Below are 72089 nucleotides of genomic sequence, written 5' to 3' on the forward strand. Positions count from 1 at the left end.
GTTTGCTTAACGTATCAGATTAGATTTAATAGAAACTCGATGACTCTCCTTGGAAAATATGCAGCCAAATTTATCGGATGAGACTGAAAACACTATTTTGCACATTTGGTCCTCGTTGTTACGTCTAACCCCACTGCCGTACGTTCACGTGATGCCTTTTTTTAATATTCCTGTCACCAAACGTCCAGCTCACTCAGCTGATCTTTTTAATCTTAAACCAAAGTTGTTGCATTTGCAATTTCTCAAGTTTGAAATATCTTCTAGATGGTTTATTTTTTCTTCAGTCCTGTTTTGATGAAGGGATTATTCTTACACAAGTATAACGTGTTTTCTTTCTCACCTTTTTAACAAATTACTTCCTCAAATGCACTTCCTTTTGTATCTGTGTGAATGTTTAAAGCCGCTGTTGCAGTACCGCCTCTGACCACACGGTGGCAGCAGATCAAAGTCCACCTGTCTGACTCAACCAGCCAGTCTCATTACGCCCCCATGTGGCCAGAAGTGGTATTACTACAAAGGGCTTTTTGAGGATTTCTTTTTATATTCACTCCAGCTGCTTCAAGTTGTATGAAGAGTTTTGCAGGTACAGATGAGTGCACTAACAAGATATTTATATCTCCTGTACCACAGCCGGATCCTGAGGCTTATAACAGTTTACTGGACCTATGAGAGTTTATGATCAGTTTAAAAAACGTGATTTAAGGGATGGGTTACACTATGCAATAAATGAGAAGTGGAAGTTCACTTGTCAGATTCTGATTTTGTGGAGCGGCTGGTCGTCGTTCTGACGCAAGACTGAAAATTTACCTTTCGCCGTCACAAATCCATCATTTCCCAAAAGTTTCCTGGAAGCACTCGCTTAGTTCTGTGTGTAATTACAGGACTCTCAGAAAATTAGAATATTGTGATAAACTCATTTTCTGTAATGCAAAAATGTCATACATTCTGGATTCATTACAAATCAACTGAAATATTGCAAGCCTTTTATTATTTTAATATTGCTGATCATGGCTTACAGCTTAAGAAAACTCAAATATCCTATCTCAAAAAATTCGAATATTCTGGGAATCATAATCTTAAACTGTAAACCATAATCAGCAATATTAAAATAATAAAAGGCTTGCAATATTTCAGTTTATTTGTAATGAATCCAGAATGTATGACATTTTAGTTTTTTTTTTTTTTTTAAATTGCATTACAGAAAATAAAGAACTTTATCACAATATTCTAATTTTCTGACACCGTCCTGTATATCCACTGTGAAGAGGAAGGAGTCGTTTATCTGGTCAATCACATGTTTACATTCTGAAAGATTTAAGAATCGCCCACTTTTAAAGTCGACTCTTGTAAGTTTCTGTTAGGACTTAAAAAGCAGAATGTTGCTTGCACAGTTGAGCTGAAAAAGTGCAGACGAAACGGCTTTAAATTACATTTTCTTTTAAAAACCAAAAAGAAACAATTAGATTAAGGAAGTGTTTGCTGTTCTTCATAAATTGAGGTCGTCTGACGGCTGGACTCATCCAGACCTTTTCTCATCAGTGGAACATTTGTTGCCATGGTAATGAGAAAAAACAAAATCCGGTGAACAAAATCTTTGCATCCATACAGTAAACACTACAATAAGAAAATATGAATATTGAACTGCTTGGAGGTCAAACGTAACTGCAGTGAATGAAACAAAGTGCTGCAAGAAGATCACGCAGACTCTGGAAATGTCAGGTTTTTGTTGAATTTTATTGAAAAACAATAGAAAACTGAAGCAGCAGCATATTTATCTCTATGATCCATAACACGTTCACATTTACACAAACCGAGATTAAAATGGCATTTACAGCATGTTGTCAATCGACGCTGAGGAGACGTGACTGAAACAACCGAACATGCGCCGCCCCCTAGCGGCTGCAGGTGGAACTACCCACAACATCTCTCAAATTCTAGTTTCCTTACATTATCCAGTTTTAAATTCTGCTTTTTCTGATTTCAGAGCTGATGTGCAAATTCATAATTTTTATTGGTTTAAGCTTTAAGCACATAAATCAGTCCACGGCCTGAACCCAGGTGCACGGCGAATCCCCAAGAGGAATTAGAAAGGTCTGGATAAACGCAGCGTATCATGTCAACTCAACATTATTATGCTTTTTAATACGAACGGAAATCACCGTCGTCGAGGATGTAATAATCTGATAAGAGCACGACCATAATCCTTGTAAAAAAAAAAAAAGACGAATCTGGGGATTACATTCAGCAGAAAACGACTGTAGTGTCATTAAAACTTCAGGCTGGTCCACGACAGGAACATCTGGAGCGATATTCACCTCACAGCTGCAACTGTGGCGTCGACTACGTAAGACAGCGGCACCGAGGTAAAAACCAGCACCAGAAACGCACAACTCATCCCTGAAAACATCTAAACGTTTTTGGTAACAGTTGCCGACCGGATCAAAGCTGGTTCCAGTTTTCTTTAATCAACATAAAACTGAACCTTCACATCATTGATTTTTCTGCTTATTATACTCTTAACACGTTCTATGTCTTTAATTTTTACCGTAAAGTTCATTGATTCAATCGCATAAAATCTTATTCTGATCACACATTGGGGACAAAGACAAAAAAAATATATTTATATCGTAATAAATAGTTGCCAATCAATGATCTGACCATGAAGAGACGTCTCGGTCCGTGGACTTCACGGTCATCCGTTTTTTGTTTTGAAATGACAAAATAAAAATAGAGAAATATTTTGTTTTGATAATAAAAAACGGAAAACGGATCGTTATCCATTATCCGATTTCATTGATGTGTTTGAAAATCGAAATTGGGAATTAAAACAGCGAGTGGAAAACTCTTTTCTCTATTTCCTATTCGTTTCCAAGGATACTGAAAACAAGGATTGGATAAATGGGGGGATTGCACATGCGCAGTAATAAATTAAGAAAGTTGTTTCTGGTTCTTTTGTTCATCAGATTGAAAATGAACAGTTTTAGAATTTTTTAATGTTGAAACAGAAAATAAATCAAATATGAAACCTGGGAGTGAAACATGAGTTTAATCTGTAATCTGTCTTCACTCCGTCATGAAACTGCAGTGATGTTGTGACAGTCCGTTCAGCTGCAGCGTCCAATCAATAATCAATAACATGTACTGAACTCTAACATACTGCCCCCCCCGTTGGAAACGAATAGGAAATAGAGAAAAGAGTTTTCCACTCGCTGTTTTAATTCACAATTTCGATTTTCAAACACATCAATGAAATCGGATAATGGATAACGATCCGTTTTCCGTTTTTATTATCAAAACAAAAGATGGGAAACGGATAATTTTGGATTATTTCTTGTCATTTCAAAACAAAAAACGGATAGCCGTGAAGTACACGGACCCGTCTCTCCGTAACTGGTCTGATCTGATGACCTGCTTTAACAGCAGCTTATTTGTGGGTAATTTGGGGCGTGGGGGGTTTACGGCTTTGGCTAAATGCTGGAAATGCTGCGTCCGTTTCCAAATGTAGTAGTACCACTCCTGGCCACACGGGGGCAGACGGCTCTGCTGTGTTGACTGAACATGGACGGTCCAACACATCCAGTCGGAGCGTCGTTTAATGCTCCGATACGCTTCGTGATTTACAGTAGTGATCAGTACATTTCACCCCGATTACGATTTGAATGTGTTTAAATGTTGGACCCCGGTCGGGGCCGGGGACACGAGGCGCGTCAGTCCATCACAGGGTTTCTGAAACAGTCTGAAATTTATTCCAGGTGGTTTTTGAGGTCGCCGTCGCCAAACATCTCCCACTTTTCACGGCCTCTTTTATTAAAAAAACAGTTTAGTGAAGCGCTGCCCTCGTGTGGTCAGAGCTGGTATTGCTGCATCCTTTTAAAATTACCACGATTCTCTTTTTATTCCCCTAACATGCAACGTAAAACGTCCTAAACGCTGCTGCGGCGGTCCGGAGCAGCGTCTACGGTTGTGATCCAGCACGTCTCCGGGATAAGAAACTTCCCGTCAGTGTGATTGTCGAGGATTTTCTCTAGAGCGCTCCGGTGTCTCGGTGCCTCGTTTCTCGAGAAGGAACTCCGGCACGACACCACCTATTGTTTATCATCACCCTGAAATAAGAAATAGATATATATCTACAAAAACACCTCAGCTACATCCCGTCTATCAAGCATAATATCACCGGTTAAATAACCCGAACATGGTTGGCTTTTCTTCATATTTTCTTTGTACAAACTGAATGTTCTCCGGAGCGTCGGAGACGGGGATCGGGCGGGAGCACAGGCGGGAGACGAGAAGCACCTGGGATCACGCCGGCTCTAAACTACCACGACGCTACTCCAGCTTACATAATCAGTTTAAACACGGTCCGTGTATTTCGCGGCCTTCCGTTTTTTGTTTTGAAATGACAAAATAAAAATAGAGAAATAATCCGTTTCAATCCGTGTCTCATTCGTTCTTTCCATTTTCAATTGGCAATCAAAAATCAAAACGTGAAAAAGTTTTTTATTATAACACAAAAAACAGAAAAACTTCAGGTTTTTCATATTTCAATTTTAGGCACAGATTAAAAATACGAAATAGAAAAACGGGCCACAGGACTGAATTTGATATTAATATTTAATTGGTCGGGTTTACGTGACCCGGCGGTTCTACATCCACGGTACGCGGCAGTTCGGGTAACCATGGCTACCATGGCGGTGCTGGAACAACAGATCAAGGATTTTTTTTAAACCCGACCAATTAAATATTAAAATCAAATTCAGTTCTGTGGCCCGTTTTTCTATTTCGTATTTCTGATCTGTGCCTAAAATTGAAATATGAAAAAACAGACGTTTTTCCGTTTTTTGTGTTAAAATAAAAAAACAAATAACAAAATAACCAGTAACTTTTTCATGTTTTGATTTTTGATTGCCAATTGAAAATGGAAAGAATGAATGATACACAGATTAATCCGTTTCCCATCTTTTGTTTTGATAATAAAAACAGAAAACGGAAAACGGATCGTTATCCATTATCCATTATCCGATTTCATTGATGTGTTTGAAAATCGAAATTGGGAATTAAAACAGCGAGTGGAAAACTCTTTTCTCTATTTCCTATTCGTTTCCAAGGATACTGAAAACAAGGATTGCACATGCGCAGTAATAAATGAAGAAAGTTCTTTTGTTCTTTTGTTCATCAGATTGAAAATTAACAGTTTTTTAATGTTGAAACAGAAAATAAATCAAATATGAAACCTGGGAGTGAAACATGAGTTTAATCTGTAATCTGTCTTCACTCCGTCATGAAACTGCAGTGATGTTGTGAAGGTCCGTTCAGCTGCAGCTTCCAATCAATAACATGTACTGAACTCTAACATACCCCCCCCCGTTGGAAACTAATAGGAAATAGAGAAGAGTTTTCCACTCGCTGTTTTAATTCCCAATTTCGATTTTTAAACACATCAATGAAATCGGATAACGGATAACGATCAGTTTTCCATTTTTTTATTATCAAAACAAAAGATGGGAAACGGATTATTTTGGATTATTTCTCTATTTTTATTTTGTCATTCCAAAACAAAAAACGGATGGCCGTGAAGTACACGGACCAAACGGATCCCGAGTTCACACCGAGGCTTGCATAGCGGAGGACGATGGGGAGCTGGAGACCCGTCCCCGGCGGCTCCGAGTCCCGGGTGAATATTTAAGACGTCTGGACGAACGACGAGCGTATTTACACGGCTGGACGCGTCTCGGCCGCCGGAGTCCGGCTGAGGAAAGGAGAAGTGGGTCCTCTACGTCTCTATTTCCACTTGCCCACCCCTTCCTTTAGTTCCAGCCGTGTCTCGCCCCCCGAGAGGTCGGTTTCCCTGTGAGTCCACGAGTCCACACACGGGCACAAAAACAGGATGAGGTAAGTTCCTGTAGTACGAAAATTACTACATGATTCGGCAAAATGTAAAAGTGCCTTTTCCACTTGGGCCTCGGCGGAACTGGGTTCATGTGTTGGCACGACGACCGCCGCGGCTGTGAGTGTGTGTGTGTGTGTGTTTGTGTTTGTATGTGTGATGGTTCTCTTTGTTTTCGTTTCCCGTCCGTCCGTCCGTTTCCTCCCTCTTCCTCCTCTTCCTCCTCCTCCTCTTCCTCCTCCTCCTCTCAGGACTTCCTCTGCCGCAGCACGTCGGAGCTGCCGTTGAGTTTGCTCCGGCCGGACGGGGCGGGCGTGGGCGGGCCGGCCGTCAGAGGGCGGTCCCACTCGCCCGGCGCTTCCTGTCTGCGCCGACGGGTCTCTTTGTAGCGGAGTGTGATGTCACTGCGGGAGAATGGACATTGTTTTTTTTTTTTTTTTTTTTTTTTTAAATAGATTTTTATTGATTTTTATCAAAATGAAATAGACATTGAACAACAAACAAGTGCTCTCTGCAATCACAAAGGTATCAAAACAGGAAGGAAAACATACCACCATCCAAAAAAAAAAAAAAAAAGATTACTCAAGGTAGGATAGTCAAAAAAAAAGGATAAGAAACTAACAATCAAATAAAAACCCTGCATCCCCACAACCCCCGGAGACACTCCTCCAGTCCTACCGCCTCCCCAGCTACCGCCTCAGTCATCTACCCGCATACTGTGCCAACTGCCACCTATGTACAGTAGAAGTATATTAAAATTATAAAAATAATAATAATAATAAAAATAATACAGTACATAGAACAAAGTGGATGAAGTTAATGAAAATAAAAGCAGATAAACAAATAAATAACATACATAATTAAACTTCAAAATTCCTAAATGAATGACATCGATAAAACCATCAGTAGGACAAAAATATAAATGTATAAATACATAAGTTAAATAATTAGACTAATTTAGAACAAAACAAAACGATACAGCGAGGGAGGGGTCTAGAGACAGGTGATAGCAGTAGGTAGGCACATTATATGCTCACAGGTCACCTAGTGGGAATATTCCAGTCCAAGGCATATCTCCCCTTATTTACAATGTCCCGGAGGAGCGGAGGCAGGTACCTCAGCAGGGCCGACCATGTTCTTTCAAACCAACTATCATCCCCTTTCATTCGCGCAGAAAGTCTTTCTAAGGGTAAAACCTTATATGCTTCTTGGTACCATTGTGTAACTGTCGGGGGCTTCTCACTTATCCACTGCTTTAAAATGCATCTCCTAGCCAGAAACAGAAGTTTGTCACAAAGTTTGAAATGAGATCTACTCAGAGACAATGTTTTCGAAGGCAGACCCAATATGAAGAGGCCTGAATCCTTTGTTACTTTAAGCGAGAAAATTTTACTCAGTTCCTGGGCTACATTGCTCCAGAACCTTGAAATCAAGCGACACTCCCAAAAACAGTGAATGTATGTCCCAGTTGTCCGTTTACATTTGAGGCAAAGAGGGGAGGTCTGTTTATCCATCTTATTAAGAATATATGGTGTTATGTGGGATCTATGGAGTATCTTATATTGGGTTTCCCTCATCCGGTTGCAGATAAATGTGGTTTTGGTGGAGGCTATTGCCTCACACCAGTCATCTTCGATATATTGCCCACCAAGATCGCGTTCCCACTTCTGTATAACCTTGCTTATATCTGATGGATCCATGGAATGGAACAGTGAATAGGAATGAGAGAGAAAATGTCTTGTGTCTGTTCGATTCAATAAAAATAAATCTATATCGCTAAAAGTGTGGGTGCCTGCGTGGAGATTTTTCACCTTTGACAGAATAAAACTCCGGACTTGAAGATATGCATAGAAATGTCCAGACGCAATGTCGTATTTTTGTTGAAGCTGCTGAAAGGACATCAGTGTATTACCCTGGTATACATCCCGGATTAGCCTGATGCCTTTCACATGCCAACTATTAAACAGACTGCTTTCAACTCCCGGGGTGAACTCTTCATTCTTAGTCAGAGGTGTTAGTCCAAAGAGCAAGGCGCTTTTCCCAAAATGTTTTGTTATGGTTCGCCAGACTCTGATAGTATTGTAGATAATAGGGTTATGCTGAACGTTTAAAGAACTCTTTTTTCCATAATTAGTGAGTTTACTCAGTAAGGAGTAGGAAGAGGGGAGCCACTCATCGATACCCCTTTCTGATTTTAAATGGGACTGCAGCCAGTCCCAAGCTATTCGGGTGTGGCAGGCCCAGTTATAAAATCTCAGGTCAGGTAGGGCTAAGCCCCCTCGTTCCACTGGCAGTTGCAAAGTCTTAATTTTGATTCTGGGCCTTTTCTTGCGCCAGATAAATTGCGAAAAGGCCCTTTCTAAATCCGAGATTACTTTCTTTGATATCCATAAGGGTAGCATCTGCATAGGATAAAGCAACCTGGGGAGTATGTTCATCTTTATGAGACTAATTCTACCCATCCAGGAGAGGGGCAGGTCATGCCATCTCTCAAGGTCATTCTTAACTGCTCTGACTGTAGGTGCAAAATTAAGTCTCCACAAGTCCTCAGTGTTAGGTGACACTTTGATACCAAGATAGACAAAGCCTGAGGTGGTCCATCTGAATGGGAAATTCGTAATTGAGCTTGTGCCAAAATTCCCCAGGGGCATAGCCTCAGATTTTGTGTAATTTACTTTGTACCCCGATATTGCACCAAATGAGTCGATAATCGACAGAGTGGCTGGGACTGAAACCTCAGGATTTGAAAGAAAAAGCAAAACATCATCGGCATATAATGCTATCTTGTGGGTGGTCTTGCCCAAAGTAACGCCATGTATGTTCTTACTATTCCTGATGCGTTCTGCCAGTGGCTCTAAAGTGAGGGCAAAAAGGAGGGGGGAGAGCGGGCAGCCCTGTCTCGTCCCTCTACAGAGCGGGAAGGGAGAGGAACGCACGCCATTGGTTAGAACACAAGCCTCTGGTGAATGATAAATTAGTTTTATCCAATTTATAAATTCCCCTCCTAATCCAAACCTGTCCAAGACATCCCACATGAACCCCCACTCCACCCTATCGAACGCCTTTTCCGCGTCCAATGATATAGCTAGTGCCCGGTGTTGCATCTGTGAGGAATACTGTACGACATTAAGAAGTCTTCTCACATTGGAGTACGAAAACCTTCCCCTGATAAAGCCCGTCTGATCATCATTTATAAGTAAAGGTAAATAGTTCTCCAATCTTCTGGCCAGCACTTTAGAAAGTATCTTGCTGTCCACATTTATAAGACTGACAGGTCTGTAGGAGCCACACTCATCTGATGGTTTATTTTTCTTCAGTATTAAGGAGATATTGGCTAAATTTAGGGAGGAAGGGAGACATTTCTTCCCAAAGGAGTCCAAAAACATATTGGTCAGAGGGCCCACCACAACTCTGCTCATTTTTTTATAATACTCCGGTCCATAGCCATCCGGTCCTGGTGCTTTCCCACTCTGAAGTGTGCGAATAGCATCCAGGACCTCCTCTCTAGTAACCGGCCCGTTCAGGAGCTCCCGTTGTTCTTCTGTGAGAGAGGGGAGACTGACTTGATCTAAGAAAGATTTTTTAAGCTCATCAGATGTATTACATTCAGAGGAGTACAACTTGTGGTAGAACTGTCTCATAATATTGTTAATTTTTTTTGATTCATGAACTTTTTCTCCATTGCTATCTTTAAGTGATGATATTAGATTAATGGCATTTCTGCCCTTTGCCAGTCGAGCAAGAAGGCGGCCAGGTTTATTGCCATGTTCATACAGCCTCTGTCTAGCAAAAAGGATAGAAACCTCTGCTTTGCTTGTTAGGAGTTGATTAAGTGCCGATCTTGCTGCTTCCAAGTTTTTGAGATTATGTTTAGATGGAGACCCTTTAAACTTGTTCTCCAATTCCTGGATTGAATGTTCTAATTCCAATTGCTTCCTAATTGTATCCTTCTTAAGAGCTGCTGTGTAAGAAATGATGGACCCCCTCATGAACGCCTTAGCTGTTTCCCACAGTAGGGAAGGGTTTATACCTGGTGTGTTATTTGTTGACATAAAAAGCTCCCATTGTTTCTCCATAAAATCCAAAAATGGGGGACTGCTTAAAAGTGAGGAATTAAGCCTCCAGTGACGAGAGGAGGGATCGAGGTAGGGGGGGGAGATAATTATAGATACTGGGTTGTGATCAGACAACGTGCAAATTCCAATTGAACATGCCTTGACTCTGTCTACTACCTCTCTAGACACTAGAAAATAGTCAATTCTTGATAGGGACTGGTGGGGATGGGAGTAAAAGGTGTAATCTTTCACCCCTGGATTTACAATCCTCCAAACATCAAGGAGACCCAAATCCACACCCAGCTCCCTCAGCCTTGCAGTCTTTTTTGAGATGAAAGCAGGTTTTGGGGGAGATTGGTCAACACTAGCATCCTGAACACAGTTAAAGTCCCCTCCAACTACGGTGAAAGGAGTTAGACGTGAAGATGTTGCTGCGAGTAGCTTAGAAAAGAAAGAGGGCTCGAACGTGTTAGGGCCGTAGACGGAGCCAATGAGGATACGCTCCCCATATAGGAAACCTGTAATAATAACAAATCGTCCCTCATCATCCTTAATGACCTCATCCAGAGTAAATGGCAATTTCTTATGAACAAGGATGGCTACTCCCCTACTATGTGAATTGAAGGACGAATAGAACACTTGGCCTACCCAGTTCCTCCTTAATTTAATGTGTTCCGCATCTGTCAAATGAGTTTCCTGAAGGAGGGCGATATGTGCGTTCTCTCTCTTCAATAAAGAAATCACCTTCTGCCTTTTTACAACATGGCCGAGCCCCTTGACATTTAACGAGATAATCTTAACATCACTCATGGTTTTTATATGGGAATAGGATGCGTCTGCAATACACAGGTTGGATAAAGTGAGAGGATCGCAAGCAATGCTGACATGATAGCTGTACCTTCCCTAATGTTAGCGAGGATGAAAATAAGAAAAAATAAGAGAAAAAAAAAATATAAATATATTCAGCAGGGTTCAATGGTGGTAAGGAGGTAGTTTTACATTTCAGAGCACTGTAAACAGAAAATCTGCCCCTGAACGGCGGGCATCGAACACTAAAACAGGCCTCAAACGGCCTAAAAAACAACAAAAAACACAACCATAATAACCAGGTTTGTGTAACAGTTACAGAGGGTTGCATGACCCTGAGAGTGAAAGAAACACCGAGGAAGAGAAACCACATCAATCTCTTCAAGGAGCCCCCGCTCCCATGACCCAGACAGGTTCACCTCCCCTTAGAGCCCAAGAGTAGTAACCTAACCCCAACTTAATTTATCTTTTAATTTTGTGAGTCCACCTCACAGCTCCGGTAGAGCCCCAGCTTATAATATTAGTGCAGTGTGGCTATATTAACAGAGTATTACTTAACATTTCAGGATTGATGTGCACTGCTGTATTATAAAAGATGAAATAAAGTTTAACTAAGATAAACAGAAAAGAGGGCTCAGTGCAGCCACCGTTTTTAAGTGCCACATACAGCAGCAGTTCCGACTCAAACCACTGAGTGGCATCCTGACACTAATTATCGTTATACTGCATATTTACCCAGTGATAATCCTCGCACAGTTCATGACAGTCCATCCACAAAGGACTGCGCCGCTCGGGGAGACTGGAAAGCATGTTTTTCTCCGTTGTACGTGAAGCTGAGGACAGCGGGGAACCGCATGATGAAGCGGACGTTCAGTCCGATCAGACGCTCACACACCTTGTTAAAGCCGCGCCTCTTTTCCTTCACCGCAGCGGAGAAGTCCTGCTGGATGTACAGCCTCTGCCCCTCATGCGTCAGCTGTCGCCTCTCCCTCAGTGCGGTCACGATCCGCTGTTTATCCCCGGAGTTGTGCAGCTTGATGATGACGGGTCTGGGGCGGTCGCCGCGGGCCGGTCCAAGCCCTCTGTGCGCCCGGTCGATTTTAATTATGCCCCGTTTAGTGTCCAGGTTCAATATTTTCGGCAGCCAGCGTTCAAAAAAAGCAACAGGTTGCTCACCTTCCGCTCCTTCCTTTAAACCAACAACTCTGATATTGTCCCGCCTGGATCTGTTCTCCATGTCATCCGCTTTATCAGTGAGAGTTTGTAACTTCGTCTCAACCTCCCGGAGCTTGTTTTCGGTGATGGACAGCAGGTCCTCCAGCGTGGACACCCGGCCCTCGGCTTCGTCCAGCCTTTTACTGTTGCCTTCCACTCGAGTTGTGATAGCTTCCAGCGTGTTCGTGAATTTGGCCAGCTTCTCCTCTAAAACCTTGCCCACGCTCTCGGTAACTTCCTGAATAAGCTGTGAGGAGCAGCCACCAGGACCCGGGCCGCCATCTTGCACCTCGCTGTCGTGTCTGCTTCTCAGATTTCTTTGACCTTTACTCATTTTTTCGGTCGGAACCGAGCCACTTTCCTTGGCTGACATCATTAGGAAGCAACACAGGGCCAAAAAAAAAATTAAAAATACCAGTCTGAGGTGGGTTAAAATGCAAATTACGTTCGATGGGAGCAGGAGCTCAGTGCCAACCTAACCTCTCAGCTCAGTGACGTCATCCAACCAGAATGGACATTGTTAGGAGGAGAAACCCACGACGATCGTTTAGGCTCAAACGTTCGGTCTCAAGCGGCATGAGAAGTGAGAACCCGTGAACTCCGCCAGAATTACTCAAAACACAATTTTCCTGTGCCTTGTACATGCGGATTAATCCCAGCAACCATTTTTCACGATGGATGGACGATTTTTCTACAACATGTTCAGTGACGGTGACGTCTCATTAGGGCTGGGCAATATATCGAGATTTTAATATATTTTAATATATATCGATATATTTTCAAACGTGATATGGTACGAGACAATATTGTTTATATCGATTTAATTTTTTTTTTTTTTTTATGATTTTGTCCCTTCTTATTTTGTGACAAATTGACTTGAATGTTTTATTTGAGATTTGCACAAATGTTTTGTTATTTGCACAACTGTCAACCTCAGTGGAAAAGTCTGCCTGTTACTGTCTACATTGTATTAATTGCACAGTGTATTTTAATTTAATTGTTATGCAGGAAAGGGATATTTGTTTTATTTTATTCAAGAAGCATTTTTATTCTATATATGCAGGCAGTTTATTTTTATTTCATTTGTTTTATACATTTTGATATTGTGCAGACCTCTGTTAATAAAGGAACCTGTGTGACATTTGGCACGAGGCTTTGTATTAAAACTGACTGTTTTTTTAAGGGTTTGCCTATGAAAAAAATGAAGCTAACAGAAGCTAACTATGCTATAATGCTTTGGGGGAAACCCCAATTATGGCACAAAAAAAATATTGATATATATCGAGTATCGCCATTCAGCTAGAAAATATCGAGATATGACTTTTGGTCTATATCGCCCAGCCCTACGTCTCATAATAGTTTCATGATAGTAAAGTTGCTTTCGTCAACGAAAATTATGACAAAATATTGTCGTCAACGAACCTTTATCACCTGAGGAAAATGAGATGAGACGCAGCGGAAAAGCTGTTCATGTGACGATAACGATAGTTAAATATATAATGCAATATCGTAGACGAATAAAAACCAGACTAAAATGTAGATTACAAAATAAAAACTACTAAAATGTGTCATTTTCGTTGACCAAAACGAGACGAAATGTTCTAACAAAGATCCTTAATCTCCATGTTTTCAAGTAGTTTCCTCTGGTTTAGTCTTTAAACCAGTTTAGTCTTTAGATCCACTTTCCTATATAGACGTGGAAAAGAAAACCCAATGTGTCGTCGATAAAAAAGATGGGGAGAAATGCAGAAAAATAAATATGTTACGAACTCAGATTAGAGTCTTCTGTATCAGGAATGAATGTATTCTTGAGTCTATAAGGTAACAATAATATAATAATAAGATAACCTTGTTTGTAAAATGGGTTTGGCTAAATACAATCTTTGACTAAAATGGTCCTGGACAATTCTGACTAAAATAAGACTAAAATGCTCAGACTTTTAGTCACGTTCATTCTCCTTTTAGTCGTGTCAAGTTTCAGTCGACTAAAACTACCGTATTGGCCCGAATATAAGACGACCCTGATTATAAGACGACCCCCTCTTTTTCAAGACTCAAGTTTGAAAAAATACTTTTTTGTGTGCAGACAAGGTTTAAATAAAAAAGAAGAAAAAAAAAAGACTTTTTGAACATCAAATTCAATTTTCATACATAAAATAATTACAGTACATCTGAAACAAATTATTATAACAACATATTCAAGAGAAAAAGCCTGTTATTTTGACTATTTGAAATCATCATCTTGAAGTTTGCATCATAACTTCTCAGCTGCCGATTTACCTGCCGATCTTCCACCCACTTTTCTCGTTTCTCCATTTTCTGTTATCTCTTTTCTTTCTTATACTATTTTTTATTTTTCTTCTTCGTGACAGGGGTTTGCTTTGGCCTGGGGAGTTAAGTTCAGTATTCGCTTTAAAGATATCTGGCGCCATCTAGTGGTGTGAATGGGTATAACGTCTTATTGCAATGCAAAAAACACTGTCTTATATTCGGACCAATACGGTAATAAAAACTAAAATGATAGCTGGACCCAAAGACTAGACTCAAACTAAAACAACAGCACATGATAGTTGAGGTTTGTGCGTCCCGCAGCGCTGCGAGCGTTATCTTACCGGATAAAAAATCTCCACAGCGTCCAGATGAATATGAGCAGGATTCCTAACAACCAGCACTGCGTGACGAAGAAGGGGATGGGCAGCATGAGGGTGTTTGGGTCGTACTTGACCACTATGAGGAACTCTGTTACCGTGATTGCCGCCACCAGCCACGCCTGCTGACCCAGCTTCTTGTGGAACTTCCTGTTGGGGGGGAAGAAATGATACGATGTGATTAGTCCAAGGCCCAATCCCAATACTCGCCCTTCTTTTCTTCACTACCCCCTAAAAAAGAAGGGGGAGATTTTAGGGCACTTGAGATCTAGGGCACTTGGCCCAGGTGTCTGTCCCAATACTCCCACTCCCCCTCGTTTTCATCCCTACCCTGATCAGGAAGCTGAGAGTCAAAAGCTGTTTTAATTTCCGCTGTAGCGCTGTTAATATGCCCCTTTATTAAGTTTTAATCTTTTTTCAGGCGTAAAAGTAAGCGTTAAGATCCCCAACCTGGGCTCAGTTTATCCAAATAACGCCTGTTAAGATATTTGACCCAAAAATTTCGGGATTTCTGCCTGACTGCCGGCTCCAGAGCTGATTTATGGTTCCGCGTTAAATCGACGCAGAGCCTACGCCGTAGGGTACGTAGCCTACGCCGTAACCTAACAGCCTTTATTCCGGCGCCATCTTCGCGAACAACGGACAAAAAAGTGATTATGTACATTCACTGAGTGAATATTATGAAAGTAAAATATATATTTCTCGCTAGAAATGTAATCAAAGCTCATTTTTATGCAGAAACTAACTCAAAATATTGATTTTATTCACTAAAAAATAAGAAATGTCCGCCCTGTTTTTTTTTTTTTGGATTCAGTCTGAAAATGACGACGAAAAGCATTCTGGGAATTTCTTTTGTCCCTAGTTCAGCTAGTGAGCATCTAAAAACCCTCGATCCGTAGGGACAGATTCATAGCCACTACCCTTGTTTTCCCCACTCCCCCTAGGTGAAAAGAGGAATTGGGACACCACTACCCTCACGGGAACGCGCAAAATTTAGGGGAAGGGATGAAAACGAGGGCGAGAGGGAGTATTGGGACAGGCACCTGGGAAGATTTCAAGTGCCCTAAAATCTGTCCCTTCTTTTTTAGGGGTAGTGAAGAAAAGAAGGGCCAGTGAAAGAAAGTAGGGCTAATGAAGAAAAGTAGGGGGAGTATTGGGACAGGGCCCAAGTCCGCCTGGCCACCGGCTCCGGTTGGGCGCCGCTACTCACGGGTCGTCCATGAAGTCGTAGATCTCCCTCATGGCCACGCCGCCCACGTTGACGAAGAAGACGAGGCGCAGCAGCACCAGGTAGTGTTCCGGAGGCATCCACAGCACGAACTTCAGGTAGAAGGTGTTCAGCTCCGCCAGCAGGAACTGAGGGAACCACAGCCAGAGCCGTCACCGTTTATGCAGCCACAGTAAGAGCACTTAAAGCAGCACAATGGAACTTTCAGCTTTTGTTGAGTTTGGCGGCTCCTTTGGACGAAAGTGGTAGTGCTTTACCAGAAAGAACTACATTTCCCATGAGCACCAGCGCGTACTGCAGGAAAGATCCTGTCCCGTGGCGTGCATTTGTTTTGGTAGTGAATGAAATAAGACGGGATGGACTTTCAAACAGAAAAATAGAAAGAAAAGCTGAAAAAAGGATGAGAAATGGATAGGGCTGCAACGATTCGTCGACGTTGTCGACAAAAATCGATAATCAAAATTGTCGACAATGAATTCCATTGTCGACAATTGTCGCCAGACGTGTTTTTGCAACGGAGTGAGGCGTCTCACTTCAACACAATCTCTGTCGAGAGTCGCGCATTGTCTGAGCGCAGCTGCGGGTAATAAAACTTTGATACAAAATAAAATAAAAAGTTTGGGAGCATTTTAGCCTCGATATGGTGAATAAAAAGATACTTGCAAGGTTTGCAAAGCTGACGTTGCTTTTCACGGAGCACGCCGGTAATGCATTTGAAGAGAAAGCATGTCGGAGTGCTGAACGAAACGGACTCGCCTTGGTAAGATATTAAGCGTATTTTGGCTTTAAAAGAAAGCTTTAACGTTATGCCTGACAAAGTATTAAATTAAGCCAGATATTTGGAGAAACTGCGTTTAGTGTCTGGCGCATCTTGGAAGAGAGACGCACGGGACCGCAGTCGGTCAGAAACATTCTCTTCCTCCACAGCAATGTAATGGCCAAGCGATTATTTGTTAAATTAATTCATTTCATTCTAAACTTTGTTTATTTTTTGTTATTTAGTAGTATTATTTGAGCCACTCACAGCTACTCTCTTTGCTAAAACCTGAATCACATAATTGATGCAGCGCGAAAGGTGAAAAAAGCTTGTGTGATGTTGACAATGATGGATTTGCATCAAACTTTCAGTCAGGTGCCTATGATCTGTCAATTATCCATCAAACTCCACAATGATCATGTTAACATTAAATCAGATAGATTTGTCTGGACTTTTCTCTTGCGGGACGGGAGAAGACACTAAAACAATGCATCTCTATTATCGTGCGCCATGCGGGCATGAATTCATGAGTTTTGCGGGAGTGTAACACACACGTTGCAGGCGGTAATGGTCAGAAATTCAGCGGGAGCAGGATGAAGAGAACAGTCCAGCTATATCTGGGCTCTAGTGTCATCTTTCTTGTGTTTATTATCATTTGCCACATAATTATTGCAACCTCATACTAAATTTAAAAAAAAATATACTAATTATCCGATTAGTCAACTAATCGTTTCAATAGTCGGTGACTAGTCGACTATTAAAATAGTCGTTAGTTGCAGCCCTAGAAATGGAGAAAAGGTATATTACTTCCAGATTCATTCAGTGATCCATTAACCGAGATGTTTGCGATCCATTAATGAGGCAAAAATGGAGAATAAAACGTATTTCCAGAAGTAAAAACACCTGAGGCTGTGTGGGTGACGAAACGCTGCAGTTTTTCTCAAGAAAATAAAAAGATTTCACTGCTTTATACAATAATGCAGACGGTTTCTGTGGGTGTGAAGTGGTAGACGTTTCTCACCATGAAGATGATTCCCAACACGGCGAGCCAGCGGCGGAGGTTCGACGCCGGCCTCCACTCAAACTTCACCCAGCTGTACGGAGTGAACTGGAATGCTATGCGCTTTATCTTCCCCCTGCGCGGTCACCAGCAGAAATGCGTGTTAAACTCATCTTAGTTAATAAGTTAAAGGGTTTTTTTTGCCTTTACGAGCCTCACTTGTATGTGTGAATGTTCCAGAGGCCCTGCCACTGGTACGGTTTCATGGACAGCCAAGCCAGCGTCTTCATGCCGCAGTAGATCCCCATACCGTTGCACACCAACACGTCCATGATCCACTGGGGGAAGAAAAGCATTTACGTTAACTACATACAAGTTACATTTTCCCTACATTTCCCTGTTTGGTTCATTTGGCCCATAAATCACCTCAATGGGGGGAAAAGACCCCCTAACTTTCTCTCTCCTTTGCTTCGACTTGTTGTTTGGAGCTAAAATCTGTGACCTTTCGTTAATTCAGATTTATTATAATGAAGCTGCTTAATTTAACTGCAGTAAGATCATATCAGCTTTAAAGCAAATGTAAAAAAAAAAAATGTGTTTTCAGCCTGCAGCCAAAAACAAAACAAAGCACAAATCAAAAGTGAAACTACAGGACTGTCTCAGAAAATTAGAATATTGTGATTTTCTGTAATGCAATTACAAAAACAAAAACGTCATACATTCTGGATTCATTACAAATCAACTGAAATATTGCAAGCCTTTTATTATTTTAATATTGCTGATTATGGCTTACATCTTAAGAAAACTCAAATATCCTATTTCAAAAAATGAGAATATTCTGGGAATCTTAACCTTAAACTGTAAGCCATAATCAGCAATATTAAAATAATAAAAGGCTTGCAATATTTCAGTTGATTTGTAATGAATCCAGAATGTATGACATTTTTGTTTTTTTTAAATTGCCTTACAGAAAATAAAAGAACTTTATCACAATATTCTAATTTTCTGAGACAGTCCTGTATATCTATAAAATATAAATATGAGATTAAATATCTTGACATGGTTTTGTAGTGACCTCATCATCCTCTCAAACCTCCTCCACGGCCGTCTGCTTGGGTTTTATCATTTTATTACACCTCATCTGACTCACGAGTGTCTACTCAGATAATCAGACTGGACTGATGTCATAAATCTAAAGGAATAAATAACCTGCATCTGCATTGAAGAGCAACAGCTTCAGGCAAACAATTACATGTAAACTTATTTAACAAAAAATAAGCAAAAATAAAAAACATCATACGGGTAATACTAGGTACCCCCGTTAGTAATAAAATCAGGGTGTCTACAGGTTTGACCAAGTTAAATTTAAGACTTTTTAATACCATTTTCAAAGAAAATTTAAGACCAAAAAGACAAGTCACTGAGAAATCCAGCGCTGAGGTCGAGGTTGCCAGATCTGGCTGACAGGTTCCAGCCCAAACACGCCGTAAAACCCACCGTAATAATGAAAAACCAGCCCAAATCAGACATTCTCTATGTTAAAACCGTAAATTATTAAATGTATAATACATTTCAAGCTTCAAAACTCCACTAAATAGCCCAAAAAAAGTTCAGGCTCCAAACAAAGACTACAATTAAATTGGGTAGATTAAAGCGAATAAAATATCAGTGAGTTTATTGTGTAAGTTTCTACTTTTCTCTGCCACAATGGCAACTTTTTGGTTAATAATTTCTCCTAAATATTTAGTAAAAACCAGGAAAAGCAGCCCAAATTGTATCAACCTGCCCAGTCCTTTATTTTTCAGCCCAATTGGGCGGAAACCCGCTCAACCTGGCAACACAGATTTAGAACCTCCGCAGGAGATTCTCCTCAAAACAATCAAATAAAATTTTTAATGATGACTTGATAAATTCCCTCTAAAATTAAGATTCAAAATTTAAGACCCTTGGAATTGAGATTTAAGACCAAATTAAGACATTTAACGGCCTTATTTTAGGTACTTTAAGACTTTTTAAGGAGCCGCGGCCACCCTGAAAATAAGATTTAAGAGGGTGAACTGAAGCCAGATGTTGCTAATAATTGGTTCTTAATAAAAAGGGATTTTAATCAACAGAAAGTTGAACCGTGATCTGGGGATTTGGTGCTATATAAATAAATCTGAGCTGAACTGAAAGTGGTCACTACCAGGCGTGCAGAAGTTTATAAGGTTTGCTGCTCCGAACCAAACTGCCGTTGTCTTAGAGAAGTAGCTGCTGCTTTACATCGCTTTAGAAAACCAAACCAGTTCAACAATCAATCAGGGAGATTATTACAGAGTGAAAACCGTTCAAGACAGATGTTCCCAGCAAATTTACCCTAAAGTCAGACCGTGCCATTAGGGCTGGGGATCGATTCAAATGTCAAGAATCGATTCAATTCCGATTTTTAAGATTCAGAATCGATTATCAAGATTTGATTCGATTCCGATATTGATTTGGGTTAGTGTTATTAAAACTGTTTTTTGAGCTGTTGCATGAATTATATGACTGTAGTTCTGCAACATATTAATACTAGTATTATATTGAGATTCAACAGCAAGTATTGCAGCTAATGATGCTGTAAGGACCAATCAGCTCCCAGAATGCTGATAGAACTGCTTTCAGAAACATCATGTGGGTCAGAATTACCAAACAGATCCAGGGAGGAAACAGAGACGGATGAAATCGGTTTTATTTTTTCCCACATTCCGTTTTTATTTGTTCCATTTTCGGTCTATTTTGGTTTTTAATTTTTGAGCATTTGGTTTTTAGCATTTTTTGCAAATTTAACCCCAAGACAGTATATAAAGTAATGAAATATAGACAATTTATGCAATTATAACCTAACACTTTAATGTTTTCATACCTTTAAACATATTTAAAGGCAAAAACATGGCAGCAGTTATTCTCGTGTCCAACAAAACATTCCTTTTTTGGGGATAAACAAAAAAATAACCAAAAGTTGACATATGAATTGATTTTTAGGAATTAATATGAGAATCGATTTAGAATTGGGAAATCGATTTTTTTCAACACAGGCCTAATCAGAATCACTGAAAAATGAAATAAAAAACAGGCTTAGGAATGGCCTAGTTTCCTAGTTTCAAAGTGAATGTTCAAACACTTGAAAGAGCTCCGATAGCGGAGAGGAAAGGTTGTCCAAGGCGACGTGAGACTCACACAAGTCCTGCAGGAAACGAGCGTCTCCAGCTGCTGAAGGTGAATCTGTAAACTACTGAATCACAGTCATGGAAACTAACTTTCACTAACTTTTTAATAGTTACAAATATATAAAGTAAACTATTTATGGGTCATCACAACCACGCTGTTGCAAATAAAAGCTAAGTAAGTAAGTAAATAAATAAATCCTGTGAAGGAGGAAAAAAAGGGAACATTCTTGTTCCGAATGTGGAGTCAGTCAGAGATTTAGGAGCAGTAATTGTACGCACGTGGTCCCACCAGCACTCTGAGAAGTTGGGCAGCTGGTGCTCCAGGCTGTACTCCAGGAACTCGAACATGACGCTGATTATCATGCACATCCACCAGTCCCGGATCATCAGCGTCTGGAAGGAAGAAAAACCAGCTTCAACATCCAGCAAACAGAACACATTCCTGAAATGACAGGTTTGTTTCCAACATCATCTCGGTCTCCGTGGTTACCGGCCTTGACTGGCAGGAGTATTCCCGACCCCTCATGCTCCACTGCTTTGTAAACTAAACTAATAAAGGATTATCTTATCTTATCTTTCATGACGCAGGAACTAAAAATGATTTGGTCTAAATTAGGAAGCTGCGCTGGGGGTTTATAGTAACCGGACCGTCTACATCAGTGTCTCCCAACCTGGGGTCCAGGCCCCCCCTGGGGGGCGCCAGATATCTCTGGGGGGGCGAAACTTTGTCTGCTTTGAGGATATGCAGTTGTAAAAATTATATTTACACATGTTAAATAAATAAAAAAATCATAATAACATACCTAATGGAATACAGTAATCCAAGTCTGTATAAACCCAGTTGAAAATATATTTTGGTCATTTTTAAATTTTAAAGTTATTTATCAGGATAAAAACGTATTATTATATCATTATTCAACATTTAATCATACTACTACTCCGACAGGTTGTTAAAGGAAAAATGTTAAAAAATGTTGCTCTCATATTAAAAGAGACATTTTTCAGAAATTATTTTATGTACTTGCAATAATTTTTGTGCGTATTTTATACATTGGTGACACAAAAGGAAGGTGAGAAAAACAAAGTACAGGGTAAACCAAAGAGAAATGTATCAAAAAAACATAATTAATTTCAATGTTTTTTCAACGTTTTTTGTAACATTTTTTGTAAGGAATAACTTTACTCTTTTGGTGCTAGTACGTACGGGCCGGGGGGCCCGGCTGGTCTTAGACACAAGTAGGGGGGGCTCCATGGAAAAAAGGTTGGGAACGACTGTTCTAGGGGGACCAGGGGCGTCTAGGGCCGGCCCAGGGGGCCCAGGGGTGTCCAACCTTCAACAGTTTAGTCCAAACCCACCTTGATGTACCATCCCAGGAAATGAGCTGGAACAAAGCCGTCCATCTTGTCCTGCAGCGAAAAACAAAACTCTTACTTTAACCTTGTAGTCTGCTGATGTTTCCTGAGACAACCTGTAGTATAAACACCTTCTACACCCCAACCTGCAGTATAAACACCTTTACACCCCCAACCTGCAGTATAAACACCTTCTACACACCTTCTACTAAGGATGTCAAAAAATAAGAAAAATCCAAGGCACTCTTCTTCAAATATAAAAAGCCTTTATTTGAAATGGCTATTTCATGTAGAAGATTTTAAAAAGTCATCTTCTACATGGAATAGCCATTTCAAATAAAGGCTTTTTATATTTGAAGAAGAGTGCCTTGGATTTTTCTTATTTTTTAACAAAATAACATATTTGAACCATTTTTCAGACAATAAAATAACATTCTTATTTTTGTGACGGGGGATATATATTGTTTTTCGGCACTACCTTGTTCTCTATAGCTGATAAAACATGAATTACTCCTATGTGGGATCAATAAAGTTCTTATTTTTGCCATCTGAGAAAATTAAATATATTATATTTGGTGCCTAACTGTTTCCCAAGTATATTAGTGCATGTGTGAATGAATAAATGAGACGTAAAACGTACATTTCTTTGTAGAAAGGCCCTTTATGAAAATAAGTCCATTTACTTGTATTAGTTTACAGCGCGGTCTTGAACATCCAATATGGCGGCGACGTTGACGTACGGCTCAGTGCTCGATGGGCCGTCTACGTATATTGCTCAATGACGTGACGCCTATATTTCCTGAAAAACTGATTTCTTTTCAATTCAAAAAAGGTTTAAATGGATAAAAAAATACCATATATATGACCTACCTGTCCCACATATGGACTCACTTGAATTTTACAAAAAATACTAGTTATTTGGAATTTTGTAGTTGTTTTAAGCGTCAAAATGTCATGTGGTGCGACCGGCCGACCGGACTCTTGTTTTGAAAACTTTTTTGAAATCACTCTAAATGTATTTAAATCAATCTTTTGCCCTATCTGGCATGATTTCTGAAGTATCTTGTAGTGTATAAGATTTATACACATTTCTATTTATATTTCCATCATAATATACAAACAAAGTTTGACCGATGTCCATTTTATGAAATATCATGTGACGCAACCATTAAAATAACCATTTTTGTATAATACTGAAAACTTGTAAAATATAAAGATGTCAAGATGTTAAGGAAATTAATTTATTTTAATATGAATCATGGTTGCACCACATGACTTTTTTTAAGGCTAGTGCCAATTCATCTTGACAAAAATCACTTAATTTAAAAGTTTTATATGAATTTGTGTACACAACATTCTTAATGTTTGAACTACTGCAATAGATATTCTTTTTTTATTATTTGAAAATTGACCTGTTGAAAATCCTTATTCGTCATTGACCCATATATGTCTATGGATATAACCATTCACTTCCTCACCCAGATATTGTGGAAGGGGTCCGTAGTGTTTCCCGGGTCGTACATGAGGCAGTTTCCTCCGTAGTCGCGCTCGGGCAGGGGAACCCCCAGCTTGGGGTCGATGTACTTCATGAACTGTCGTCCGTCGTGCACCGTCTGTGAAACCAAGCCAGAGCGGAGACAGGGAGCCAGCGTGACTTCAGGGGAAGCGTGACTTCCTCCGTTGTGGAGAATGTTTCGAGTCATTTCAGGCGTCACGATTGTGGGTCAACACACCTGAAACAGGATGAAGATGAGGAACAGTTCGTAGACGACGGAGACGCACAGCCAGAACCGCCAGTAAGCTGCAGAAACACAGAGAGAGCAACTGGTTGAACTGCAAGTCAGGAAAGCCCCATCTCTCTTCAAATACTTTGATACTAAACATAACATTTCCGTTGTTGTGCTCCTTTCTATGTTTTATTATGCAACTTAATATTCCTCTGGTGAGTTTGGTATTTTGTCTTTCCTCCAGCGTCGTGATCAGCTGGATCTACACCTCTAAATATTTATTCTAAAAGGTATTTTTCTACTGCTAGGGATAAAAAAATAGCCCTTGTAGTACAATGAATGATGATGGTGAATGAATGAAGTTTATTTCAGTTACATTACATTATTGTACGTGTATGTAACTGACAAAACATTACCATACATATTTACAGGGTGAAGCCGAAGCTTATTTTTGCATATCCTGTACCTTCCAAAAGATAAAGATAATCCAATAGAAAATTTACTCTAAATTGCTCTGCATTATTAAATTATATTCAACCCATTTTGCATTGTAATCTTTCATTATTTTGTCTTTCGTTATTTTTTTAAAACTCAGAGATCTACATAATTTCAGTTCATCACAAAGTCCAATTCCATAATTTGACTCCCAAAAATGAAACACATCTGTATTTAACTTTAGGCCTCACATAACAGGTTTCAAAGACCCGTAGCCTTCTTAAATTATAATTTGTTTCTTTTAATCTAAAGAAATGTTGAATACAAGTAGGAAGGCTTTTATTCTTAACTCAAAATAATATTTCTAATGTTTTTGAATAAACAATATCAGTGAAGGATTGATGAATAAAAATCTAAATAATAATTGTTTTTATCATTCAGAGGATCTTATCTCAAGAATCCCAAAGTTTAAGTCCCTCAGGAGGAACATTTTAGTTCAAACGTCCTCATCAGTGTTGTGCATGAACGCGTTCATTTCTGTGAGAACGTTGAACTGAACGCAACGTATTTACAAATAAAGAACTAAAACGTGAACTTGTTCATTCTGCAAATCACAAACTGGAATTTTAACTGTTCAGATTATGTGAGTTTCAGCTTCAGTGTTTAGGTCCAATTATTACAGAATAATCCTTCTCATTTCACCAGCGGGCGGCGCGCACATTTATAATACTCGACGAGCCCGGTGCAGTCTTTACAAATGATGCCTGAATTATGGTTCTGCGTTACACCAACGCGGAGCTACGGCGTAGACTCTGCGTTGGTGTAACGCGGACCCATAAATCAGCCTTGACAGGTGAAGAGAGACGTTGCAGACGCAGCGTCAGCGAGCCGTCAGGTGATGATCCGTTTATCATTATTTGCGGGAATTTTACACATCGTCTCCCAAAGAGAGACGGTAAAAATCTGACCTTTCTGTGCAAATTATGTCCACCTGCGCTGACAAAAAACAAGTCTGAACATCTGCCTCGTCAACTTCACATTTGAAACGTCATGTGGAGTTAAAGCATCCGTCCAGTGTGAGAAAATATCTGCAAGTCCTTAACAATCAAAAAAGTTCCCAGAAAGAGCAAGAAGACCCAACAGCCCCGAACGACCCCAGTCACTGCTGCACCTTCAGGGGGAGGATTTACCTTCAATAGGGAGACACACTGATAATGGACTACAATGTTGGAGATTTACAGCCTGAGTAAAGTTGAAAAGCCACTAGGACAATACATGATTGTAAACAGCAGAGGTCTCCAACCCTGGTCCTCGGGAAAACCTGTCCTGCATGTTTTACATGTTTCCTTGCATCATCACACCTGGTTCTAATGAATGGTCGTCATCAGTTTGTCATCCAGGTCTGCACAAGTCTGTTAATTACAGTCATTTTTATCAGGGTTCTGAACAGTTTTAGGATAGGGGGACTTTTCTTTCGTACTTCTCACCTAAAAATATTGAAATGAACTGAATTTGAACTAGTTCAAAATAAAAATGGTGAACTATCAATGTGAACTGTTCATTTTTAAACTATGTGAACTGAACTTTGAACTAGTTCATGAGAAATATGAACTTGCACAACACTGGTCCTCATGTGCATTTATTGTGAACTTGTGCCTGACGTAGGGCTGGGCGATAAATCCAGAGATTTTAATATATATCGATATATTTTCAAACACGATATGGTACGAAACAATATCGTTTATATCGATTTATAAAAAAAAAAAAAAACATCATTTTTTTTTTAAAATGATTTTGATATAGCTTATTTTGTGACAAATTGACTTGAATGTTTTATTTGAGATTTGCACAAATGTTTTGTTATTTGCACAACTGTCAACCTCAGTAGAAAAGTCTGCCTGTTACTGTCTACATTGTATTAATTGTACAGTGTATTTTAATTTAATTGTTTTGCAGGAAAGGGATATTTGTTTTATTTTATTCAAGAAGCATTTTTATTCTATATATGCAGGCAGTTTATTTTTATTTCATTTGTTTTATACATTTTGATATTGTGCAGACCTCTGTTAAAGGAACCTGTGTGACACGAGGCTTTGTATTAAAACTGACTGTTTTTTTAAGGGTTTGCCTCAGAAAAAAATGAAGCTAACAGAGATGCTATGCTATAATGCTTTGGGGGAAACCCCAATTAAGGCACAGAAAAAATATCGAGATATATATCGAGTATCGCCATTCAGCTAGAAAATATCGAGATTTGACTTTTGGTCCTTATCGCCCAGCCCTATTGTGAAGGTCTACCTGACGGGGGGGTCAGGTCACCTGTGGGCCGGCGGGGGCTCCAGGTAACAGTATTAACTGAGCGACACCAGCACCTACTTGACTGGTCCGACAGGTCTGGGAGAGACGCTGCCGTTGCTCGTTAAACACGCACCATTGTCTTAAACATCAGGGCGGCAGGATGGTGCAAGAAGCTGGAGCCGTCTGCACCGCCCGCCCGCCGCTCCCTGGTGTTTACGTCTTTGTTTCTTCCTCCGCTCCCTCCGGAGCCGCTGGTGAGGGCGAGGTGTGTCGTCTGCCTGAGCAACCGGGTTTTATCACCGCTCTAATGGAAGCAACTTACACAGCGTATGGATTTCTTTTAAAATGAGCCAGCACACTCCGAAGCACTGCAGACGCAGATGGATGGATGGATGGATGGATGGATGGATGGATGGATGGATGGATGGATGCAAATTATCGATTCATTCATTAATTGATGACCTTATCAATCGATTAACGATTAACTGATAAGCAGGATTTTTGTTTTAAATCTGAGAATCCCTCAGTAAGGTCTAACAAAGATTATTTTTGCTGACATACAGAATACACAAGGCATATTATATTCCTTAGTCAAATATTTATTGACACAAACACGACAACAATGGCAGTGACACACACAGTAAAAGAAAATTAGTAGGTCTCGCCCAGGGGTCGGCAACCCAAAATGTTGAAAGAGTCATATTGGACCAAAAACACAAAAAACAAATGTCTGGAGCCGCAAAAAATGAAAAGTTTTGTATCAGCCTTAGAATGAAGACAACACATGCTGCATGTATCTATATTAGTTAGAACTGAAGATTTTTTTTTCATTATGCACTTCGAGAAAAAAGTCGAAATGTTGAAAAAAAAGTCGAAATGTTGAGAAAAAAGTCAAAATGTCGAGATTAATGTTGAAGTACAATCTCGAGAAAAAAATTAGAAATGTCGTCAAAAAAGTCGAAATGTCGAGAAAAAAGTTGAAATGTCGAGATTAATGTTGAAGTACAATCTTGAGAAAGAAGTCGAAATGTCGAGAAAAAACATCGAAATGCCGAGAAAAGTCAAAATTTCAAGAAAAAAGTCAAAATGTCGAGATTAAAAAGGAAAAGAAAAAGGAAGAAAAAAAGAGAAAAAAAGTAAAAAGAGAAGAAAAAAGAAAAGAAGAAATAAATAAAGAGAAAAAAGAAAAAAAAAAGGGGGAAAAAAATAAGAAAAAAAGGGGGGAAAAAATAAGAAAAAAAGGAAAAAAAATAAGAAAAAAAGGAAAAAAAAAGGTCAAACATTTTTTTAAAAGCTCCAGGAGCCACTAGGGCGGCGCTAAAGAGCTGCATAGAGTCACGGGTTGCCGACCCCCGGTCTAGCCTATATAACTGTGAAAAAGTTCAGAGAAAATGTGTTTTAAAAGAAAATGTCACTGTTTTGAACTTGCATGTAGTGGCATGTTATTGTGATGTGGATTTCTGCTGTTAAAGTCCAACAATCTTTTTTTGTGGCTAGCCGTGAGCTCTGCTTTCTTGGCTGTGTATCAGCATTACATTCACGCAACACATCCCAATGATAAAACAGAGATTAACTGTTAATTGATTCATTTAACTTAGTAATTTCTTATCGAATATTAATCTAAAATCAGTTAATTGTTAACATTCCTAGTTTAAATACTAATCCGACCGTCGTTCTGCTGACGTCACACTCAGTTCCTGCTCCGACTGGGTGTCCTACTGCGTCCTGGGGCAGTTTCTTCTGCAGCCAAAGGTATTAAAACCTTGAAATCACATCAATCCAGAGAAAACCGACTCATTCTCTGCATGGAAGAGGAGAAGGACGGGCTGCATCTGACCCAATGACCACAAGGAGTAGTTTTGTAGGTGTCACTTCTTTTTTGTGATGAAAAACTGTAGGAAAACTGGGCTTAATGGGAGGGCAGTCGACTTCCCGACTTCCTCGGTTACAGGAAACGCTTCAGATAATCCCAACACACCTCAGAGTTGGCCTTGAACTCCGGAGAGGAACGGATATCTGATCAAAGCCCTCTTAAAGGGTCGAGTACATGCAAGGCTCTGCTGATCAAAACATGCTTGATGGTAGCGTTGTTTCTGTTTCTGCTCGTTTCAATTTCAGTTTTAGTCTAGTCTTTGGGTCAAGATATCATTTTAGTTTATATTAGTTTTAGTCACGTTCATTCTCCTTTTAGTCGTGTCAAGTTTCAGTCGACTAAAAGTCTGAGCTTTTTAGTCTTATTTTAGTCAGAATTGTCCAGGACCATTTTAGTCTAGTTTTAGTTAAAGATTGTATTTAGCCAAACCCATTTTACAATTAAACCAAGGTTATCTTATTATTATTATATTATTGTTACCTTATACACTCCTCCTTATATTCCTCAGACTGAGGAAGAACAAATTTTTTCCTGGATATACAGGACTGTCTCAGAAAATTAGAATATTGTGATTTTCTTTAATGCAATTACAAAAACGTCATACATTCTGGATTCATTAAAAAAAAAAATCAATGAAATATTGCAAGCCTTTTATTATTTTAATATTGCTGATCATGGTTTACAGCTTAAGAAAACTCTAATATCCTATCTCAAAAAATTTGAATATTCTGGGAATCTTAATCTTAAACTGTAAACCATAATCAGCAATATTAAAATAATAAAAGGCTTGCAATATTTCAGTTGATTTGTAATGAATCCAGAATGTATGACATTTGTTTGTTTAATTGAATTACAGAAAATAAAATAACTTTATCACAATATTCTAACTTTCTGAGACAGTCCTGTATGCTTTGAGACCTGTTGAGATATCGGATGTGCGCGACCTATTTTACCCTTTGTACCTTATAGACTCAAGAATACATTCATTCCAGATACAGAAGACTCTAATTTGAGTTTACAACATATGTATGTTTCCGCATTTCTCCCCGTCTTTTTCTTTTTCAACGACGCATTGGGTTTTCTTTTCCACTTCTTCTCCAGCCCCAGAACAGATCCCTGTGTTTCTCTATGTAACTTTGTTTTTAATTGACGTAAACCTAGAGCTCTGCGTTAACGGCATCAGCCTCTAACTCTGCAGCTGATTCTGGATCTGATTCCTGCTGCAGCGACTGGGATTGAGGACTAACGTCACCCAGAACTAAACCAGAGGAACTACTGAAAACATGGACATTAAACCAGAGGAACTACTGAAAACATGGACATTAAACCAGAGAAACTACTGAAAACATGGACATTAAACCAGAGAAACTACTGAAAACATGGACATTAAACCAGAGAAACTACTGAAAACATGGACATTAAACCAGAGAAACTACTGAAAACATGGACATTAAACCAGAAACTACTGAAAACATGGACATTAAACCAGAGAAACTACTGAAAACATGGACATTAAACCAGAGAAACTACTGAAAACATGGACATTAAACCAGAAACTACTGAAAACATGGACATTAAACCAGAGAAACTACTGAAAACATGAACATTAAACCAGAGAAACTACTGAAAACATGGACATTAAACCAGAGAAACTACTGAAAACATGGACATTAAACCAGAGAAACTACTGAAAACATGGACATTAAACCAGAGAAACTACTGAAAACATGGACATTAAACCAGAGAAACTACTGAAAACATGGACATTAAACCAGAGAAACTACTGAAAACATGGACATTAAACCAGAGAAACTACTGAAAAGATGGACATTAAACCAGAGAAACTACTGAAAACATGGACATTAAACCAGAGAAACTACTGAAAACATGGACATTAAACCAGAGAAACTACTGAAAACATGGACATTAAACCAGAGAAACTACTGAAAACATGGACATTAAACCAGAGGAAACTACTGAAAACATGGACATTAAACCAGAGGAAACTACTGAAAACATGGATGTTAAGGATCTTTGTTGGAACATTTCATCTCCTCTCGTTTTGACACATTTTAGCAGAGTTTTTATTTTGTAATCTACATATTAAGTCTTGTTTTTATTCGTCTACGATATTGCATTATATAAGAGTGATAAAGAGTCGTTGACGACGATATTTAGTCATAATTTTCGTTGATGAAAGCAACTTATCTTGATGGACGACAGCAGAAGGAAACGACATAATTTAATACCCGCGCCCGTAAACATGTGGCGCTGGTCCGTCCTGGCTGATGTTCAGACTGGAACCAAACACTACAGCAGCTTCGTGTGAATAACGGAAACCCAGCGCTGTGTCTGTGCCCTGATGCAGGACTGTGTCTTATCAGGGCGATGAATGTGTCGTACCTGGATGTGGTCGGGTGAACGGTCCATCTTTGGCTTGAGTCACCCCGAAACAGAGGAACACCAGGATGCTGGCGACAATCCCCCTACAGGACACAGACGAGCACTTTAAAGTCAAAGGTGAACCAAGCAAAGTATTCCCATTCATTACTCAGGTAGAAGTATAGATACTAGAGTTTAAAAATACTCCTGTAGAAGTTGAAGTATCAACTCAAGTTTTTTACTCAAGTAAAAGTATAAAAGTACTGGTTTCAAAACTACTTAAAGTATAAAAGTAAAAGTAATGTAAGGGGGAAAAAAGCCATTAAGGACAAAAGCCATTGAAAATGAATGCATCTTAGTATAATGCAAATATATTAAAGAACCATATATGTGTACTATTGAGCATTAACATGTGTTTCAGAGAGCAGGAGATATGATGACTAGTTGCCTATAAGTATTGTAATGGTGCAAAAAGTCAAACTTCAGAGGCATGTTATCATTTATCCTAACCTTTATTGGAATGTACATCCAAGTTTAGTTGCAGGAATCTGAGGGAACGGATGTAAGAACAAAACTGGACAAGAACATCTGAAACAACCACAACCTGAGAGAACCACAGTCAATTGACTCTTTTAAGAGAGGGCTTAAAACCCACCTTTTTAGCAAATCATACGCTAGCTATGATCAATGATTATTTATTTTTTTCCTGTAGCACTTTGAGATTCTCAGAATGGAAAGTGCATTATAAATTAAATGTATTATTATTATTATTACAACCACAACCAAATTCTCTCTATCAGGATGGAGCAATTTAACTGGATAGTTTTTTTTTAAAGGCCGAAATGAAATAGAGTAACGAGGCTGTTTTTAAAATGTAAGGAGTAAAAAGTAAAGATAATTGCGTGAAAATGTAAGGAGTAAAAGTAAAAAGTCGTCTGAAAAATAATTATTCCAGTGAAGTATAGATAACCAAAATTTCTACTTAAGTAAGGTAACGAAGTATTTGTACTTTGTTACTTGACACCTCTGCGTCAGACGTCCCTTGATTCAGGACGACCTTGTATGAACATCCACCTTTACGTTTCCTGTCCCGGCACAAACCAAAGATGCTGAAGTCATCGGCTAAACTCCCTGATGTCATTTTCATTTTCAAGAAAGCAGTTTGACATGATGTGAATTTTTTGTGACGATGAACTTAAACCTGCTGGTGGTGGAATCAGAAAACGGGTATTATTACTCGGATCACCTCAGACCAGGCTTGGTCTGGCATGATAGTCCACGGGCCAGAGCCCAACATTTCACTGGTCAGTACAACTCAAGGTGACCAAACTTGCTTATAATTTTTGAAAAGATCCATGTCTGTAGATCATATTTTGGTACGATAACCTTCCTGAGTGGCAGTTGTATCATAGTTATCAGCTCATGAAGTTAAAACCCCCTTCAGAAAATTACATTTCAGATGCTGCTGCATATCCTGGTTTAGACTCATGTACAGGAAATCTGTCAATGTTTCACAATATTGTCTTTGGTATCATTTTAAAGGAGACCTTTTAAGCATTCATTCAAGCTAAGATGTGAATCTTTCTGACCAACATAGAGGTCACTGCAGCTCTTTAAACTAGAAACAACACACATTTTTACACAATTTTCGCCTAAATGATATACCGTATTTTCTGGACTATAAGCAGCTATTTTTTTCATAGGTTTTGAACCATGCGGCTTATATAAAGGTGCGGCTATTCTGTGGATTTTTCTTCCCCCGCTAGGGGGAGCGCTAACCGGAATTAGAATAAAAACTAAGACAAAATAAATGCAAAGAAGAAAACGCTACTTCTTCTTTAGCAGATAGAAGTAGAAGCAGATTTCAAACAGATAAATAGATAAATAAATACCGGTTATTTTCTCTTGGTTCTGTCACGTTTTAATCAGCAAAGTTGCTGCCGTGTTAAAAGACGCCGTTAGGAAAGGATCTATTTAGGTACAAACATGTACATCATTTACAGTTCAAAATGGTTCTGTACATGTAGTAAATATCTAATCTAACAACATAAATATCTGCGGCTTACATATCTTTTTTTTTTTTTTTTTAAATAGAGCGGATCCGGCTTATAGTCCAGACAATACGGTAATATCTTTTATCCCTGTGTCATCTAGGAACAACAGAGACACAAAATACTAAAACTGGAATACTCACAGGACCATAAGGATTCAGGAAATTATATATTGTTGTTACCGGTCATTGTGAGCCTTAAACTAGAAGAGCATCATTAGGCTCCTATGAAACTATAACAGCCACAAACTGGTCTTTATCCTGCAAATACACGACATAAAGGAACCACAATGAGATAAGGAACTAGCTTAGTTTTATAAACATTAGAGACACAAAATACAAAAAATACTAAAACGTGAATACTCACAGGACCATAAGGATTCAGGAAATGTATAATACACCCAATTTAGAATCATCAATTAACCTGAAGGGGGTGGTGACTTCATGAGCTGATAACTCTGATCCAGCTGCCACTCAGGAAGGTTATCTTACCAAAATATCATCTATAGACATAGAATAGAATAGAATAGAAGACTTTATTTATCCCCCAGAGGAGAAATTCAGTCGTGCAGCAGCCAAAACACACACATACTTTATACAAAAAAATTTAAAATAGAAAACCAATAAGTGGTTAAATAATAAAAAGAGCAATATAAAAAGTAGAAAAAGAGTATGTACAAGAGAGAAAAAAATAGTAAACACCAAAAAAAAAAAATTGATAATATTTACAAAAAATTTACAATATTTTCAAAAATACTTGAGGTATTTTTTTGTGATCACATTTTTTTTTTATTGAATAACTGAGATTAACAGGATACAACACATATTTCACATAACATAGATGTCAAATAGAAATAACCATCAACACAGATACAGAAAAAAAAAAGAAAATAACCACAAAAAACAAAAACATATGCAAGATAAAAAATGGCGGAACAAACACATTTACTGGAGCATGCAGGATTGCCAGAACCAGCCTTGGCATTACCACAACTCCACTCAGGAGCTAAACCACACCTTCAGCTTTACTATGATGTCCATCATAAACTATCTTACACAGATTGTGGCCTGCAAGATTTCTCAAATCACAGGAGCCGCCAGATTAACCAAAAGCTTAAACCATAAATATAGACTAAGAAACAAAAATACTTGAGGTATTTGAGGTATTTACGTGGACATAGACATGGATCTTTTCAAAAATCATAAGTAAGTTTGGTCAACTCTAGTGGTGCTGATATCTGGTCTGGCACATGGACTATGAAGGAGACTTTTCCAGCTTGAAGTACATCTTCTCTTTTTGGACCATTCTCAGTAAACCTAACAAGATGCTCGGATCGTGAAAGTCACCTTTCCTCCAGTTTCCGATGCTGGGTTTGAACTTTAGCAGGCCGTCTTAACCCCGTCCACATGCTTAAATGGATTGAGCGGCTGCCATGTGATTGGCTGATTAGATATTTGGCTGAGTCAGCAGTTGACCCCGTGGACTTAATTAAATAACACAAGAGTCTTCATACAGATATCTGCTAAATGTGAACTGACAACACTTCCAAAGCCCAAATATCTTTAGTGGAAAGACATCAGGGCTTGAACCGAAGCAGGACAGAAGAAGTGACGGGTGATAACTGGATGGGACTGGAGTTTGGACGCCCGTCTCAGCTGGCTGGCATTCGGTTTATTTACTAGGAATGGGTGATATTTTACCGTTCACGATAAACGGTCAAAAAAATTCCCCACGGTAAGAATTTGTATCTCACGGTAAAAATGATAAATTCCCGTTGATGACATTTTTGTGTAAAGCTGATTTTTGGTTCTGTGTTAAATCCACGCAAAATGTAAGTGAAGGAAGGAAGGAAGGAACTGAGCCAGAAAGAAAGAAAGAAAGAAAGAAAGAAAGAAAGAAAGAAAGAAAGAAAGAAAGAAAGAAAGAAAGAAAGAAAAATGAGAAATGAGAAAGAAAGAAAAATGAGAAAGAAAGAAAGAAAGAAAAATGAGAAATGAGAAAGAAAGAAAAATGAGAAAGAAAGAAAGAAAGAAAAATGAGAAAGAAAGAAAAATGAGAAAGAAAGAAAGAAAATTGAGAAAGAAAGAAAGAAAGAAAGAAAGAAAGAAAAATGAGAGAAAGAAAGAAAGAAAGAAAGAAAAATGAGAGAAAGAAAAATGAGAAAGAAAGAAAGAAAGAAAGAAAGAAAGAAAGAAAGAAAGAAAGAAAGAAAGAAAGAAAAATGAGAAATGAGAAAGAAAGAAAGAAAGAAAAATGAGAAAGAAAGAAAAATGAGAAAGAGAGAAAGAAAGAAAGAGAGAAAGAAAGAAAGAAAGAAAGAAAGAAAAATGAGAAATGAGAAAGAAAGAAAGAAAGAAAAATGAGAAAGAAAGAAAAATGAGAAAGAAAGAAAAATGAGAAAGAAAGAAAGAAAGAAAGAAAGAAAGAAAGAAAGAAAGAAAGAAAGAAAGAAAGAAAGAAAGAAAGAAAGAAAGAAAGAAAGAAAGAAAGAAAGAAAGAAAGAAAGAAAGAAAGAAAGAAAGAAAGAAAGAAAGAAAGAAAGAAAGAAAGAAAGAAAGAAAGAAAGAAAGAAAGAAGCAGCAGCTCTTTGGAGCCTCCAAAGAGCAGGGATTTGGCTCCAAAGACTGAATGTGGTGATAGATTTATAGTTACAAAGGTGGAGTTGAATTGTTATTTTTTTTATTATCATTTTTATCGTTATCGGGATAAATGCCAGAAATTACCGTGATACATTTAGTCCATACCGCCCATCCCTAATATTTACTACATCAAAGTTTCCTCTGAACTTACATGGAGACGAGGCTGTGCTGCCTTTCATCGCCGCGGGGAGCTAACATCCGAGGACCGGGACACCGGGAGAGGACGCCACTCTGGACTTACGGGTGAAAAGCTCAGATAAGCCGAGGAGACTGGACACTTACTGAGATTAGAGCTTCCGTCTGCCGGCCAGATGATGCACGCGTGTGTGATTGAGTGTTTTAAGAGCGTGTGTGTGCACTTCCCAGGGTGCTCTGAATGTGTTCAAATGAGGTTCTGCATGAGCTAATGAGAGGAAATAAAACCCGCAACATTGAGTTTGACCCGTGTGTCGGCTTGAGTGGGAAAAGCGTGAGAGGCAGATTGAGGATGTGTCTCTCTCGCTGCAGCTGCAGGGTCTTTATCCCGACGAGCCGGACTCTGCTGACTTCAGCAAATCCTGTTAAGAACCCTCCGGCAATCCCTCCGACTCTCAAACACAGATAGTGTCGACCCTTCAAAACTCACCACGCAGCTCCTGCACCGCCGTTTTCATCCTCACATCTCAACGCATTTGATTTCTCTCCTCCGAGATTATTAGTAGTGGCTAGGGATGGGCGGTATGGACTAAAAAAATTATCACAATAATTTCTGACATTTATCCCAAAAACGATAAAAATGACGATTAAAAAAAACCCAAAACAATTCAACTCCACTTTTGTAACTATAAATCTATCACCACATTCAGTCTTTGGAGCCAAAACACTGCTCTAAAAGATACTAAATACTACTAAACTACACCAATGGGAATTTATTCTTTCTTTGAGGCTCATTTCCTTCCTTCCTTCCTTCCTTCCTTCCTTCCTTCCTTCCTTCCTTCCTTCCTTCCTTCCTTCCTTCCTTCCTTCCTTCCTTCCTTCCTTCCTTCCTTCCTTCCTTCCTTCCTTCCTTCCTTCCTTCCTTCCTTCCCTTTTTTCCTTCCTTCCATCCTTCCTCTTTTATTCCTTCCTTCCACCCTTCCTTCTTCCCTTCTTCCCTTCCTTCCATCCTTCCTTCCTTCCTTCCATCCTTCCTTCCTTCCATCCTTCCTCCTTTTCTTTTTTCCTTCCTTCCTTCCATCCTTCCTTCTTCCTTCCTTCCTTCCTTCCTTCCTTCCATCCTTCCTTCTTCCTTTTTTCCTTCTATCCTTCCTTCCGTCCTTCCTTTTTTCCTTCCTCCCATCCTTACTTCTTCCTTTTTTCCTTCCTTCCTCCTTCCTTCCTTTCTTCTTTCCTTCTTCCTTCCTTCCTTTCTTCTTTCCTTCTTCCTTTTTTCCTTCCTTCCTTCCTCCTTTTCTTTTTTCCTTCCTTCCTTCCTCCTTTTCTTTATTCCTTCCTTCCTTCCTTCCTTCCTTCCTTCCTTCCCTTTTTTCCTTCCTTCCATCCTTCCTCTTTTATTCCTTCCTTCCACCCTTCCTTCTTCCCTTCTTCCCTTCCTTCCATCCTTCCTTCCTTCCTTCCATCCTTCCTTCCTTCCTTCCTCCTTTTCTTTTTTCCTTCCTTCCTTCCATCCTTCCTTCTTCCTTCCTTCCTTCCTTCCATCCTTCCTTCTTCCTTCCTTCCTTCCTTCCATCCTTCCTTCTTCCTTCCTTCCTTCCTTCCTTCTTCCTTTTTTCCTTCTATCCTTCCTTCCGTCCTTCCTTTTTTCCTTCCTCCCATCCTTACTTCTTCCTTTTTTCCTTCCTTCCTCCCATCCTTCCTCCTTCCTTCCTTTCTTCTTTCCTTCTTCCTTTTTTCCTTTCTTCTTTCCTTCTTCCTTTTTTCCTTCCTTTCTTCCTTCCTCCTTTTCTTTTTTCCTTCCTTCCTTCCTTCCTTCCTTCCTTCCTTCCTTCCTTCCTTCCTTCCTTCCTTCCTTCCTTCCTTCCTTCCTTCCTTCCTTCCTTCCTTCCTTCCTTCCTTCCTTCCTTCCTTCCTTCCTTCCTTCCTTCCTTCCTTCCTTCCTTCCTTCCTTCCTTCCTTCCTTCCTTCCTTCCTTCCTTCCTTCCTTCCTTCCTTCCTTCCTTCCTTCCTTCCTTCCTTCCTTCCTTCCACCGCGAGATGACAAATTCTTACCGTGGGGAATTTTTTTGACGGTTTATCGTGAACGGTAAAATATCGCCCATTCCTAGTAGTGATGCACCGAAAGGAAAATTTGTGGCCGAAACCGAAAATAATAATAAACACTTGGCCGAATACCGAACATGGTTCTTTGCAGTTTTACATTTATTTTGCCAATTTTTTCACCATTGCATGAATCAAATAAATTTGATTTATGCATGCTTTTCAAAGAAAAAAATACACATTTTTTAACTTCCCAGCATTATGTTGTTTTGGTTCCACCTCCTGGTGAATGTTAGGTAAAATTCTTATGTGGTTACTTTTTGGTTGGCCAACGATTTATGTTTGTGGTGCGCAAACGGTACGGGAGCGGCCAGTCTATTTCCTTATATTACAACGCTGTTATTAATTGTTTGGTTTTTCTCCCACTTATTCCACCGAACACCGAAAGTGTTTTTTTGCCATCTTTGGCCGAACAATTTCGGTTACCGAACAATCGGTGCATCACTAATTATTAGAAAAATGATAAATTCAAGCAGATGTTTAACTCCTTATCAGTCACATGACGCCATCAGAAGGAGCTTTGATCAGTTGACACTAGGCCTGTGTTGAAAAAAAATCGATTTTCCGATTCTAAATCGATTCTCATATTAATTCCTAAAAATCGATTCTTATGTCTAAAGATCGATTTTTTTTTTTTTTCATCATCATTTTCGCCAGGTGAACTTTAATCCCAGTAGTCGGACACACAGTTTGTCATGACACTTCTGAAAAATGCCAGGTGCTTCATGGCAATATGTGTGTGTGGTGACAGAATAAATTAGATAAGCTAAAATGATTTGTTTACTGCATGAACTGTTGCAATTTCTTTCTTTTTTGCACTTTTAATGGATCTTGAAAGGCCTGTTTGAGTTATTTATTTCTTAGTTATTTCACAATAATTATTGTGAAATTATTATTTCACTAGTTATTTTACAGTCATATAATTCAGGAACCAACTCAAAAAACATTTTAAATAACACTAGGCCAAATCAATATCGAATCAAATCTTGATAATCGATTCTGAATATTAAGAATCGGAATCAAATCGATTATTGACATTTGAATCGATACTAGGGGTGTAACGGTACATGTATTTGTATTGAACTGTTCGGTATAGCGTGTTCGGTTCGGAACGGAGGCGTACCGAACGAGTTTCCACACGGACATATTAAGTAGAGGACCGCACGTTGTGGAGCAGAGCGCTGCTGCAGCATGGATTATAGAACGTGCTGCAGCTGCACATAGGTAGTTGTGCTCACACCGAGAAACAACAAGCAACAGTTGTAGCCGACGTCATGGCTAATGCCGCTAGTATTGGCAATAACCCGTGCTTATTAATCACAAAACACAGGTTAAACATCATGACCAAATCCGCTCCGACCCGGTGTGTCAGTATCAGCGCAGACAGACTGCAGCTTCGCCTGAATTATGGTTCTGCGTTAAATCGACGGCGTAGCTGACGGCGTAGGGTCGCGGTGCGGTGTGCGTCACCGCGTATCCTACGCCGTCGGTTCTGCGTTGGTGAGACGCAGAACCATAAATCAGCCACCGGGAGCAAAGGCTCGCTGGGTTGATGTTGATCCACGGACCAAACTTGTTAAGGAGCATCAAACTCACTCTTATCTACGCGGAAATAACGCTAAAATATAAAGAAGGCGTCCCAAAGTGTGATATATGGTGAAATAGGAAAATTAAGATGTGTACGCTATATGTGTAGGCTGTTCCCACTGTTCCCTTCAGTTCTGCAGCGCAGCTTGAAACCCCGCCCACCGCCGCCCCGCTGCAGGCACTGACGCTTTCAGTGTGAATGCACCAAGCGGCGAGATGCTGGCGTCTGGACGCCCGTGACACTTTCAGTGTGAACGCAGGGTTATAAATGTTATTTAATCTGAGCAACAACTTTAAACTGTTCAGTGTTGCATTTGTTCAATTTTGCACATTTGATGTAGAAAAGATTTGTTTTTAAGATTTAAGATTTTGTTGTTTATAAGTCTGAGCCTTATAAATGTTATTTAATCTGAGCAACAACTTTAAATTGTTCAGTGTTGCAACTGTTCAATTTTGCACATCAGGGAGATATTTTTTTTTAAGTCTGAGCCAATGTTATTTTGTGTGTGTGTAATAAACAACTAGCACGTTTATATTTTGCATTTTGTTTTCTTACTGTACCGAAAATGAACCGAACCGTGACCTCCAAACCGAGGTACGTACCGAACCGAGATTTTTGTGTACCGTTACACCCCTATTCAATCCCCAGCCCTAGTTGACACGCATGCGACCACCGTCAGAGACAGTTATGGGATGTCTGTGGTTCATCTGCTTATAAAAACATGCTGAGTATTTTTGCAATATCAAAACCAAAATGTGCAACATGACTTTTGGATCATATTATTGTTATTATTCCTCTTTAAAAAGCTCATCTTTGCTGGCCAGCTGGGCCCAGAGCGCGGCTGGTTTCCAACACGCTGCTGGTGAGTGGGAGATAAGGAACGCTGGTCGGCCTCTGCTCCGCTGTTTGTGTTATTTCATCTATTTATTCGGCTTTGAATGTCAGCGTGACAAAACCCCATGAAGAGACGGGCAAACACACATCTGCGACGCCCCTGCAACGACCCAGATGGATTAAGGGAGGGAGAGTAACTGAGCCCGGTCCAATCAGAAGCCTCCAGATGTTTTCAGTGGCATATTTCACCCTCGTCCTCCGGGGGGGGGAACGGGCCTTTGAACGGACGGACACGGAGGACGTGAAGAATGTCGGCGACTGACCTTTTAGTGTTGTAGGCCGTGTCCTGAGGAGTCTCCTCCAACAGCGTGACGTAGACCAGAGCACAAGTCAGAATGAAGAGCACCGTCACCGTGTGAGCTCGCCTGGGGAGGAAGTGGGAGACAGGAAACACGTTGGAAAAATACAACAACAAAAACCACCGAAAGGTTCAAAAAAGAAAAAGAAATCTGGGCTAAAAGATCAGCAGTTAGTTATCAAAGAGGCTGAACACAAGGTATGACCTGCTGCAAACAAAGAGGGGGACAACAAGTGTAAAGATCAGATGAAACGTAGGAACTAGGGCTGGGGATCGATTCAAAAGTCAAGAACCGATTAGATTCCGATTCTTAAGATTCAGAATCGATTATCAAGATTTGATTCGATCCGATTCCGATATTGATTTGGGTTAGTGATATTTTTTTCAGCTGTTGCATGAATTATATGACTGTAGTTATGCAAAATATTACTACTAGTATTATATTGATATTAAACAGCAAGTATTGCAGCTAATGATGCTGTAAGGACCAATAACCTCCTAGAATGCTGATAGAACTGCTTTCAGAAACATCATGTGGGTCAGAATTATCAAACAGATCCAGGGAGGAAACAGAGACGGAAGAAATCAGTTTTATTTTTTCCCACATTCCGTTTTTATTTTTTCCATTTTCGGTCTATTTTGGTTTTTAAATTTTGAGCATTTGGTTTTTAGCATTTTATGCAAATGTAACCCCAAGACAGTATATAAAGTAATGAAATATAGACAATTTATTCAATTATAACCTAACACTTCAATGTTTTCATACCTTTAAACATATTTAAAGGCAAAAACATGGCACCAGTTATTCTCGTGTCCAACAAAACATTACTTTTTTTGGGATAAACAAAAGTTGTAATGTAAAGATGAAAAAAAAAAATACATAAATAAATAAAAAAAATAAAAAATAAAAAATTTAAATCGATCTTTAGACATATGAATCGATTTTTAGGAATTAATATGAAAATCGATTTAGAATTGGGAAATCGATTTTTACAACACAGGCCTAATAGGAACTGACCCGGATATCTGCTGGAAAACTGGGTTAACAACACGTTTAGGCAGTAAACCTTCCTTTGATCTGAAGCAAAACAGTCAAAAATAGCTAATGTATTATATCTGGCCTGATAAGGACGTGTGTAATATTTAAGAGCTGGTCCACAGTTCGAAGGCCGTAGCGTCGCACCTCTCCTGCAGCCCCTAAGAAAGCGAACATATCACTTGACCTTTATCAGGCAGCGCAGAGTCGTTCAGATATGGAGTTACATCCCCACCGTCTACGACACCCACATCGGCTGGGAGGACAGATTTTATCCTCTGCCCTGAGTACAACATGTATTCTGAGTTGGAGTTTTAAGGTCTTTGAACAGTTAAAACGTATTCACAAACCGGAGAATTGAAAAACAGAGATAAATAATTATCTCAGAAACAACAACCGCCTCAAATATCAGAAACCCCAGTTAACTGTAGAAAACCACGTTTAATGAACTCCATTAAGGGTAATTAGTAAAACGTTGGAAGATGGCGTAAAATGTAGTGATGCACCGAAATGAAAATTTGTGGCCGAAACCGAAACCGAAAATAATAATAAACACTTGGCCGAATACCGAACATGGTTCTTCGCAGTTTTTCAATTTATTTTGCCAATTTTTTCACCATTGCATAAATCAAATAAATTTGATTTAGGCATGCTTTTCAAAGAAAAAAATCTTTTACAAAATTACAAGGTAGATGTAGCAGTGCGAGTGCTACGGGGGCCCGACCGACAGGATGGAGAGACACGGAGCTTTGTGCAGACCCTTTTATTCGCCAAACACCCAACACACAGAACACACGTGCAGCACCCAGCTCCTCAGCAGCATACCAGCAGCTCCTCCGACCCCTTTGCTGCTGTCCAGCTCTGCCTTATGAAGGCTGGCAGGATGGAGAGGCTGATTGGGCCCACCTGTGCCCTAATCAGCCTGAGTGGCTGCAGCTCCTCCACCCTGCCACAGTAGAAAATATTTATTGAACATAAAAAAACTGAACATTTTTTTTTTTTATTATGTTGTTTTGGTTCCACCTCCTGGTGAATGTTAGGTAAAATTCTTATGTGGTTACTTTTTGGTAGGCCAACGATTTATGTTTGTGGTTATGGGAGCGGCCAGTCAATTTCCTTATTTTACAACGCCGTTATTAATTGTTTGTTTTTTTTCCCACTTATTCCACCGAACACCGAAAGTGTTTTTTTGCCATTTTCGGCCGAACAATTTCGGTTACCGAACAATCGGTGCATTACTAGTAAAATGTCTGGAAGAAGACAAACTAACAAGATTTAAAAGTGCAGTCTGATATACTCTCCCTGTCCCTGAGCGTGGACACTGGGACAGAGACACGGGTCCGGTTAACTGGATTGGTTGAAGTTTAACTCCTCAATGAGCTCCGGGCCAAACGGCGCTACTGTCCAGCAGCTAAGCAGCCGCTAACGATGACCACGCATCACCTGATCATGTTTGACTTTTAGTGCATTTACTGGGTCTCTCTGTTAGACTGCTGCCCCCGCGACCCCAACCAGGAGGAGCTGAAGTTAGTGCATGGATGGATGGATGGATGGACGGACGGACGGACGAACGGATGAATAGGTGGATGGATGGATGGATGGATGGACAGATTGATGGACTGACAGACGGTTGGATGAATGCACAGAGGGACAGATAGATGGAAGGATGGATGAATAGATGGACGGACAGACAGATAGATTGATGGACAGATAGATGGACGGATGGATGGATGGATGGATGGACGACAAGCAATAATACAAAAACATGAGGTGGATTTATTCTCCATTTAGAAGGTGTTTGGTGCAAATAACCTGAACTCACTCACTTCAACCTCTGTCACAACTTGACTTTGCCAAACGTTGGCGAGCACAAAAAAACCCCAGCAAAAACACACGAGACACGTTGAAGAAGTGTGTCCCGTTCTGAAGCCATTCTGCTGCTTCATTAAGGCCCAATCTCAATACTCCCTTCTTTTCTTCACTCGCCCTTCTTTTCTTCCCTACCCCCTAAAAAAGAAGGGGGAGATTTTAGGGCACTTGAAATCTTCCCAGGGGCCTGTCCCAATACTCCCACTACCTCACGTTTTCATCCCTACCCTGATCAGGAAGCTGAGAGCCAAAAGCTGTTTTAATTTTAATTTCAATATTTTTTCGGGCGTAAAAATAAACCGTTAAGATCCCCAACCTGGGCTCAGTTTATCCAAATAACGCCTGTTAAGAAATTTGACTCGACGTTTTCGGAGATGAGAAGAGCCCCCAGCCCCGGGAAGCAGCAGCAGCTCACAGCCCGAGAATAGACGTGATCGCCGGGTCAACCTGCCCCGTCGTCCCGGGAGAGAAACCTGCAGCTCTGTTGAGAATTACGCCGGCTGAAATAAATCATTTAGGAAGATGTTGGTTTAATAGATGAAATCTAACAGTTGTAGCTACGCCTGTTAAGAAATTTGCTCCGAAAATTTAGAGATTTCTGCCTGCCGGCTCCGGAGCTTATGGGTCCGCGTTAAATCGACGCAGAGCCTACCGCATAGGGTACGGCGCGCGTCGCCGCGTAACCTACGCCGTAGGCTCTGCGTCGTTTAACGCGGAACCATAAAACAGCTCCACTATCTTCACTTCAGCTTCATCTGAAAGTGTGCAAATTACCCAGATAACAGCTGGATTACTTTGTGGTTTCTGAAAACTATTATATCAGAAACATCCAAAACAAATCTGACGAATCACAGGATTATTTCTCTCTATTTCCCACAAAGAAATGCTTGCTCCCTCGGTCACAATCTGAGACGAGTCTGCAAATGATGTTTGCCCTCGGTCGGCGAGTCAAATCGACGCAGAGCCTACGGCGTAGCTTACGTAGCCTACGGCGTAAGTTACGTAACCTACGGCGTAACCTAACAGCCTTTACTCCGGCGCGATCTTCGCGAACAACGGACAAAAAAGTGATTATGTACATTCACTGAGTGAATATTATGAAAGTAAAATATATATTTCTCGCTAGAAATGTAATCAAAACGCATTTTTATGCAGAAACTAACTCAAAATATTGATTTTATTCACTAAAAAATAAGAAATGTCCGCCATGTTTTTTTTTTTTGATTCAGTCCGCAAATGACGGCGAAAAGCATTCTGGGAAATTTTTATAGCCCCTCGCTCGCAAAGTCTGCATCTGAAATCCCTAGCTGTGAAGGGGCTATTCTCAGCCCCTCTCCCTCGTTATGCCCACTCCCCCTAGGTGAAAAGAGGAATTGGGACAGAACTACCTTCACGGGAACGCGCAAAATTTAGGGGGAGGGATCAAAACGAGGGCGAGGGAGAGTATTGGGACGCACCCTAAAGTTAACCCGAGTTTGCTTTCCAGGTGGTCTCCGTTCAGACAGACCGCTGAATCTGGCGCAGTCCTGCGGTGAGAGTACGTGCAGAAGGCAGCACTTGGAAGTGTGATTTCACCAGCGTGTGGAGAGACAGTTTCTGCCTGACGTCAGCGCTACCACCCTCCAGTCTGAAGAATGTCACCCTCCCCGACCGTCAGCCCTTCAGCTCGCAGTCTGAGTCACGACAACCTGCCTGCTGAGAGCCTTTTCTCCCCATCCAACCCGTCTAGCAGGAGAGAGGGAGGACAGAGGGAGGAGGGCCCGGCTTCTCCCTCGCCTGTCAACCACACAACAACACAACAACACTGGGAGCCACGAGACCCTGCAGAGACACCAGTCTGGTGCAAGTGGGAGGTAACTGATCCGAGTGTTCGGGGGAAACCAGTTGCTCAATCCAAAACGCTCCCATGACACATTAGGTGTAAATGAAACAGATAAATGTTGTTGGGAGGCTCACTGCAAGTCGACTAGACAAACAATTCATAAGAACTAATGAGCCTCAACCTAATTCCAACAGTCCTACGTGACAAGTTTAAGGGACCGACTTATCCAGACTTGTATCAAGGTGGAGCTGACTAGAGCCAGCTCCATCTGTGCCCTTTTTAATACACTTTCTGTACACTTAAGTTAAAAACACTCTGTTTTGTCTATTGGAACTTTATCCGCACTATCACTTAAACAGAATTAAACCTTTGAGTTCTGTCTGAGGTTTAAAGTAGTTGTACATTTTGCTGCAAACACATATTCTGCTCTCACAAAAGTGCTTAGATTCACCCTGTTTTAATCCCCAAGGAAAATACACACATCTCTCCTTTTTATAAAAGACCTAGAGAGATTTGACCGCATAATATTCCCTTAAATGTTGCACTGATATGCATCTAGATGCTCAGTTGCCATCTTTGTTGGTTAAAACTATCTTTAAGGGCAAATCATTTAATTATTTAAGGCCCCGTTTACACAGAGCAAAAACTGAGGCGTTTTCATGCGTTTTGGCCGTTCGTTTACACAAAAACGCAGCTCAAAGCCCCCAAAAACGATCATTTCTGAAAACTCCGGCCAAAGTGGAGATTTTCAAAAACTCTGTTTTCACGTTTGCGTCTAAACGGAGGAAAACGGAGGAAAACAGAGGAAAACGGAGATATAGGCTTCAGAACGTCACATTATGCACCAGAAACTCACCAGCGTCATGTGTGCGACCTGTGTTTACAATTAGTTTGGCCACCGTCAATATTTTCTTGTATTTTATCTGTTTTATATTCTAAAGTCACACTTAAAAGTAACTCCACTTCTCTGTCACTCCAAACGAAACACTCGCGTTCCGTCTTGGAAGTAAAGCCTGAATTATGGTCCCGCGTTAAATCGACACAGAGCCTACGGCGTAGGGTACGTGGCAATGCGTACCCTACGCCGTAGGCTCTGCGTTGGTGTAACGCGGAACCATAAATCAGCCTTAACTGGAAGTTACATGTGTCATTTGTTGATGTTTTTTCCAGGATTCTGATTGGCTGGCATGACGTTAACAGCGTTTTCATGCGGGTCCGTGTAAACGAGGATATTTTTGAAAACGTAGAGGGGAAAATATCCGTTTTTGTAAATACCCGCTTATGTGTAAACGTGGCCTAGACCTAACAGTAATCCTGGATACTAAATGTTTAAGTGATTTGAAAGAATTCTACATGCATAAACAAGTATTTAGACTTCACCAATCATCATAAAAGGTATGACTTAAGAGGAAAACTTAAATTGCAAGAACAAAGTGTAAGATCAACTCTTAAGAGTATGTGTGTTTCTGTTGGAGGGGTTATTCCGTGGAACAGCTTAGAAGATGAAATTAAACTTAGTCAAAGTGTCAGTCAATTTAAAAGTAAGTACAGAAAAGCAGTCTTTGAAATGTATAAAAGGGAAGAGGAGATAAATTAATGTAAAGAAATTAAATGATTGAGAGGAAGAGGGGTCTTTGTTATATGTGTGTTGGCGGGGGATGGAAATTAATAAGCTTTCCTTCTGCCATCCCCTTTTCAAACAGTGTTTGTTTTTGTTTTGTTATAGTGTCTGTTGTTGGTATTGTTGTTTGCTCTGTTCAATGGTGTCCTGTAACTTTCTGTTTTTGTTTTGTAGTACGAGAGTTGTGGTTTTGTTGGTTTGAAATAAAAAATGATTGATTGATTGATCACTCATCAGTTGTGGCTCTTAGCAGCTACACTTTTCCCTCATGTTGTGGTTTTTCATTCATTTTAGCTGTATCAGGGTGTTTACAGGTTTGACCAAGTTAAATTTAAGACTTTTTAATACCATTTTCAAAGAAGATTTTAGACCAAAAAGACAAGTCACTAAGAAATCCAGTGCTGAGGTCGAGGTTGCCAGATCTGGCTGACAGGTTCCAGCCCAAATCATACTCTCTATGTTAAAACCATATATTATTAAATGTGTATTACATTTCAAGCTTTAAAACCCCAATAAATAGCCCCAGAAAAGTTCAGGCTCCAAACAAAGACTACAATAAGATTGAGTAGATTAAAGCGAATAAAATATCAGTGAGTTTATTGTGTACGTTTCTACTTTTCTCTGCCATTATGGCAACTTTTTTGTTAATAATTTCTCCTAAATATTTAGTAAAAAACAAGAACAGCAGCCCAAATTTGATCAACCCGCCCAGTCGACATTTGCTCTAAAATTAAGAGTCAAAAATTAAGACACTTGGATTGAGATTTAAGACAAAATAAGATATTTAAAAAGGCCTTATTTTAGGAAAATGGAATTTAAAGACTTTTTAAGGACCCGCGGCGCCCCTGAGTTTAGTAAGTTCAATATATTCTTGAGCTGTGTCAAAGGTCAAGTACAACATCTGGACGGCCGCGCTCATCTGGCACCTTTGCTCCCGTTAATGTCGTCACTATGCTGAATGTCCGGGCTTTAACACATGAATGGAAAGTTTCTGCCTGGGATGTCCTTTGCTGCCAGACACCAGACCACTCGACGGACGCTCACTGACGCTGCTCTACATTCCCGGGCTCAAGTATTCGCGGAGAAATAGGACGGAGAGCAACAGCGTGTCTAAAACAACAACAACCAAAAAAATAAAAACGCCCCAGAAGGGAATGTGACATTTCCAGACCAGCTATGAACAACCTGAATCTGCATAAATCAACACTCGCTCTGCGTGCTCGTAACAGGGAGCGCACACTTGCTCGTATATACTGCTCATAATTAGGGCTGGGGATCGATTCAAATGTCAAGAATCGATTCGATTCCGATTCTTAAGATTCAGAATCGATTATCAAGATTTGATTCGATCCGATTCCGATATTGATTTGGGTTAGTGTTATTAAAACTGTTTTTTGAGCTGTTGCATGAATTATATGACTGTAGTTATGCAAAATATTACTACTAGTATTATATTGAGATTAAACAGCAAATATTGCAGCTAATGATGCTGTAAAGACCAATCAGCTCCCAGAATGCTGATAGAACTGCTTTCAGAAACATCATGTGGGTCAGAATTACCAAACAGATCCAGGGAGGAAACAGAGACGGATGAAATCGGTTTTATTTTTTCCCATATTCCGTTTTTATTTGTTCCATTTTCGGTCTATTTTGGTTTTTAATTTTTGAGAATTTGGTTTTTAGCATTTTTTGCAAATGTAACCCCAAGACAATATATAAAGTAATGAAATATAGACAATTTATGCAATTATAACCTAACATTTTAATGTTTTTATGCCTTTAAACATATTTAAAGGCAAAAACATGGCACCAGGTATTCTCGTGTGCAACAAAACATTCCTTTTTTGGGGATAAACAAAAAAATAACCAAAAGTTGTAATGTAATGATGAAAAAAAAAAAACATAAATAAATAAAAGTTGTTTTTTTTCGTATATACATTTTATGCATTCTGATTATTTTGTTTTTGTTTTAACCTGTTTGAATAAATAAGTAAATGAAAAATGAAATGAAATTTTAATGAAATAAAGACCATATCAATAAACCTGAAGGCAATTTGGAAGGTTCTTTTTAAAAGACAATGTCTCATATAGAGGTTGGCAGTGATATTACCTGGAACACCAACCGGGTTTAAGGCTGAAGAATTAATCAAATTCAAATCAGAATCAGTAATTTTGCAAACGCTGCAAATATTACTCAACATTTTGTCTGAAGGATGCTTGTTACAAAGCTGCTCTGGTTTTACACAACGACAATGTCCTCCTTGTGTTGTGCCCACCAATGGAGAACCCCAGTTCTCTCGACGCAAACGTCACGCCAACCAATCAACCGTGGCCTCTGTGAGACCAGAAAACACACGAGAAACACTAGTCCCAAAGAAAACAGGCGCTACTGTTGTCCTGATGTACTTTAGATTCAATAAGGGAGCGCAAAAAGTGCTGCCGACCAGCTGCCTTGATCAGGGGACAGAAAATAGCAGTTTCCCATATAAACAAACGTTAAAAGTCATGTGAAACTAGTCAGGATGTTTCTGCTACATCAACGAAACAGACCATAATGTCTGAGTCAGCAGTGATTCTTTTCCTTATGTAGGCAGCTCCTCACTTTTAATTGGGTTTGGGTTCAAATATCCTATCTCAAAATATTAGAATATTCTGGGAATCTTAATCTTAAGATGTAAACCATAATCAGCAATATTAAAATAATAAAAGGCTTGCAATATTTCAGTTGATTTGTAATGAATCCAGAATGTATGACATTTTTTTTTTTTTTTTTTTTTTAAATTGCATTACAGAAAATAAAGAACTTTATCACAATATTCTAATTTTCTGAGATAGTCCTGTATATATTTTACAAGATTCCTATGTTATTTTGTGTTTAAAGCAGTCTGGATCCATATGAAATCCCTACTAAAGAATGGAGCTCCTCGTCGGAGCGCCACTCTTTATAAGGGATTTACTGCCGCAGTTCTGCAGAACCACCGTCTCCGGCTACCTTGTTTAGGAGTGTTTGGCAGCTGCTTTGGTAAATGTTTGACTCGCCATGTGTTTCAATAAACTAGTATAATAGTACAACATACAGTACATGTTTTGTATCCCTCTTACTTCTCTTTTCTTTTTTTTGACTGCTATATTATGCTGAAGAGGCTCCGAGGCGTGAGCAATATTTTTGTTTTCCTCGTGAGATTATTTTTTTCCTCTGCAGCTACAAATAAGAGTTATATCTTTTCCTCAACAAACTAGTTTTATCTGAAGATTGGGGTTAATCGCACCGCAGAGAGCTGGCCAGCAACTGCGTTTAGCTGGCGAAGTGGGGAATAAAACCCGTGTTTTGATCCGACCCGGTCTGTGTGAGTGTTTGTGGTACTGTGTGGAAGGTGTTTGGTCGTTACAGCCGCGATCCAACCGAGCCGGCGACTCTTTCACTCTTTTACTTTGTTATCTCAGATACTTGGTCTCCGTGGTTCTTCCTCCGAGCAGGAAAGCGGTGAAAAGTTAAACCATTAGTGATCTTTTCCCCACGTCTGTTGTGTGGAGCTGCTGCAGCCACAACACAGCAACGGGTTACCAGCTTCTACTGAGCTCTGCGCTCCACGCCCCGCCCATTTTCGTCTCGACTGCGAATCGGGAAGGAGGGGGAAGTGGTGTATGCCATAAAGCAGTCAAAGCCGTAAAGATTTGTAGTTTTTTAGTGTGGCTACCATGCTCCTCAAAGTTACATAGTGCCAGTGAAGGTGATACAGACCCCTCAGACCATGACAGAGGTGTCATTAAACCTGTTGGAAGTTGATGTACCATCACAATGACTCTGGAAATATGATATTAAGGTGGAAAAGTTACATAGTGTCGCTCTAATGCGAGTCCCTTGGCTTTTTCTTTCAGGTAACCTGAACAGAAACTTTATAACCTCGAGTACTTTTGTCAAGTTGCCCTTGAAGAATCGTGACTGAAAAAGTTGAGATGGAGCTCAAAGGCCTGGAAGGGCTGAGGAACTGCTGCAGACAAACATGTGTAATGATCCCACACGGGTCACAAATCTATTGCAGGGGTAATATTAAAATTGAGCTTGATAAATCACATTCCCCAAATTTTCAGCCTCTGCCAGGGTTTTGTGTTTTCTGTGGCTTTCTTAAAGAAATTGGAAAATAGCCATCAGAAGTTGTATAAAAACAACCAGACTAGGGGTGCCCAATACTTTTGCACTTGAATCGTCATATATATTTTACAAGGTTATGGTGTTATTTTATGTTTAATGCAAGTCCCTTGGCTTTTTCTTTCAGGTAACCTGAACAGAAACGTTATCACCTCTTGTGTACTTCTGTCACGTTGCCCTTGAAGAATCGTGACTGAAAAAGTGGCGATGGAGCTCAAAGACGCAGAGTTTTATACCGTCAGGTAGGAGGACGGAAGGAAAGAATAAGCTTTATTGGCCAAGTATGAACATGCCAGACAGGGAATTTTTTTTTTTTTTTTCGCACAATCAACCCAGATTTAAATAGTTAGAAACAGTAATAGACAAATGGCTCTTATTAACATATATATATACATTTTTTTTTTTTTTTTTTAATGAAAGTTGCAGTAGTAGGAGGTAGACATGGTTATTGAAAAGTGCATTGTTACAGCATAGAATTGTGATTATTATTATTATGGGCATGCCAAGTAGTGGCATGACCATATTGCAATCGTCCAGAATGGCCGAAAGGGCAATGTTGCTAGCATTTAGCTAACAAGCTAAAGTCGCAAAAGTCCCCTGTCACACCAGCGGGTGTACAGCATGACCCCGCTCTGATGTGGAAAAAAAAAATCCCCCGAAAAATAAAACACGCCCGAAAAAATGAGGAAATACATGAAAATGAAGGCGATATAATGGTATACAGAAAAGGTTTCCCTTTTCTTCCTTATTATTATTATTCCGCACTTTTTTTCGTCCGTTAATACGGCCCGAACCGCAACATGCACCCATGCATGCCATACATCGTTGGATGCATCTCCATCGTGCCTCGATGGGCATTACTTTTCTCAGTAATAGGGGTTACCGTGGCAACGCTAGTTGCCAAAAAGCAAAAAAAAAGGCGAAAATTCGGACGCTTATTGCTCGGCCAAACTTTATCATAGAGACATCGTTCAAACTTTCAAACACTCAGCCGGATTGGCACTAACAGACCGTACAACGTCATTATGCCAATTATTACAGTTTTTGCGATATTGACCTTTCATTTATTTTTTTTTTCCCATTTGACTTTGGACGCTTGTTGCTAGGCAACAGGTTATCGTAGAGACATCGTACAAATGTTTCCCGACTCGGCACGCTGTGGACTTAAACATATTCAAATTTCATGAAGCTGTGATTTAAGGACATTTTTTGTCAAAATCCATGCCAAATGGCCCCATTCATTCGGATGGGGTTTTTTACCACGGTGAAAAAAAAACCCATCCGTTAACATAGCCTGAACCGGAACATGCACCCATGCATGGCATACATCGTTAGATGCGTCTCCATCGTGCCTCAATGGGCATTACTTTTCTCAGTCAAAAACGTTACCGTGGCGACGCTAGACGCCAAAAAGCGCGCCCCATTAATAACTATGGGGAGCAAAAGAATGAATGCAATACAACCGTAAACACCTCAAACTGACATAGAACCACCCCGAACACAACCACTACAGCCCTAAACCAAAGCAGCAAGAGGGGACGAATGGGCATTAGGGCATGCCCATATCAAAATTACCAGAAATGTTCTAGTTATTATTATTATTGCACAGTGATTGATTACTCTGAGACTCTATGAGTGATGAGAGTTCATCAGAGTAACAGCTTGGAGGAAGAAACTGTCTCCGAGTCTGGAGGTTTTGGGAAGCATCCGAGATGATGATCACATTCCCCAAATTGTTCAGCCTCTGCCAGGGTTTTGTGTTTTCTGTGGCTTTCTTAAAGAAACTGGAAAATAGCCATCAGAAGTTAAATAAAAACAACCAGACTAGGGGTGTCCAAGACTGTTGTACGTGAATCATTATACATGTATATAAATACTTTTTGTAAAGATTCATATCCGGCACTTTTTAATCCTCATATTGTACCTTTCTGTTTATACATTTTACTTTATTCTATCTCTTAGTTTATCTCCATATATTTGTTTGCTTTTATATTTTTATTTTTATTTTTACTGTATTGCACCAATCACCACAACAAATTCCTTGTGTGTGTTAACAAACTTGGCAATAAACCCCCTTTCTGATTCTGATTCTGATACAAATCCATGCTGGATCTGTTAGTTCCTATGAAGCTCCCAGACCCCTGAGGTTCATCTGGATCTGGTTTGTTGTGTCTCAAGAACCAGAACCAAGCAAGGTGAGGCAGCGTTCAGTTATTCTGCTCCTCACCGGTGGAACAAACTTCCTGTAGACCTGAAGTCTGCTGCAACTGTCAGCTCCTTTAAATCAGACCTAAAAACATTACTGTTTACTCAAGCGTACTGTTAAATTAAATACCTGCTGTACTCTACTGCCCTTACTTTTAACAACTTGTGCTTTTTATTATTTTACCTTTTTCTTATCATTTTACCGTATTTCATTTTATTTGTTATTTCTATTTCCCTTCTTAATTGACTTGTTACTGTTTAATTGTGTCTTGCTGCTTTTAAAGTTGATGTAAAGCACTTTGAATCACCTTGTGTTGAATTGTGCTATACAAATAGACCTTATTTATTAACCTTATTTAAAAAAAAAAACATTGAAAAGAAGGATGATTTCTCTGTACCAAAGTAATGAGTGGTGATGCTTGCTATGTTGATTTGGGTATTCATTTAATTGGTGATTTGATTTGATTATTCAAGGATGAAAGAAACATGTAGACTGCATCTTTTTTTTTTCTTATTTCTCGAGGAATCTTTGTTATCCCCATGGAGGCAATTTGTTTTACTGGCAGTCTAATCTCTTACTTCTTGCTTTGATTTCATTACTTTAAATAATCCTTTTGAGGGCAATGAATAAGCTTTGCTTCAGCCTACACATTTTTTGGTCTAGATGTTATTTGTATATTGGAAACTTTTTTGTAATGTTTTCTTTGAAGAGTGTATTTGTTTCCTTGTTGTCATTTTTATTTTTAATTTTGCAAAAGCTATTTTGATGTTTGTCTTATTTTTGAAAAATGTTTTGACCGAAAATAAACTAAACTAAAAACAAATAAACTTGCCTTGCCTCTATATTTTACAAGGTTATGGTGTTATTTTGTGTTTCATGCATGTATGTATGCATTTGTATAGATAGGTGTATGTATATATACATACATACATGGATATATGGGTGTATGCGTATACATACATACATACATATATACATATATACATACATATACATATACATATATATATATATATATATATATATATAGATGTGTGTGTGTGTGGTGTGTGATTATGTGTGTAAGTAGATTTATACATAAATATAGTAGAGGTGGGTGCAATTCATCGATGTGTCGATGCATCACGTGACGATTTGGAATCGATTAATTAAAAAAAAAAAAAAAAAGAATTTTAAGTTATCTTATCCAGATTCCAGACTGAATAAGCTGCTGAATCATTTCATTTTCAAGAATGCACATTTCTTATTGTTCACTTGAAATATGGCAGATATGTTTACACTAAATAAATTTGATGGAAGTACATTATATCTAGTTTACTTGAATTAATGAACTCATTAAATCCAGGCCTTGACCGTTTTCCGCCAATAGAGGGCGCTCTCATGCAAGTGCAGCTTTCCCTGGTCAAAGTTAAGTAAGTCAAAGAGCAAATGTTTACATAGTCATAAAATAAATTATTTTGTGTCTTTGAAAAATACATGTCAAATGTTCAAAAAACCTTGTTATTTACTTAATGAGTGTTGTCAGAGGAACTGAGTTAATTGATTGGCTATTTATTTACAAATGTAGCCACAGATGAAGACAAAATCAATCTTGTATGGAAAAAAGCATTAAAAATCACAATAATCGAAGAATCGTGGCACCAATAATCGAATCGACAATCGTTATAATCGAAGAATCGAAGCTCCAATAATCGAAATCGAATCGTGAGGTACCCTTGTTTGCACACCCCTAAAATATAGAGCAGATACAATATAGTGTAAATAAGTATATTTAAATAAATATTTATATGGGGATGTGTGTACAAATATATAGAAATATTCAACTATGTGTATGTATGTATGTATGTATGTATGTATGTATGTATGTATGTATGTATGTGTGTGAGTATAATTACAGTGAGTATAATTACAGTATATAATAATAATAATAATAATAATAATAATAATAATAATAATAATAATAATAATAATAATAATAATAATAATAATGTTATTGAGCAGTGTGAGTACAGTGTGTGAATATTTATAAATACAGGTTAAATGATCAGTGAATGGGGGTAGGACTTAGGGCTGTGCGATTAATCGATTTTAAATCTAAATCGGATTTATTAATCACAATCGATGTTAAAAAAAGGAAAATCGGAAAATCGATTTTCCTTTTTTGCAGCTGGCTGCATTACAGACAGAGCTCGTCTAGTCATCTTTGTTTGGTCAAGAAAATGGTAAATGTTGTCACTTTACTAAACTCAAGGAGGATTTACAGTATCTTTCAATTGCACTTCATTCCCAATAGGGACATTTGTTTGCTATTTTTCTTTAAAAATAAAGATCAAATATTTGAAACAATTTATTCCATTGTCTTTTTTAGTTTTACCAAAAAAATCGAAATCGAAATCAAAAATCGGGTTTTCAGAGAAAAAAATCGGGATTTTATTTTTGTCCAAAATCGCCCAGCCCTAGTAGGACTAAATAAGTTTACACTTCTTCCTACTCCTTTTTTGGCACATGTAAATCAAGATAGCAAGTTTTAAAGGATGAAATTCTTTGTTTTGTTTTTCTTAAACTTCTAATGAAGTGTTGTTGTTTTTTTACATTTACAGAAATAAAATAAATCAAATCAAATGCGGTCCCTTGGCTGTTCCACCTACCAGAAGAAGGTGTTGGTGCCGTCGTCGTAGACCTCGCACTCCCTGCGGAGCAGCGCGTCCCTGGAGCTCTGCTTCATCACCCGGGCTCTGTCCGGCCCCGCGGGCTCCAGCGACCCGTTCTTCAGCTGCTCCAGCGCGGCCACGCCGCCTTTCCGCGCCTCGGGCTTGGTCATCTCCACCGAGATTTTTTTTTTTTTTTTTTTAAAGCAACAAAAAAATAAAATAAAGAAATAAATTAAAAAAGCAAAGAAAAAGGAAAAGCAGCCTCTTCTTTAGTCCTGCGCGTCAGCCGCACCCAGGCGACCGTCAGCATCCCGGGCCGTTACCAGGGCGACCACCGGCGGGCTGGTTTATCCTCACATACCGGTCCGTCCGGCTCGGGGTCGCCGCAACCAGACAAATGAGAAATGAGGGGGGAAAAAACAAGCAGCGACGTTTGAAACAAAACAAATCTCGGTATTTCCACGCAGTGGCTGCGTGTGTGCTATTTGTGGAAGACTTTGTTTTTTGTTTTTTTCCCCCCTCTGACTGCTGACCTTGTCCACGAGGTTACGGTAACAAACGTGGCTCGTTAATTAGAAACTAAACTGGCGTTGAAAACACGACTCCAGACAGCGTTTTGACCCTTTTTGACGTCGGTCGTGCCACATAGCCGAGACTACCAGGACTGGAGCCACAAAGCAGAAAAAAACCCGCATCAGACATACTATGAACCGAGCAGTCTGCACACATAATCACGTGGTGAAGAGTTAGCGCGAGAAAACCACGGCACATCCGGTTTACCTCCTTCAAAATATACCGGCCTTCCACTAAAACCAACAGAAAGACTTTTACTTTGAAACGAAACTTCCGGCCCACCTCCTTCAAAATACACCAGCCTTCCGCGAGAACAAGCAGAAAGACTTTTACTTTGAAATGAAACTTCCGGTCTATCTCCTTCAAAATACACTGGCCTTCCACGTAAACAAACAGAAAGACTTTTACTTTGAAATTAAAATACTAAAAGCGGAAGCCATATTTCGGTAACCTGCACTAATTTCACAGTATAAACACTGACCTTTCTGCGAGGTTTAACGAAGAGAGTTCATTTTTACGCGCTATCTAATTTTGAAATGCAACACTAACAGTCGGTTTAGTACTATCTTTCAGCAACAGTCCGCTATTTGATGGGGGTAAACTGTAGAAGCATGTTATTAAACTTCTGACAACGTGATTGAGCATGGACGTAATTCGGTCATTTGTACAACGTCACTTCCGTTTCCTTTATGCACAAAAGGCTAAAGAATGAATAAAATAATGAATTTCTAAAATGAAAATCGTGTTGTCATTCATTCATTAATTTATTCTTTATTTCATTCAAAAAAATAAAACAATTCAATACAAATACAAATGTTCTTAAATTGTGAATGAAAAGGGAGCAGAAAGAAGAAGAATCTTATCTGATCTGCCCCTTTTTCCAAGAAATAACTTCACAAATATCATAAGTTAAAAATAAAAAAAACAACTACTAAGTGAATAAAAAACTAAAATTAAATAAAATTAAAATAAATTTAAATTACCGCCGTCTATGGGTATGTCAATCAAACTTAACTAACATATTTCATTATATTTACTTAACATACAGGCTTTAATTGTTCTTTTGAATGTAATGTTTGATTTGGATTCTTTGTTTTCTTTATTCAGATTGTTCCATAAACTGATTCCTTTCACAAAAACACAACGTTCCATCAATTTAGTCCTGCATCTTGGGTTTTTTTTAAATCTCTGTTCCTTTTAAGTTATACTTGCTTTCTCTTTTTTCAAATCTTTTCTGAATGTTGATTGGTTGTCTTTATTTTCAAACAATATTTTTAGAAAATAAATAAAAAATAGCGTCTATTACAACAGAAGTCGTGTCAATGCTTTCCAGAGACCCAGAACAACCGAGATGATTTACTACTCATCATTCTCATTACACCCTAACTAACCTATTTAGCGTGACATTTAATTTATTTTATAATTTTTTTAAACCAAACCACAGCTAACTGTTTTTGCAGTTGTTTGCGATGGTTTTAAATAGGATTAGGACTTTTCTTATATCATTTAGGGATGCTTCAAATTAAGCATAGGTGGTCATTAAAACTTAGATTTAAAAAAAAAGAGGTATTTAGGACTGGTGCACAGCTCTGTATTATATTATGCATTACAATGTTTGCACAAGCTTCTTATTACTTATAACTCTGTGTCTTTAAAGCATCATTGTTCAGTAGGTACAGGCTTAATTTAAAACATATCAAAGTTTAGATACGGGACTCTCATGCACCATGGAGAGGATTTCAGACGGGTCATTTAGTGTGAAACTATCTCCTGCATCTCCTGAGCAGAAGGATGACTCTTCAAGGCCCTGAACGTATGCAGACTTTCTGAGCTTCAACATACAAGACTGTCTCAGAAAATTAGAATATTGCAATAAAGTCCTTAATTTTCTGTAATGCAAAAATGTCATACATTCTGGATTCATTACAAATCAACTAGGGGTGTCCAAGACTTTTGCACGTGAATTGTTATACATGTATACAGGACTGTCTCAGAAAATTAGAGTATTGTGATTTTCTGTAATGCAATTACAAAAACAAAAATGTCATACATTCTGGATTCATTACAAATCAACTGAAATATTGCAAGCCTTTTGTTATTTTAATATTGCTGATGATGGCATACAGTTTAAGAAAACTCAAATATCCCATCTCAAAAAATGTGAATATTCTGGGAATCTTATTCTTAAACTGTAAGCCATAATCAGCAATATTAAAAATAATAAAAGGCTTGCAATATTTCAGTTGATTTGTAATGAATCCAGAATATATGACATTTTTGTTTTTTTAATTGCATTACAGAAAATACTTTATCACAATATTCAAATTTTCTGAGACAGTCCTGTAAGATACAGGAGCTGTTGAGTAAATAAACTCTTCAACACTAAGTGTAAGATGCACTCAGGAAACTCCCCGAGACTTCATTTTCCATCTTGGAAAACCCCTCCGATCACAGCACATGACGAACACAAATTTAGCTCATTCTTGCCTGAAAGAGTCAGAGCTAAGAAGACAAGAAGTTTTGTTTATTCATCATTGTAATATTTTTATACGTGTAAATCAGGAAAAAAAAAAGTACTTTATTGTGTACTTATGTTTTCCAAATTTTACAACATTCTTTGTGCTTCAGAGCGATCCTCAGCTCAGATTCAGATTCAGAATTAGACTTTTATTGTCATTACACAGGGCACAACGGAATTAAAGGCAGTACGGCAGACGCAGCTTCCTATTTCATTTTGTTCAGTTTCTGTGTCACTGGCTCTGACGCTGCTGTCCTAACAGGTAACTGCAGATATAGCTGCGCTCTCCACCACAAAAATGTAGAACATAGGGAACATCCACTGTGAACCCTGAAGGATCTATGCTTTCTCAAAAAAGTGCTCAGTCTCTTGTTGTAGATCTAGCCCAGGGATCAGCAACCCACGGCTCTAGAGCCGCTGCGGCTCTTTAGCGCCGCCCTAGTGGCTCTTGGAGCTTTTTCAAAAATGTTTGACCTTTTTTTTTCCTTTTTCTCTTCTTTTTTTCTCTTTTTTTTCTTCTTTTCTTCTTTTTTTTCTTTTTTCTTCCTTTTTCCTTTCCTTTTTAATCGCGACATTTCAACTTTTTTCTCAAATTTTGACTTTTTTCTCGACATTTTGACTTTTTTCTCGACATTTCGACTTTTTTCTCAACATTTCGACTTTTTCTCGACATTTTGACTTTTTTCTTGGCATTTCAACTTTTTTCTCGACATTTCAACTTTTTTTTCGAGATTGTACTTCAACATTAATCTCGAATTTTTGACTTTTTTCTCAAAATTTCGACTTTTTTCTCGAAGTGCATAATGAAAAAAAAAATCTCCCCCCAGTTATAACTAATATAGATACATGCAGCGCGCGTTGTCTTCATTCTAAGGCTTATACAAGACTTTTAATTTTTTGTGGCTCCAGACATATTTGTTTTTTGTGTTTTTGGTTCAATATGGCTCTTTCAACATTTTGGGTTGCCGACCCCTGGTCTAGCCTCACGGCTGGATTTCCAGTCCAGTCTGAGGTCCAGGTAAACACCCAGACATCAGTCGTCCACCACCTCCACCTGGGGCCGGATTCACCAATATGTTCTTAACAACGATCTTAAGAAATGTCTTAAGATCTAAATTTAAGAAGTTCATAAGAAAGTTCTTAAGTGCAATTCCTCAATATTTTCTTAAGAACCGTCTTAAGAACTGTCATTTCTTACGAATTTCTTATTTTTACTACTTAAGAACTTCTTAAAATATGTCATTGCACGCGCCAACAAACAACATTTATACAGGTAGTTTGGGTCTTAACCGTCAGTCACTCACTAAACATGGAGAAGGAGAAAAAGAGATGCAGGAATTTTTCAAGGTTGTGGTGGATGAGATTAATGTGTGAAAAAAAATACTATTTGGGAAAATTAATAATAATTAACTACCACGCTAACTAACATGCTAACAAACAGTTAACAGGCTCTTTGTGTAATTAATTACAAAGTATATCCTCAAACCAGGGCCGCCGCAAGGGGTGTGCGAACCGTGCTACCACACGGGGCCTCGCGCTCCAAGGGGCCTCGCGCTATGGGCGTTTTTTTTTTTTTTTTTTTTTTTTTTTCAAATTTCTTCTTTCGTTTTTTCCCTTATAAATATCAACAGTCACGTTCCATTACAGACCTGAATGTGTACTAGTCTGTGCATATCAATAAATATATGTGCAATGATGTCTGTTGTTCAACACAACTGATCAGACCAAGCGCAGACACAAGCTGCTCTGATCCAGATCCAGGTCCAGGTCCAGATCAGACACAAGCTGCTCTGATCCAGACGGTGGAGTTGGAACAAACTGTCACACAATGCCGAGAGAACGAGACAGATTCAGGAAATTTCCATCAGGGGATGAAAAAAGAAAAAAACTAAAGAAAGTGGAAGAGTTTAATGCCTCTCTGAAAGGTTCGTTTGATAAATTTGTTACAAAAATCACCGATCCGACCGGGTCTCAAGCAGCCATGGGGCCCCGCGTCGAGGCAAGAGATGATGATGAGGCAGGGGAAGGTATCCAGTATTTTGATAATTGGAGAGTTAAAATTGCGCATATAGACACCCGATCCGACCCGAAAAACCCAAAAAATTTCGCTCACGCGCGAGGCCCCCCCCAGCCATTTCGCACAGGGCCTCACAAATCTCCCAGGCGGCTCTGCCTCAAACTATGACCTACTAGTCTAAACTTGTCTAAAATGTGTTGAAAAAGTTGATATTAGAGTTTTACCTTTTCACAGAAGAAATTTTAAGACAGGTCAAGGTTGTCTTAAAGTTAAAGGAGCTTGAGGCTCCTTTTAAGAAATGAGACTCTCTAGCGCCACCCTTCACCACGACGGCCGTTGGGGGTACTGCAGCCAACAGTGAAGCCGGCACGGGAGAATGGGGAGAACATGCATGCAGCATCATGTGACGTCACATCCGCAGCCCAGCGCGGGAAATTCGGGACCGAATTGCAGCAGATTTTGCAGCACACAGCCTGTTCAAGGCAAAGGAGAGATACACTAGAGGGCTCATTCTTTTTGGTTTGGAACGCTTCATCTGACATTATTACTAGAAAACTTAAAATGTATACGGATTTTTTTCATAAATCCTGCCACAATCCGGCCTCAAGCTCCTTTAAGAAAAAAGTCAAGAACAAATTTGAGAACTTTTATTTCAAGAATACCATTTATTCTTAAGTTTTTTCTTAAGAAGAAACTGAAGAAGAAAGTTGAGAAAATACTTACAAACTTTTTTGGAGAATATGACTTCTTATCTTTTTTCTTCTTAAGACTGAACTTAAGAAAAAAATTACACTTAAGCAGATTTTTTTTCTTAAGAATGTTTTGTGAATCCGGCCCCTGTTCTCCTCCCAGGATGGAAATAGTGTTCAGTTTGTACCACAGTCCTCTGAGCATTTCAGGAGATGGAGGGACTTTGAGCTGTACTATGAGTCTAAGGTTACAAAGTGAAAAGAGATGGTGAGAGTACTGAGATCTGTGGTAGTCTCTCAAACTGTGTTCTGTTTGGTAGTCAGTAATCGGCAGTACTGGAGTTGAGGGGGGATGGATGGCATCCCCCCCTGAAATAAAAACGGTCCAAATCATCCCCCCTGTAAAACTGCCATCCCTCCTTTCCATCCCTTATGTCTCAAACTGTGTTCTGTTTGGTAGTCAGTAATCGGCAGTACTGGAGTTGAGGGGGGATGAGGGGGGATGGCATCCCCCCCTGAAATAAAAACGGTCCAAATCATCCCCCCTGTAAAACTGCCATCCCTCCTTTCCATCCCTTATGTCATTTCATCAATGAATGTGGTTTTACTGCTATTTCAACATTTAGAGTCATCACCAGAAAAATAACACCAGAAAAATAACCTATTTGACAATTTTCACCTGTTTCAAGTAAATTTTCGCTTGAAATAAGTAGAAAAATCTGCCAGTGGGACAAGATTTATTTTCTCATTACAAGCAATAAAATCTTGTTCCACTGGCAGATTTTTCTACTTATTTCAAGTGAAAATCTACTTGAAACAGGTGAAAATTGTTGTTTTTTCCAGTGATGATTCTTGTTTTAAGTGTAATGAGATTTTTTTTTTTACTAAAATGAAACATTTTAACTAGAAATAAGACAAATATTCTTGTTAAGATTTTGAGTTTTTGCAGTGATCCATTGTGGCAGGGTGGAGGAGCTGCAGCCACTCAGGTTGATTGGGGCACAGGTGGCCCCAATCAACCAATCCACCCTGCCTGGCTTGATAAGTCATGGCTGCACAGCAGAAAGGGGCTGCTGCTGCTGGGAGAAGGTTCTGCACGTGTGTCTTGGGTGTGTCTGGAGAAAATAAACGTTCCTGCACTGAAACCTGTGTCCGCTGTCCTGTCGGTCGGCCCCGTAGCACTCGCCGTGCTACACTGGCGCCCAACGTGAGGCACCAATGACAGCAGAACGCGGAGGAGGGATGGAGCAGACGGTGGCGGCCCTCGCCCAGGCGATGACCGAGATGTCAGCCGCGCTCCGGAGCCAGGGCGAGCGGCAGACGGCCACCCTGGATGCGCTGGCGGCGCAGCAGCAGGCAGGCAGGGGGGGTCGCCCGCCCGCTCCTTTTGCGGGGGTGTCCCTACAGAAGATGACGGAGGCGGACGACCCCCTCGCATTCCTGGACACCTTTGAGGCGGTGGCGGAGGCCTGCGATTGGCCGGCGGCGGAGTGGGCGGTGCGCCTCCTGCCGCTCCTGTCAGGGGAGGCGCAGATGGCGGCTCTCGCCCTCCCAGCGGCAGCACGCGCCACCTACGCCCAGGTGCGGCGGGCGGTGATGGACCGGCTGGGGCGATCCCCGGAAGACTACCGCCGCCGGTTCAGGGAGCTCAAGCTGGGGCCGACGGACCGCCCCTACACCTTCGCTCACCAGCTCCACGACGCGGCGGTGCGGTGGCTGCGACCGGACGACACAGGGGGGGAGAAGCGGCTCGTACAGCAGATCGTCCTGGAGCAATTTGTGCAGGGGCTCCCCACCCGGACGGCGGCGTGGGTCCGCTGCCATCGCCCGGGGACCCTGCAGGAGGCCATCACCCTGGCCGAGGACCATCTGGCGGTCCATCCGGCGGCCGCAGCAGCGGCGGGACCCGCAGCGCGTCCCATTCCTGCGCCGCGCCGGAGGTTCGCCGCTGCAGGGGGTCCACCAACTACCACTAACACCTTTCCTTTTTCCCCTCCCCAGAGCTCGCACACGGTTCCGCCCGCGCCAACTGACCCTGCGGGGGCCCCTCAAACGCCTGGGCAGGGCTGCTGGCGGTGCGGCCAGCCCGGACACATCAGGCGGGACTGCCCGCTGATGGAGGTGGGCCAGGTGATCCGGGTGGCCGGTCCGCCAGCATCCTCCCCGGACTCAGGAGGGACATACCGGGTTCCGGTAAGGATCCGTGGGGGTATACACTCGGCCTTGGTGGATTCTGGCTGCATGCAGTCGGTAATTCACCAAAGCCTGGTGCGACCCGAGGCTTTGATGAATGTGTCGTCCTGGGTGGAGGTGGTGTGTGTTCACGGTGATGTGCATAAGTACCCCGTGGTACCAGTGGAAATTAGACACAAGGGGAAAAATCATAGAATAAAGGCCGCGGTTAGCTCCCGCCTTTTGCATCCTCTGATTCTAGGACACGATTGGCCGGGGTTTAGAAATTTGGTGAGTCAGTGTGTGGGGATGCAATCACGGCAGACAGGGACATGCGGTATGTGCGCTGTGCTCAGCGGTGACGCGAGGTTGTCCGACGCTGCAGACGGAGAGGGAGAGGGACCCGCGGAGGCTCCGGCGGAGGCTCGGCGGGACCCGCTGCACTCTATGGAAGATTTTCCACTCGAGCAGTCTCGTGATGATACTCTACGCTCAGCCTTCGACCAAGTGATACAAATTGATGGTCACAAGGTGCGTCCTGATGCAGTGCTCACATATCCGCACTTTGCATTGAATAGGGACAGCGGACACAGGTTTCAGTGCAGGAACGTTTATTTTCTCCAGACACACCCAAGACACACGTGCAGAACCTTCTCCCAGCAGCAGCAGCCCCTTTCTGCTGTGCAGCCATGACTTATCAAGCCAGGCAGGGTGGATTGGTTGATTGGGGCCACCTGTGCCCCAATCAACCTGAGTGGCTGCAGCTCCTCCACCCTGCCACATCCATTTTACTTATCCTGTGAAGGACAGAGTCATATTGATAAGTTCAGAAAACTGTTCTTTATTGTTGTGTTTTGATGTATTTGATGTAAGCCCAGTGGATATTTAAAGCTTACAGAAGGCTGCATTTAACTGCTGCTATGTCATTCCTGCAGTATTTCTGCAGGTGTTTTGGTCACTGCTATTATTTGTAATATATTATATTATTTGTAATCAGCACAAATTATCTGTCCCCATATGATCAAATCCACCATCCCCCCTGATTTATTTTCTTTTTTACAACTCCAGTACTGGTAATCGGTGCAACTGTGGATATTATTTTCTGAACTTTCTTGCAATAGCAGTGCAGGAGAAATTAAATTACCAGAAGAACCAAACTGGAGAATGCAAAAATCAAAAACAAAACAATAACAAAAAAATAAATACATTTGAGAGTTGAATTAATGAAGCAGGTGGATGATGGTGTTTTCCGTTCCAGCCCTATTATGGTAAAGACATTGCTGCGGGTCCTTACTGAGGACAGATAAAAATGATCCTTCCTGGCTTTGTGTAACGTCAGACATCAGGGTCGCTGGTCTTGAGTCACTGGGGGAAGATAATGAGCTCTTTTAGGGGACTATAGCAAGGCAGGATGAGCTCCACTGCACTCAAGTCCTAACATGACCCAGTCTAAGTCAGGTTTATTTATGAATCATATTTAAAGGAGTATGAGGCAGGATTGAGGCAGGATTTATGAAAAAAAATGGTATACGTTTTAAGTTTTCTAGTAATAATGTCAGATGAAGCGTTCCAAACCAAAACGAATGAGCCCTCTAGTGTATCTCTCCGTTGCCTTGAACAGGCTGTGTGCTGCAAAATGTGCTGCAATTCGGGGGCCGAATTTCCCGCGCTGTCCTGCGGATATGACGTCAAATGACGCTGCATGCGCGTTCTCGACGGCGCTCGGCTTGGATACAGGAAGAAGACGAGCGCGGTGGATCCAAACTTCTGTTTGGGTGGACATGGATTCTTCCACAGCCGGCAAACGACCCAGCGCCCCTCAAAGCCCACTAAAAAGTGCTACCAAGAAGAAAACGAAGCCTTTATCAGAGACAAGTCGCGAGTCGAAAAGAAATTACGAGCAAAAACTGTCATGGTTAGGTTGTTTTAGGACCCAAGTGCAGGAGACAGAGGGAGGCTGGAGGCAGTAGTTCTCAAAAACAAGGGGTTTATTCCAAAAAGGCAAAACAAGGCGCTGCAAAGCAGGATGAACAAAAAACCAGGATCAAGAAAAAGGTACGAGGAGACATGGAGGAAGACACAGTACGGACCGACAGAGCACAAAGGAATGACAAGACAAGATATACTGAGGGGATAACGAGACATGACGAGACACAGGTGCAGACACAATCAGGGCAGATGGGACACAGGCGGGGCAAGACAGAAACTGAAGGCAAACTGGAGGCTGGGGGAATGTCAACCTTGACAGAACCCCCCCCTCAAGGGACAGATCCCAGATGTCCCACTCGGCCTACCACCCAGGGCGGGCGGAGGGGGCCTGGAGGAGGGCCCAGGCCAACACACGGCCAACGTTCCGGGGGCCGTCCTGGGGACTGTGCAGACCTGCGAGACAGCTCCGGGGGTCGCCCACGAAGCCGGGCAGACCGGCGAGAACGCTCGGGGGGACGTCCACGAGGCCGACCAGACCGGCGAGAACGCTCCGGGGGCCGCCCACGAGGCCTAGGCCTGGGTCTTGACGCGGGTCTCGGCGTGGGGCTTGGCGGTCTTGGCGTGGGGCTCAGCGTGGGGCTTGACGGTCTTGGCGTGGGGCTCGGCGTGGGTCTTGGCGTGGGGCTTGGCGGTCTTGGCGTGGGGCTTGGCGGTCTCGGCGTGGGGCTTGGCGGTCTCGGCGTGGGGCTTGGCGGTCTCGGCGTGGGGCTTGGCGGTCTTGGCGTGGGGCTCGGCGTGGGGCTCGGCGTGGGGCTTGGCGGTCTTGGCGTGGGGCTTGGCGGTCTTGGCGTGGGGCTTGGCGGTCTTGGCGTGGGGCTTGGCGGTCTTGGCGTGGGGCTTGGCGGTCTTGGCGTGGGGCTTGGCGGTCTTGGCGTGGGGCTTGGCGTGGGGCTAGGCGGTCTTGGCGTGGGGCTTGGCGGTCCTGGCGTGGGGCTTGGTGTGGGGCTTGGCGTGACGGGAACGTGACATGGCTCTGGAACGTGACATGGCTCTGGAACGTGACATGGCTCTGGAACGTGACATGGCTCTGGAACGTGACATGGCTCTGGAACGTGACATGGCTCAGGAACGTGACATGGCTCAGGAACGTGACATGGCTCAGGAACGTGACATGGCTCAGGAACGTGACATGGCTCAGGAACGGGACAGGGCTCAGGAACGGGACATGGCTCAGGAACGGGACATGGCTCAGGAACGTGACATGGCTGCGGGGGTGCCCGGGTCCGAGGCGCTGGCTGCGGGGGAGCCCGGGTCCGAGGCGCCGGCTGCGGGGGTACCCGGGTCCTGGGCGCCGGCTGCGGGGGTACCCGGGTCCTGGGCGCCGGCTGCGGGGGTACCCGGGTCCGTGGCGCTGGCCCCCCCTCGAGGGGCGCTGGCCCCCCCTCGAGGGGCGCCGGCCCCCCCTCAAGGGACAGATCCCAGATGTCCCCAGAGTCCACATCCAGGGCGGGCTGGGGGGGGACACGGGTCCTCGGAGCTGGCTGGGGGGGGACACGAGTCCTCGGAGCCGGCTGGGGGGGGACACGAGTCCTCGGAGCCGGCTGAGGGGGGTCCGAAACCATCACCGGAGGAGGGGCTGGTGCGTCCGGGACCACCACAGGAACGTGGGGAGGTGCATCCGAGACCACCACAGGAATTGGGACAGGAGCAGGAGCTGGAGCCGGAACAGGCTGAGGCTGGGGCTGGCGCTGGCGCTGACGCCGTCGCCGTTGCATCTGCAGGCTCCTGGGCCCACCCAGAGCCAGGCGTGTTCCCCAAAAGGGGTCCCAACACTCACGCACGTTTTTAGCCGCTTCACGGCAGAGGAAGTCCAACATGGTGAGGTACTCTCCCGCTGGGTCCACCTGGTCGGTCCGTTCTGTCATGGTTAGGTTGTTTTAGGACCCAAGTGCAGGAGACAGAGGGAGGCTGGAGGCAGTAGTTCTCAAAAACAAGGGGTTTATTCCAAAAAGGCAAAACAAGGCGCTGCAAAGCAGGATGAACAAAAAACCAGGATCAAGAAAAAGGTACGAGGAGACATGGAGGAAGACACAGTACGGACCGACAGAGCACAAAGGAATGACAAGACAAGATATACTGAGGGGATAACGAGACATGACGAGACACAGGTGCAGACACAATCAGGGCAGATGGGACACAGGCGGGGCAAGACAGAAACTGAAGGCAAACTGGAGGCTGGGGGAATGTCAACCTTGACAAAAACGGACAGTACACGAGTAAACATTGGATACGCGTTTGAGTCATGGAGGCAGCTTCAACTTGAATTGGGACTGAAAACAGATGCTGACATGGCACAGCAGCAGTTAAATGCAGCCTTCTGTAAGCTTTAAATATCCACTGGACTTACATCAAATACATCAAAACACAAAGATAAAAAACAGTTTTCTGAACTTATCAATATGACTCTGTCCTTCACAGGATAAGTAAAATGGATCACAGCAAAAACTCAAAATAAGAATATTTGTCTTATTTCTAGTTAAAGGAGCTTGAGGCCGGATTGTGGCAGGATTTATGAAAAAAATCCGTATACATTTTAAGTTTTCTAGTAATAATGTCAGATGAAGCGTTCCAAACCCAAAACAATGATTCCTCTAGTGCAGTGGTCCCCAACCCCCGGGCCGCGGCCCGGTACCGGGCCGTGGGTCATTTGGTACCGGGCCGCACAGAGAGTCATTTGCTGAAAAAAAAAAAAAAAAAAAAAAAAAATTATAATTTTTTTTTTTTTTTTTTTTAATAATTTCTGTAGAATCCCCGACTGATGATGGATGACTCTCAAACGGATGGTTCACAATGTTTTTATTCCTTGGAATAAAAACACTAGTTTAGTCTTTCAGACACACTTTCTACTGCCGTTAAACTTTAACCGTTAAAGTCGAGAGGGACCTGGCTGCAGGCAAGATGGCCGACAAGGGCGCGGCCATTTTTTCCAGCCATACCGGAATTCCAGACCGGAAGTTGGTCTTCTTCGTGTATATTATTATTCGTCGCGCTGAACCAGACCGGAAGTTGGTCTTCTTCGTGTATATTATTCGTCGCGCTGATCCGGAGGTTTGTCTATCCTCGTGTAACTTGGTGTGCTATTTCCCTGATACAGGTTGAAAAAAAACGTTATGCCTTGTTGTTTGTATATGAATATATTTTCAATAAAAAAAAAAAAAAAAAAAAAAAAAAACTTGGTGTGCTATCTTTTTTTTTTTTTTTTTTTATTAACAGAACAAACAATCAAACAATACAAACGCAAGTCTTATCAATGAAATATCAAACATCAGCCAGGGGGTAGGCTGCTAAATAAATACAGAAAATAAGGTGCACAAATCACAAGTTTTCATAGCTTTCTTGTTATTCGAGTCACAAATACTTTGTAAGTACTGTTCAGTTTCCTTTTGGAATGCAATAAAGCATGGTTTCGAGTGAGTAAATTTCCCTTTGTGTATGTGATACTTCCCTAATATTATTAACAAGTTTATGACATACAGTTCTTTCTGTTTCTTACTTTTGACATCGTGGACACCAAAAAGTACATTGTTCCAATCTAAAGAAAAATCTGAGTCAATCTTCAAGGTGATGTAACGGGTTACTTCTCTCCAGAAGATGGCAGTAGAGTTACACAACCAAAATAAGTGAATTACAGTTTCAGGTTCAGATTCACACAGGGAACAATCAACACACAAATCTTTCTTAAATTTTAACAAATAATGTTTGGCTGGGTAATATCTATGAATTAGTTTGTAAGACACTTCTCTAACTTTATTTGTAATTAAATATTTGTATGGAAGGTTCCATATATGGATCCAGTTCAGTCCAGGAACAATATTAGACCAGTATGGAACAACATATGGAGTAGAGGTGATGTCAGTCTGAAAAAGAGATCTTATTAAATAATTCCTTTTTTTAGTTTTAACAGAAAAACACACTCGCCCCACTGGTGTTAATAAATGAAATAAATAAATAAATGAAAATGCCATCAGTCATGTATACGTGTGTTCACAGATATATAACATATAAAAGATGAATTTATTGATTTGTACTTTTATTTTCAATAGATCTTTGCGTTACTGAGGGTGATTGAGGAGGTCACTGGAATAGGAGCAAAAATAAAGGGAGGGGAGATAAGACTACTGGATTTTGTCTTTGATGTGATGCTCCCAGAGGTAAGATGGTCAATAGAGCTTCCTTGGGAAATGGAAGGAAATTATTAGGTGGTCAATATTTTATTCCTTTGGAAAACATGAAACCAAAACAGTGCACACGTTAGAGTATGATTAGATCATTTAACTGTTTTTCAGATATTGATCAAAATCCTTGAAGGAGAGGGCATGACCAGACTGAAGGCTGAGATCATGCTGGCCAGTGGAGCCTTTTTTAAGGCCCCCCCCCCCCCCCCCCCCCCCCCCCCCCCCCCCCCCCAAGAGGTCAAGATGGCCAGTGGGAGCCTTTTTTAAGTCTTTTTTTTTTTTTTAATCTTTTGATCTTTGATCTTGATATTTTTTCCATTATGTTCAGTGTAATTTGTTCCTGCTCATTGTTCATGCGTTTACCTTGTTTTGTGTCTTTTTTTCTATGCATGTTTGTTTTTCTATTTGATATTCTGAGAATAAAAAGTTGATTTCAAAAAAGAACTCCAAGTCAAGTTCTTACTGTTGCCAGCATGATAGTGTAATGTTGTGTTTAAGTGGATTCCAGAAAATAAGATAGAATTAATAGAAAACGGATAAATAGGAAAATATAAATATTGTTGACAATTTGAAATAAAGAATTGTGAAAAAAGACCAACTTCCTGTCTGGATCAGCGCGACGAATAATATACACGAAGAAGACCAACTTCCGGTCTGGAATTCCGGTATGGCTGGAAAAAAATGGCCGCGCCCTTGTCGGCCATCTTGCCTGCAGCCAGGTACTCTTGTTAAAGTCCGAGGCGCTGGATGTTTACGAGGTCTCGGTGAGACGCCTTCAAAATAAAAGCACTAAATATCGGTCTACTTAATATATAACAATAAAATAAAAGCCTGGCTTTAAATAACGTTATTGAGAAAACAAACATAAAAACACATTTATAGAAACACTGATATTATAGGTAATTTACAATTTCCATTATTTCATTTTATTTCTTCAAAAATGATGTTTTATTATTATTATTATTATTATTGTTATTATTATTATTATTAATATTATTATTATTATTATTATTATTATTATTATTATTATTATTATTGTTATTACTATAGCGAAAATACCACAGTTTTTAATGCCGGTTATTTTATTTTTATCAGCTACACCTTTAGATCGGGCCGTGAAAATATTGTCAGACATTAAACCGGTCCGCGGTACAGAAAAGGTTGGGGACCACTGCTCTAGTGTATCTCTCCTTTGCCTTGAACAGGCTGTGTGCTGCAAAATGTGCTGCAATTCGGTCCCGAATTTCCCGCGCTGGGCTGCGGATGTGACGTCACATGACGCTGCATGTGCGTTCTCCCCGTTCTCCCGTGCCGGCTTCACTGTTGGCTGCAGTACCCCCAACGGCCGTCGCGGTGAAGGGTGGCGATAGAGAGTCTCATTTCTTAAAAGGAGCCTCAAGCTCCTTTAAAATGTCTCATTTTAGTAAAAAAAAATCTCATTACACTTAAAACAAGACTCATCACTGGAAAAAACAACAATTTTCACCTGTTTGAAGTAGATTTTCACTTGAAATAAGTAGAAAAATCTGCCAGTGGAACAAGATTTTTTGGCTTGTAATGAGAAGATAAATCTTGTCCCACTGGCAGATTTTTCTACTTATTTCAAGTGAAAATGTACTTGAAACAGGTGAAAATTGTCAAATAAGTTATTTTTCTGGTGTTATTTTTCTGGTGATGACTCTAAATGTTGAAATAGCAGTAAAACCACATTCATTGATGAAATGACATAAGGGATGGAAAGGGGGGATGGCAGTTTTACAGGGGGGATGATTTGGACCGTTTTTATTTCAGGGGGGGATTTCATCCCCCCTCATCCCCCCTCAACTCCAGTACTGGGGGTTACTTTAGCTGTCATGGATATGAAATATTTCAGTTTTCTTTTTAACCAGGCAGTAAATATGTTTGTCTCTGCTGCAATGTTATAGATTTTAACATGGGGTCTACCGAGATCGATTCACTTCTGTTTGATAAACAGGAGTTGTTCCTATTTCTGCATTTAGGACTGGATGTCACCTGCAAATGTGTTTTAGCCTGACACATGAACTG

The 72089-nt window shown here is 40.6% G+C and overlaps 1 protein-coding gene across 1 annotated transcript; it reads right to left on the reverse strand.

The window, feature by feature from the left end:
- Window positions 1-6108: 6108 nt before the first annotated feature.
- Window positions 6109-56638, reverse strand: ptdss2 (phosphatidylserine synthase 2). The gene is made up of 12 exons (XM_061722419.1): window positions 55908-56638; window positions 40521-40622; window positions 30872-30954; window positions 23869-23936; window positions 23614-23748; window positions 22139-22189; window positions 21062-21175; window positions 17814-17932; window positions 17616-17730; window positions 15820-15965; window positions 14574-14759; window positions 6109-6288 (listed from the first exon to the last, which is right to left on the reverse strand). Exons 1-12 carry the CDS (start codon window positions 56078-56080, stop codon window positions 6132-6134), a joined length of 1449 nt encoding a protein of 482 aa, XP_061578403.1. The 5' UTR covers window positions 56081-56638; the 3' UTR covers window positions 6109-6131.
- Between the last annotated feature and the right edge of the window lie 15451 nt (window positions 56639-72089).

Source organism: Cololabis saira, chromosome 5, assembly GCF_033807715.1.
Source record: "Cololabis saira isolate AMF1-May2022 chromosome 5, fColSai1.1, whole genome shotgun sequence".
NCBI classification, from domain to species: Eukaryota; Metazoa; Chordata; class Actinopteri; order Beloniformes; family Belonidae; genus Cololabis; species Cololabis saira.

What these genes read in the sequence shown, in the direction of transcription:
- ptdss2 (XM_061722419.1), bottom strand. Translation starts at nt 56,080, where the DNA reads ATGACCAAGCCCGAGGCGCGGAAAGGCGGCGTGGCCGCGCTGGAGCAG. An exon ending in TCATCTTCATCCTGTTTCAG is followed by an intron (nt 23,749 to 23,868) that starts GTGTGTTGACCC and finishes TTGGTTTCACAG; the next exon opens with ACGGTGCACGACGGACGACA. An exon ending in TCCTGGGATGGTACATCAAG is followed by an intron (nt 21,176 to 22,138) that starts GTGGGTTTGGAC and finishes TCTTCCTTCCAG; the next exon opens with ACGCTGATGATCCGGGACTG.